At 38.7% G+C, this 72,089-nt stretch overlaps 1 protein-coding gene across 1 annotated transcript; it reads left to right on the top strand.

Moving 5' to 3' along the window:
• Positions 1-34,192: 34,192 nt before the first annotated feature.
• Positions 34,193-70,830, top strand: REL (REL proto-oncogene, NF-kB subunit). The gene is made up of 10 exons (XM_068966838.1): positions 34,193-34,319; positions 44,512-44,654; positions 46,753-46,901; positions 51,674-51,765; positions 63,128-63,268; positions 67,696-67,800; positions 67,911-68,123; positions 68,698-68,766; positions 68,909-68,980; positions 70,049-70,830. The coding sequence occupies exons 1-10, from the start codon at positions 34,193-34,195 to the stop codon at positions 70,828-70,830; spliced, it is 1,893 nt and encodes a 630-aa protein (XP_068822939.1).
• The last annotated feature ends 1,259 nt before the right edge of the window (positions 70,831-72,089 follow it).

The following is a 72,089-nucleotide window of genomic DNA, read 5'->3' as shown; positions in this document are numbered from 1 at the left end:
AACCCTTCTATTTGCTTGTTTTGGTTATTATTAGACCAGAAAGGGTGGCTGGGATCCAAAGAACTCTGAGGGAGCTGAGCTTTCAGAGAATAGACTGGAATAATCTGTACCTGCCAGCCCCAAGCAGGAGCACAGTTCCAGGAAGTTCTTGAGAAGTGCCCTCTTAAAAGGTCAGATAAGCAGTCAACAGTGAGTTTACCTGGGGAATCACCCTTCAAAGACTGCGACAGTTCCACCAGGTAGTCACACAGCTGTGGCCAGATATGAGCAGGGAGATCTGGGAAGACGAGCACAGAATGCTGCTGGGGTTACCAGAGTTTCAAGGTGGCTCAATTATTGTAGCAGAGAACATATGCATGGTGTGGGCCTTGAGAGCATGTACGCGGGAAACTTTTGAAGGGGGACTTTCAGGGAAGGCACAGGAAGGGGAGATGAGCTGCTGGCAAACCAGGCAGGACAGCGGCAGATACAGTCCAGGCCTTAGATACTGGCCCGGTAGGACAGCACTGCCAAGAAGGATCACCCACCCAGGAAGGCAGCTAAAGGAGGACCAGATCTGTGTCAACAGCCACATTTCTGGCAGACTTAAAACTCCTAACTGCAGAGGTCTCACTGGGAGGACCCCGCAAGATAAAATTCAAGGAATATATAAAAGAGCAAGTGTCTTGACTCAAAAGCATAGGGAAATAAAGAGGAAAATCCATACAGCAAACAGTATGGGCCGATGTGATGAAGGATATGATCAACTCAAGAAGTGAGTTAAAATGTTCAAAGTGTGGCTGAGTCTTCCTGAAAAGAGAAGTGGAACAACAGAGACAAACATGATCAGAGACATGAGCCGCTTCACAGAAAAAGAGGACATAGGGAAAATCTCTGCTGCCTGTGACCAAAGAGAAAAACAGTGTTTTGTGGAATAGCACACAGAAGAGGTGGTTGTACTCCCCTACCCTAGGGAATAGCCTCAGAACCGCCACCACCAACAAATGTGTACTGAGAACCTTCTGTGTGCCAGGGACTGTCCCAGGCCCTAGGAATACAGCAGTGAACAAACATCACTGCCCTCCTGGAACACACATTCAGTAGCAGCTTTAGTTGAGGAATCTACTATGTGTGAGTCTTCAGATTAAGCAAACAGAACAGCTTTTTTAGGAGGCTTGTGTTACAGGCCTGAGAAATTCCAGGCAAGAAATCCCTGTGACTTGTAAGGACTCATAGAAGCTGAGAGTAAAATATTCAGGGATTTTGCAAGCTCCAACTTTGGTAGTTTGAAACCTTCCACAGTGGGAGTATTTACACCAAGAAAATTGGCAAGTGCTATCTATCCATCAGGGCTTTTTGTTTCTTACAGAGAAGAGAACCAGTTTACCAGAACACCATTGCAATGACTGCTCACAAGAGGGAATGTGGCTGTGGCTGTGTCCTTGGTCCGAGGACATAGGGGAAATAGAAATTAAGGGGTTTTACACGGGGAAGAAAGAAGCTTCCAATAAATCCTGGAGCATCATTAAAAATTCCTAAATTTTGTAAGAGCCAGAAAGGTTTCCATTTCCAGATATGATACAGTAAATCTAGGCTATAATCAACCTCTTAATGAAAGACTTCTCCCAACATCATATAAAGTTCATAGGTCAAGAACCATAGAAAAGTGATGTATAGACTGAGAGGCATTCAGACAAGGCTGATGGACATGATTTTCTCTTTCATGATTTCTCATTCTTCCCTCTTCCCCCAAATACTGCTGAAGCCCTGCCAGGATCTTCAGCTGGTGCCAGTATTATGTGTGTGCTGAGATTCCAAGAACTTTATTTTGACTGAAGTGGACATTCATTTTGATTTTTATGTGCCCATCATTTAAAACTCTTCTTCCTCCTCAAGAGTCTTGGTGAGTGGTAGAGTCTATCTCCTTTCATAAAAGCAGAAAAGGCTACTTTTCCTTGAAGCCATATGACAAGGATGCAGCCACATGGCCAAGGTTTATTCTGTGAGATCGGCCCACCCTGGACTTTGAATCAGGAGTCAGTGATACACAGACCCAAACCCAGCAGAGAATTCCCCAAGTCTGGGTGTCTACAGTTCAGCTGCTGACAACAGTGTCTTCTCAGGACCAGTTCACAGGTCACACCAAGTTTTCCAGTCTTCCCTGCGATTCTCCCAGCTGCCCAAAGAACTGGTAATACATTCCTTTTCTGCTTAAATCAGGCAGAGTTGTGGTCTCAATGCCAGGCAGGCCAGCAGATTTGCTCCTGTTTTCTAAGTTTCTTGGGTGTGGGACTGGTGCTGGGAAATCCGTGTTCTATTAACTCTTTGGACTCTAAAAGCGGAGAATGAAAGAGACTTTGCCTGCAACCACTGAGGGAACCCCACTATTCCCAGGTATTGAGTGAGGCCCCTGGGCTGAGGTTGAACCAAATGAAAGTTTGTTTAGAAGACAACTGTGGACCTGAATGTCTGTGGTCTTTACCTTACAAGAGCAAGGAGATTTGATTTTGGAGCTTTTATTACATCTCCTTTGGAGATGTAATACTGTATTTCATAACATCTAACACACTACCACAGAGAAGGCAATGGCACCCCACTCCAGTACTCTTGCCTGGAAAATACCATGGACGGGGAGCCTGGTGGGCTGCCCGTGGGGTCGCTAAGATCAGACACGACTGAGCGACTTCACTTTCACGTTTCACTTTCATGTATTGGAGAAGGAAATGGCAACCCACTCCAGTGTTCTTGCCTGGAGAATCCCAGGGACGGGGGAGTCTGGTGGGCTGCCGTCTATGGGGTTGCACAGAGTTGGACACGACTGAAGTGACTTAGCAGCAGCAACACACTACCAAGAATGGGGGAGAAAATGCCAACTAAAGTTTGACACAACACTTGTCTCTTAAAATGTTTATCTTATAGTTTCTTAACAAGCTCTTTTGGACTTAGACATAGATCTTTATCATATATTGTTCTCGTGTATATATTAAAAAGGAAAATATGAGTAAAATAACTTAAAGTATTCTTAGAAGCTCTTTATATTCAGAATCCAAATATTCTGAATTATGTTTGTTTTCAGAGTTGGAAAAGAGCTTTTGTTGAATATCCTTTTACTTCTACTAAAAGATAGCTCATATAAGTCTATAAGCAGATTGCGAACACATATTTTTTCTTTTTCTATTATAGGTTATTATAAGATATTGAATACAGTTCCTTGTGCTATACAGTAGGTCCTTGTTGTTGATCTATTTTGTAATTAGTAGTGTGTATATGTCAATCCCAAACTCCTAATGTAACCCCACTTTCTCCAGCCCTACCCGCCACTATCCCCTTTGGTAACTGTAAGTGTCTCTTAATATATCTGTGAGTCTATTTCTGTTTTGTAAGTAAATTCATTTGTATCAGTTTTTGTTCTGCTATAAGTGATATCATATATTATTTGTCTTTGTCTGACATACTTCACTTAATATGAAAATCTGTAGGTCCGTCCATGTTGCTACAGATGGCCTTATTTCATTCTTTTTTATGCCTGAGTAGGGAAGAGAAGGGAATGGCAAACCACTTCAGTATTCTTGCCTTGAGAACACCATGAGCAATATGAAAAAGCAAAATGATAGGATACTGAAAGAGGAACTCCCTAGGTCAGTAGGTGCCCAACACGCTACAGGAGATCAGTGGAGAAATAACTCCAGAAAGAATGAAGGGATGGAACCAAAGCAAAAACAATAACCAGTTGTGGATGTGACTGGTGATAGAAGCAAGGTCCAATGCTGTAAAGAGCAATATTGCATAGGAAGATGGAAAGTCAGGCCCATGAATGCAAATTGGAAGTGGTCAAACAAGAGATGGCAGGAGTGAACGTCGACATTCTAGGAATCAGCGAACTAAAATGGACTGCTGCTGCTGCTAAGTCGCTTCAGTAGTGTCCGACTCTGTGCGACCCCATAGACGGAAGCCCACCAGGCTCCCCTGTCCCTGGGATTCTCCGGGCAAGAACACTGGAGTGGGTTGCCATTTCCTTCTCCAAGGCATGAAAGTGAAACGTGAAAGTGAAGTCGCTCAGTCGTGTCCGACTCTTAGTGACCCCATGGACTGCAGCCTACAAGGCTCCTCCATCCATGGGATTTTCCAGGCAAGAGTACTGGAGTGGGGTGCCATTGCCTTCTCCCAAAATGGACTAGAATGGGTGAATTTAACTCAGATGACCATTATATCTACTACTGCAGGCAGGAATCCCTCAGAAGAAATGGAGTGGCCATCATGGTGAACAAGAGTCTGATGCAGTACTTGGATGCAATCTCAAAAATGACAGAATGATCTCTGTTCATCTCCAAGGCAAACCATTCAATATCACAGTTATCCAAGTCTATGCCCCACCAAAATGCTAAAGAAGCTGAAGTTGAACGGTTCTATGAGGACCTACAAGATCTTTTAGAACTAACACCCCAAAAAGATGTCCTTTTCATTATAGGGGCCTGGAATACAAAAGTAGGAAGTCAAGAAACACCTGGAGTAACAGGCAAATTTGGCCTTGGAATGTGGAATGAAGCAGGGCAAAGACTAATAGAGTTTTGCCAAGAAAATGCACTGGTCATAGCAAACACCCTCTTTCAAAAACACAAGAGAAGACTCTACACATAGACATCACCAGATGGTCAACACTGAAATCAGATTGATTATATTCTTTGCAGCCAAAGATGGAGAAGCTCTATACAATCAGCAAAAACAAACCAGGAGCTGACTGTGGCTCAGATCATGAACTCCTTATTGCCAAATTCAGACTTAAATTGAAGAAAGTAGGGAAAACTGCTAGACCATTCAGTTCAGTTCAGTTCAGTCACTCAGTCGTGTCCGACTCTTTGCGACCCCATGAATCGCAGCACGCCAGGCCTCCCTGTCCATCACCAACTCCCGGAGTTCACTCACACTCATGTCCATCGAGTCAGTGGTGCCATCCAGCCATCTCATCCTCAGTCGTCCCCTTCTCCTCCTGCCCCCAATCTCTCCCAGCATCAGTCTTTTCCAATGAGCCAACTCTTCGTATGAGGTGGCCAAAGTACTGGAGTTTCAGCTTTAGCATCATTCCTTCCAAAGAAATCCCAGGGCTGATCTCCTTCAGAATGAACTGGTTGGATCTCCTTGCAGTCCAAGGGACTCTCAAGAGTCTTCTCCAACACCACAGTTCAAAGGTATCGATTCTTCAGAGCTCAGCTTTCTTCACAGTCCAACACACACATCCATACATGACCACTGGAAAAATCATAGCCTTGACTAGATGGACCTTTGTTGCAAAGTAACGTCTCTGCTTCTTAATATGCTATCTAGGTTGGTCAAGCATCTTTTAATTTCATGGCTGCAATCACCATCTGCAGTGATTTTGGAGCCCAGAAAATTAGGTCTGACACTGCTTCTACTGTTTTCCCATCTATTTCTCATGAAGTGATGGGACCAGATGCCATGATCTTCATTTTCTGAATGTTGAGCTTTAAGTTAACTTTTCACTCTCCTCTTTCACTTTCATCAAGAGGCTTTTTAGTTTCTCTTCACTTTCTTCCATAAGGGTGGTGTCATCTGCCTATCTGAGGTGACTGATATTTCTCCCGGCAATCTTGATTCCAGCTTATGCTTCTTCCAGCCCAGGGTTTCTCATGATATACTCTGCATAGAAGTTAAATAAGCAGGGTACAATATACAGCCTTGACGTACTCCTTTTCCTATTTGGAACCAGTCTGTTGTTCCATATCCAGTTCTCACTGTTGCTTCCTGACCTGCATATAGGTTTCTCAAGAGGCAGGTCAGGTGTTCTGGTATTCCCATCTCTCTCAGAATTTTCCACAGTTGATTGTGATCCACACAGTCAAAGGCTTTGGCATAGTCAATAAAGCAGAAATAGATGTTTTTCTGGAACTCTCTTGCTTTTTCCATGATCCAGTGGATGTTGGCAATTTGATCTCTGGTTTTTCTGCCTTTTCTAAAACCAGCTTGAACTGTTGTTCATAGTGGCACCAATTTAAGCTCCACCTATAGTGCAGGAGGATTCTGTTTTCTACACAGACTCTCCAGCATTATTATTTGTAGACTTTTTAATGATAGCCATTCTGATTGGTGTGAGGTGATACCTCATTGCAGTTTTGATTTGCATTTCTCTAATATATAATTAGTGATACTGAGCATCTTCTTGTGCTTGTTGACAATTTATATCTTCTTTGGAGAAATGTCTATGTAGATCTTCTGCTCATTCTTTGACTGGGTTGTTTGTTCTTTTGATAATGAGCTGTATGGGCCATTCATATATTTTGGAAAATAACTCCTTGTTGGTTGCACTGTTTGGAGAATCTTTTCCTCCAGTCTATAGGTTGTCTTTTCATTATGCTTATGGTTTCCTTTGTTGTGCAAAAGCTTTTAAATTTAATTGAACACCGACTTTTAAAAATATAAGACCTCCATTTTGGATGGTATTCCTAAAGGTCTTTTTTAAGCTCTTTATTTTTAAATAATTTTCAAGTCACAATAACTTGCAAAAATAGTACAAAATGCTCCAATATTTCCATTATCCAGCTTCCCTCAATGTTCTGGATCACTTTTTAAAAATGAGATATCTTTCACATAGAATAAATTTCACCCCTTAAAAGTATACAACTCAATGGTTTTTAGTATGTTCACAAAGTTGTGCAACCATTGCCACTACCTATTTCAGAACATTTCCCAGCATCCCTCAAAGAAACCCTGTATCCAATGGCAGTCAATCCCAAGTCCATTGCTCTCACTCTCCCAGCACCTGCAAACACCAATCTACCTTCTGTCTCTATGGTGGAAACGCTTTTTAACTCAGAGTGGCCTGAATGATCCCAGGTGGCGTCATCCTCTGCATCAACAGCACTGCTGAGGGAGCATTTTATAACAAGATGCCACTCTGTCTGCTGGGTTTTCTTCCAAGCTGCTGACACCCATTCTTATCCAGTTTTGATGCACATGGCAGGCCAGGACGTCTCTATCATAACAGCTGCCTGACTGAGGAGATTGTAATATGACTCCCAATTTTAGAGAGGTTAAAAGGCAGAAAAAATTCACTTCCTAGAATCAATGAGATACTGTAATGGAAGAAGGTTATTTGAGACATTTCAACTTTATTGGCGTTGCATCATTGTCAAATATCATATTATCATGTTTATATTGTCCTTTGATCCCATTGCCTGCTGCTGCTGCTGCTAAGTTGCTTCAGTCGTGTCCAACTCTGTGCGACCCCATAGACGGAAGCCCACCAGGCTCCCCTGTCCCTGGGATCCTCCAGGCAAGAACACTGGAGTGGGTCGCCATCTCCTTCTCCAATGCATGAAAGTGAAAAGTGAAAGTGAAGTCGCTCAGCCATGTCCAACTCTTCGCAACCCCATGGACTGCAGCCTACCAGGCTCCTCCATCCATGGGATCTTCCAGGCAAGAGTACTGGAGTGGGGTGCCATTGCCTTCTCTGATCCCATTGCCTATCTTCTGGTAAATCAATTGGACAATATAGCTGAGCAAAGATGAGGTAGTAAAGAGGATAGTGATGAGTTTCCACTCTGGGTTGCAGCGGGCATTGAAAGCATCATTAAATAACTGTTCGACTCCCATTTCAGAGCATTCTTGGAGCAAAGGCTAAACTACCAATCAGCGGTTGAAGGAGGGACTCCAAGGAGTAGTGGGTGGTTGAGGGTAAGGTGAAGAAGTTAATCTCATAAAGGCAAGAGCAGGAAAACAGGTCTCCAACCCTCACCTCAGGGAAGTTCCCTGCCAGGAAGGCAGAATGACACCTCTTGCCCTCGCTCCAGCCCTTACTATCCAGATACTGGTTATTTTCTGATTACCCACTCCTGCCCTTTTCTGCCCTACCTTGTACCTGGGCAGACAGCCTGCTGAACAGACTACATTCCTTGGTCATTATAGTTCTCTGGTTTCCTGTGGGTTTAGTCAATGGGAGGGAGTGTGAACGGTGGGAAGAGTGAGTAGGAGGAATATTTCTCCCCACCCCAGCCCCAGCCTATCCCTCCTGCTGGGCAGTCCAGGGCACACTTTGGGCACTGGCCCTCCCTCTGCCTCAGTGACAGCTCTCCTGAGTTCTGGTAGGAGCTCCCGCCTCTTGTCCCGAGAATCAGAACTTCCCTGTAGTAGTTCCTGAATGCTTTTACATCCCTTGTTGGTACCCTTAGCCTTGCCCACACCTCTGCAAAAAGTCCCTTTGCTTATAATCCCTTCAATTCCCTCTTTAAGCACACCATTTGCTTCCTGCTGCAACATTCAGTCCTTCCCTCAGGGGGAGTGACTCATCGGGGCTTTGGTGCTTCTTTTTCCTCTCTTCTCTCTGGATCCACGCCCCCTGCAGCAAGTACTCAAGTCCTCGCTCCTAAATGACACCATCTGACTAGGGCAGGTTCTGCTTCTGAAATAGGAAGATAAGCAGTGGAGGGCAACAGGTTAAAATCAGGGGGAAGATTTTTAAAAGTCCAGTTTTGTGTACAGATTCAGTTCAGTCCAGTCACTCAGTCGTGTCCGACTCTTTGCAACCCCATGAATCGCAGCACGCCAGGCCTCCCTGTCCATCACCAACTCCCCGAGTTCACTCAGACTGACATCCATCGAGTCCATGATGCCATCCGGCCATCTCATCCTCTGTCGTCCCCTTCTCCTCCTGCCCCCAATCCCTCCCAGCATCAGAGTCTTCCAGTGAGTCAACTCTTCACATGAGGTGGCCAAAGTACTGGAGTTTCAACTTTAGCATCATTCTTCCAAAGAAATCCCAGGGCTGATCTCCTTCAGAATGGACTGGTTGGATCTCCTTGCAGTCCAAGGGACTCTCAAGAGTCTTCTCCAACACCACAGTTCAAAAGCATCAATTCTTCGGTGCTCAGCCTTCTTCACAGTCCAACTCTCATATCCATACATGACCACTGGAAAAACCATAGCCTTGACTAGACGGACCTTAGTCAGCAAAGTAATGTCTCTGCTTTTGAATATGCTATCTAGGTTGGTCATAACTTTTCTTCCAAGGAGTAAGCGTCTTTTAATTTCATGGCTGCAGTCACCATCTGCAGTTATTTTGGAGCCCCAAAAAATAAAGTCTGACACTGTTTCCACTGTTTCTTCACCTATTTCCCATGAAGTGATGGGACCAGATGCCATGATCTTCGTTTTCTGAATGTTGACCTTTAAGTCAACTTTTTCACTCTCCTCTTTCACTTTCATCAAGAGGCTTTTTAGTTCCTCTTCACTTTCTGCCATAAGGGTGGTGTCATCTGCATATCTGAGGTGATTTATATTTCTTCCAACAGTCTTGATTCCAGTTTGTGTTTCTTCCAGTCAAGCATTTCTCATGATGTACTCTGCATATAAGTTAAATAAGCAGGGTGACAATATACAGGCTTGATGTACTCCTTTTCCTATTTGGAACCAGTCTGTTGTTCCATATCCAGTTCTCACTGTTGCTTCCTGACCTGCATACAGATTTCTCAAGAGGCAGGTCAGGTGTTCTGGTATTCCCATCTCTCTCAGAATTTTCCACAGTTTATTGTGATCCACACAGTCAAAAGCTTTGGCATAGTCAATAAAGCAGAAATAGATGTTTTTCTGGAACTCTCTTGCTTTTTCCATGATCCAGTGGATGTTGGCAATTTGATCTCTGGTTTCTCTGCCTTTTCTAAAACCAGCTTGAACATCAGAAAGTTCATGGTTCACGTATTGCTGAAGCCTGGCTTGGAGAATTTTGAGCATTACTTTACTAGCCTGTGAGATGAGTGCAATTGTGTGGTAGTTTGATCACTCTTTGGCATTGCCTTTCTTTGGAATTGGAATGAAAACTGACCTTTTCCAGTCCTTTGGCCACTGCTGAGTTTTCCAAATTTGCTGGCATATTGAGTGCAGCACTTTCACAGCATCATCTTTCAGGATTTGAAATAGCTCAACTGGAATTCCATCACCTCCACTAGCTTTTTTACAACTATACAATTTAGCTTATCCAAAAAAAAAAGTTACAATTTTGTTCCTCAAGGTCTATTTTTCAGTTGATTCTGAACTCAGGAGGTACAGGACATTATTCATTGTTTCCCTTAAATCCCAACAACCATTCTTAAGGGTATAGCTCCAGCTTCAGACCCATATATTCAGCTGTGCTATCATTTTGTAAGTTTCTCAGAATAACCATATCGACACCAAATTTATGCTCTTTTTCTTCCTACCCTAAACCTCTTTCAATATTCCCTATTTCATTCCACCATATCACTCTCCACCCAGCCGCCTGTGCTGGAAACCTGCAAGTCATTTTTGACACCTTATTCTCAACCTTAGATAAATGAATTTTCAAATACTGTGGATCAGTTCAGTTCAGTCACTCAGTCATGTTCCACTCTTTGCAACCCCATGAACCGCAGCATGCCAGGCCTCCCTGTCCATCACCAACTCCCAGAGTTTACCCAAACTCATGTCCATTGAGTTGGTGATGCCAACTAACCATCTCATCCTCTGTCATCCCCTACTCCTCCTGCCTTCAGTCTTTCCCAACATCAGGGTCTTTTCAAATGAGTCAGCTCTTCGCATCAGGTGGCCAAAATATTGGAGTTTCAGCTTCAACATCAGTCCTTCCAATGAACACCCAGGACTGATTTCCTTTCGGATGGACTGGTTGGATCTCCTTGCAGTCCAAGGGACTCTCAAGAGTCTTCTCCAACACCACAGTTCAAAAATTCGATTCTTCTGTGCTCAGCTTTCTTTATAGTCCAACTCTCACAACCATACATGACTACTGGAAAAACCATAGCCTTGACTAGATGGACCTTTATTGGCAAAGTAAATGTCTCTGCTTTTGAATATGCTGTCTAGGTTGGTCATAACTTTCCTTCCAAGGAGTAAGCATCTTTTATTTCATGGCTACAATCACCATCTGCAGTGATTTTGGAGCCCAGGAAAATAAAGTCTGACACTGTTTCTACTGTTTCCCCATCTATTTGCCATGAAGTGATGGGACCAGATGCTATGATCTTCGTTTTCTGAATGTAGAGCTTTAAGTCAACTTTTTCACTCTCCTCTTTCACTTTCATCAAGAGGCTTTTTAGCTCCTCTTCACTTCCTGCCATAAGGGTGGTGTCATCTGCATATCTGAGGTTATTGATATTTCTCCCGGCAATCTTGATTCCAGCCTGTGCTTCTTCCAGCCCAGCGTTTCTTATGATGTACTCTGCATGGAAGTTAAATAAGCAGGGTGACAATATATAGCCTTGACGTACTCCTTTTCCTATTTGGAACCAGTCTGTTGTTCCATGTCCAGTTCTACCTGTTGCTTCCTGACCTGCATACAAATTTCTTAAGAGGCAGGTCAGTTTGTCTGTATTCCCATAGCTTTCAGAATTTTCCACAGTTTATTGTGATCCACACAGTCAAAGGCTTTGGCATAGTCAATAAAGCAGAAATAGATGTTTTTTTTTTTTTTTTCTGGAACTCTGTTGCTTTTTCAATGATCCAGTGAATGTTGGCAATTTAATATCTGGTTCCTCTGCCTTTTCTAAAACCAGCTTGAACATCAGGAAGTTCACGGTTCACATATTGCTGAAGCCTGGGTTGGAGGATTTTGAGCATTACTTTACTAGCATGTTAGATGAGTGCAATTGTGCAGTAGTTTGAGCATTCTTTGGCATTGCCTTTCTTTGGGACTGGAATGAAAACTGACCTTTTCCAGTCCTGTAGCCACTGCTGAGTATTCCAAATATGCTGGCATTGTGAGTGCAGCTGTGCATGCATGTGTGCTAAGTTGCTTCAGTCGTGTCTGACTCTATGCAACCCCATGGACTGTAGCTCACCAGGCTCCTCTGTACATGGAATTCTCCAGGCAAGAATACTGGGGTGGGCTGCCATTTCCTTCTCCAGGGGATCTTTCTGACCTAGGGATTGAATCCACATCTCTTGGTCTCTTGCATTGGCAGGTGGATTCTTTACCACTGAGCCACCAGGGAATACTTGAACATATATTTTGGGGGTACACAATTCAACCTACAACAACAATGGACTTGGGCCGAAAGCTCCAGAGGATCTTTGGGTCAGACGTGTCCTCCTTATCATATACTGTAGCATCAAGGATGTTATTGATGAACACCAGATTTGTGCTCACAGGTTTGTCATGTTGCACACTGACAGTACCAATGAGTGTGGTCTTATTCAGAAATAAAGTCAATGCAAATATATCTATCTAAGATGAGACTGTACTGAATTAGGGTATGACTGCTGTCCTTATAAGAAGATAAGAAACAGATACAGAGGGAAGACAGTGACATGACGATAAAGGCAGATGTGGGGATAGCCGAGGGGAAGGGATAGTTAGGGAGTTTGGGGTTGACATGTACACACTGCTTTATTTAAAATGGATAACTCACAAGGACCCACTGTATAGCACAGGGAACTCTGCTCAATGTTATGTGGCAGCCTGGATGGGAGGGGAGTTTGGGGGAGAATAGATACATGTATATGCATGGCTGAGTCTGCTGTTCACCGGAAACTATCACAACATTGTAAGTCAGCTATACTCCAATATAAAATTAAAAGTTAAAGAAAGATAAAGGCAGAGTTTGGATTTTGCTGCCACAAGCCAAGGAACACGGGGGGCTACCAGAAGCCAGAGGAAGCAAAGTGTCTTCCCTCAGAGCCGCTGGAGAGAACATGGCTCTACAACAGATTGATTCCCAGTCCCTGGCCTCTAGAACTGTGAGATAATACATTCCACTGTCTTAAGCTACCCAGTTTCTGTTTTTTTTTTAAGCCCTAGCAAACCAATAAATCAGCCTTTATACTTAGTCCTCTAGAGCACGGGTTAGCATATAGCCCCCTGACTATCTTTATTTGGCCCACAAGCTGAGAACTTTTATTTTCAGGAGAATATTTGCAATTGATTTGAGGACAGGGAACATTAACTTTGAATCTCAATTAAGTGAAATCTTGTCTCCTAAAAAAGAATTCCATTTTTCTCATTAGTATATCTGTACTAAAAATATACTACAAAAAATATACTCAATTGAAGTGAAGTGAAATTCACTCAGTCGTGTCCACTCTTTGCGACCTGATGAACTATACAGTTCTTGGAATTCTCTAGGCCAGAATACTGGAGTGGGTACCCTTTCCTTTCTCTAGGGGATCTTCCCAACGCAGAGACCGAACCCAGGTCTCCTGCATTGCAGGCAGATTGTTTATTAGCTGAGCCACAAGGAAAGCCCACGAATACTGGAGTGTGTAGCCTATCCCTTCTCCAGCATAAATTATTACTGTATTTTTAATGTTATCATTTTGAAATGTGCAGAAGTTTGTTTTCTCACTTATTATGGTGAATATCTACCTAATATTTATGATTGTGCCTCTTGGCCTTCAAAGCCTAAAATATTTTCCATCTGGCCTTTTACAGAAAAAGTTTTGCTAAACTCTGTCCTCTAGAGGAATCTCAGGTGTTGTGTTCTCATTTAGCCAAGGAAATCTCTAAGCATCAGTGAAAAGATTTTAATTATGATAAGTAGGATTGATTTTTATCTGTTTTCATTTAACAATAAACTTTTTTCCCTTGTTACTTTCTTTATAACAGCTTTGAGATATAATTCACGTATCATATAAGTCACCCACCTGAAATGTACAGTTCAATGATTTTTAGTATATTCACAGGTTTGCAATCATCACCACAATCAATTTCAGAATGTTTTCAGTGCCTCATAAAGACATTTCATACTCACTGGACCCATTAGCAGTTAGTCCCCATGTCACACAAGCCCAGACTCTCCAGCCATAGACAAACATTCACCTACTTTCTGGGGGCTTCCCTGGTGGTCCACTGGCTAAGACACTGGGCTCCCAATGCAAAGGCCTAGGGTTTGATCCTGGCTGGGGAACTGGATCCCACATGCTGCAACTAAGAGTTTACCTGCCGCAATGAAAGATCCCACATGCTGCAACCAAGACCCAGAGCAGCCAAACAAATAAATAAAAATAAATACATAGTTAAAAAATCTACTTTTCTGTGTCTATGGATCTGTCTATTCTGGACATTTCATACAGATTGTCCATATTAATTTTCTAAATTTGCTTTGGTTATATGAATTTTTAAATTCATTTTCTTTCAATCCTTTAAGAACAATAAGAATCAAGACTAGATGTGTGAGCCATAAAAAGCTTTTATTTCTCTGACATCCACCTTTCCCATCCTGGTATTTGGTAGACTAAAAATATCCTGGACTTCCCTTACAGAAACGTTACATGACTGAATGTCCTGAGGTCAGGAAGTTGGAACTTGGTGCACAGAGATCCTAAACCTCCCAGCTTGTAGCTTTTGAGTTGCTAAATTGTGACATGTCAGGGATCACCCCATATATCTCTGATAGTATGAATCTCTGCAACAGGAAGGAACAGTGGTAAAAATTACTTACACAAATTGCCTTTGAGAAATACAACATAATCTTTAAACATTTCGTATTAACTAAGGTGAAGCTCTTTCAGAGTCAAGATTTTTTTTTAATATTATTTGGCCTCACCAATTAATTATTTGCCTTAATTATGGGTAACAGATCCTCTGACTGGAAACTGGCAGTTCTCTTTGCTTGTTACAGTAATTAGCTATAATGACTTCTAATGGTCCTAGGGTTCTTCCTTTACTTATTAAACAGCCATAGTATTTAAATCACCTCCTCTATTGTTCTGAATATCTATTGCTGCATGATGAACCACCCCTAAGCTCATTGGCTTAAAATGACAACAATCATTTTATTATCTCTTGTGGTTTCCGTGAATCAAGAATTCAGGAAGGGCTCCACTGGGTGGTTCTGCCTTTAGGATCTCTCAAGCAGTTGAAGTCATTCAGGGGCAGCAGCTGGAAGAACAAATATTCGCAGAGTTGGGATGGCCGGGCATCTCTCTCCATGTCAAAAGGCCTCTCCATGTGGTCTGTCTGCATGAGTTAGCTTGTGCTTCCTCACAGAATGGTGGTCTCAGGGTGGCAAAACTTTTTACAAGTTCATGGTTTTAATGCAGGGCCCAGCAAACCAGGTAGACTCTGTATCACCTTCTCTGACCTACCCTGGGAGGTGGCATATCACTTTTGCCACAGTTTTCTGGTCAACTGGTCACTAAGGTTTGGCGTGGATTCAAAGAGAGGGGCCACAGAATTCACTCTTTAGGAGTGAATTCACTCTTTAGGAGGTCAAAGAATTTGCAGAAATGTCTTTCAGGCTGCCATTATCTATGCAGAAGACATTTTTTTGGTTTATACAATAGATACTCCAGTAAGAGACACTATTTCTCTCTTCCTCTGGCTTCCTCATGACTTGCCTTTTTTTTCCTTTTTTCACAATCCCCTTAAAATGTTTACAAATGAAAGATTTCAGCTCCACATATTTTGCTTGGTACTTCTGCGTCCTGTAGACAGATTAATTCTTGCACCAGGCCCAAATATTTCTGGATGTTCTGTTCTACTCTGTCTACTTCCTGTTTGGTTGACTTTTATTTCCTGTACTCTTTGTCGAAGTTGTAAACTTCCATTTTGGCCTAGGCACTGTGTTCTATTTCTGAATCTGCCAGTGGTCTTGAGCAACAGTATGCATACAGTAACTGCAAGTATAATACAGGAAGTGAAAATTAAAATACTATGTCTTAATATTAACAGAATTAAATATCCACTTTAAGGAAATACATATTGTAGTGGAGACCATTTTTCAGGAGCTCAGACCTTAACGAGGTCTGAGTTCACTTCACTCTGAAGTGAACTGTTCTGAGCCACCGGTCACATGCCTAACTGAAATTCTTCCTTTTAGGGACAGTTCTATAGCTCTTAAATTGTTTGGGGCTGCGGGCAACAGGAACCTCAACTTAACTGGCTTAAAACCATAAGAGAATATTTTTATAACAAGGGATCTGATGGTTTCAACTCAGCAGCTAACTGTGTCATCAAAAACTCAGATTCCCACTAAATCTTTTGGCTGTGTAACATCTTCAGTATGTCAGCTTTATTTTTAACTTACACTCTCAAAATGGCTTCTCTGGTTCACTTGTCACTCTCAGACACAGCAAAGTCCAGTGAATTCCTAGGTGTCTCTTTTTATTATGAATGAACAAAAAATCATTCCAGAATCTCTCTAGCAAATTTCCCATCCTGCTACATTGCTCAGACATGTATCATTTGCCCATTCCTAAAGCAGTCTGTGGCTCAGGAATGGTATTACCATGATTGGCTTAAAGATGCACTTGGCATTTGTAGCATGGCAAATTACCCAAACAAAGTCAAGATTCTGCTAAAAAGAGGGAAGAGAAGAAAGAATAATAGATGGGGAACCTTCTACTATTTGGATTTAATGTAATACAAAGTAAGAAATTCCCCTCCTGTGGGGTTCCTAGATCATTGAATAGCACCACAATTAATACAGTGGCTCAAAGCAGAAACCTGGCAGTTCTTTTTACCTATGTTTCCTAGTTGTCTATTCCCCCCAAAGCTACTGCCTTAATTCAAGCACTCATTTTCTTTCCCTGCAATTGTTACAATTATTTTCCTTACTATTCACCTGCCTCTAGTCTTCCACTTCCTCCAATCCATCTTCCACTTTGTTGAGGGGGTGAGGTTTCTCTCGTGGATTATCAGGGTATTCTCATCGAAACTCAAATGCTAAAAATGGAGTGAGATGCCACTTTCACTGTCTACTTCCTCTACATGTGTTGGTGAAGTATGCTTTCGTGGCTGCAGGTGTATGAAAGAGTTCTTGTACAAGCATGTTCAAGAGACAAGAGGAGATGGGATGGCATTTGTTGCTATCATCAGCCTAACGATGGTTTGGAGTTAAGAAGGGGTTGTGTGCTCAGTCGCTTCAGTCGTGTCCGACTCTTCGCGACACCGTGGACTGTGTCCTCTGTCCATGGGATTCTCCAGGCAAGTATACTGGAGTGGGTTTCCACATTCTCCTCTAGGGGATCCTCTTAACCCAGGGAACAAACGCTCATCTCCTGCATTTCCTGCATTGCAGGTAGATTCTTTACCACTAAGCCACTTGGAAAGTCCCATAGGAGGGGTTATAGCCAAAGATAAAGATACTGTAGTCATGGCAGATTATGTGAGATTTCTGGCAAAGGCAGTCCTTTTTGAGGCCTAGGTGACAAAGTGTGACACAGTGTTGGACAGAAGGGACGGTCATCTGAGCTCAGCCAAGTAAGAGAGAATATCTCATAATCTATTGTACTCTGTCCCTCCTATTTCGGTGATATTATCAAAAGTCTAAGGCAACATGGATGGACCTAGAGATTATCAAACTAAGTGAAGCAGTCAGAAAGAGAAAGACAAATACCATACGATACCACTTATGTGTTGAATCTAAAATATGGCCTATCTGTGAAACAGAAACAAACTCACAGACATAAAGAACAGATTTGTGGTTACTAAGGGGGAGAAAGGATGGGGGAGGGAAAGACTGGGAGTTTGGGGTTAGTAGATGCAAACTAAAGCGTCTGCCGCAATGCGGGAGACCCGGGTTCGATCCCTGGGTCAGAAAGATCCCCTGGAGAAGGAAATGGCAACCCACTCCAGTACTCTTGCCTGGAGAATCCCATGGAGGGAGGAGCCTGGTAGGCTACTATTCCATGGGGTCACAAAGAGTGGGACACGACTGAGCAACTTCACTTTCTTCACTTTCTTTCACATATAGAATGGATGGACAAGGTCCTAACGTATAGTACAGGGCACTATATTCAATATCCTGGGATAAACCATAATGGAAAAGAATATAGGAAAGAATGTATATACACATATAACCGAGTTACTCTGTTATACAGCAGAAATTAACACAACACTGTAAATCAACTACACTTCAATTCTAAAAACGTCAAACACAAGATTTCCCCAGTATTCTAGTGTTTAAGACTCTGTGCTTCTACTGCAGGGGGACAGGTTTGACCCTGGTCAGGAGAGTTCCACATGCCATGTGGGGCAGCCAAAAAAGAAAAAAAAAAAAAACAGTCTAAGGCAAACATATTAAAAATATATCCAGTAATCTGAAAGCAAAATTTAATACTAATCTATAACATTAAGTACTAAATAAAAATGTATATATGTTTACCGTAAAAATGAAAAAGTTTCATCTAGAATATTCAAAATTAGGTTTAATATAGTTTGAGCTTCATTAGAGATTTTGATAGTTATCTATAAATATTAGATGAAATAGTAAAGTAATAGAATAGATTATTAATAGGTGAAAATTATTTTTTCTTCAATCTCATTTGTTAGATAACAAAATACAAATTTTTCATATGTAATAATTTAAAAAGCCCAACTTTCTGCTTATAATTTCCTACTTTTCCAATTTTCCCATTCCTTGGTCACACAAAATCTGTTTCTTATCCTTAGTAAGACCTACAAACCTTGCAACTATTCCCAGTTTGCTAGCAAATCCATTCTCAAGCCAGCTTCCTTCCTTAAAGAGCTTAGTATGAAAACTATGTAGCAACACAATTTAATGTGGATGGTATAATTACCAAGTGAAAAAAAGGCTACCAAATTTTATGTATGCATAATATTCACGGTTGAAGCTGTATACAATAGGTAATAAAACTTATCGAGGATACACTCGAAACCATTACTCTTTTTTCCCCAGGGTTGGAAGTGAAGTTACTTTTAACTGATTCTCATTTTCTCTGCTTCAATTCTTTATCATAATCAAATAATAGAAGAAAGAAATCAAAGCCTGCATATGAAAAAGTCCTGCAAGGAAACACATATACTCACACAAGCACTACAGGTGATACTTGTATTAATCAGGTAGATTTATAGGCCATCTTTTCTACAACTTTCATTGTATAAACACATATATATTTTTGGCTAAACTGCATGCCATCTGGGATCTTAGCTCCCAATCAGGGATCAAACACATTCCCCCCAGTGGAAGTGCAGTCTCAACCCCTGGACCACTAGAGAGTCCCTTATATGTATATTTTTGATGGACTATTAAAATAAATTAATTAAAAGTTTAATAAAAATTTAAGGGCTTTGCATATTATTGACGAATTTGTTAACTGGTTGACTCAACTTGTTTCTATGATATTAATCTGAGATTTTGGTATCTGTCTTAATTTCATTGTTACTGTGTCTATCTGCTCCCCTGGTGGCTCAGTGTAAGAATCCACCTGCCAATGAAGGAGATGCAGGTTCAATCCCTGGGTCAGGAAGATCTCCTGGAGAAGGAAATGGCAACCCACTCCAGTATTCTTGCCTGGAAAATGCCATGAACAGAAGAGCCTAGAGGGATACAGTCCATGGGGGTCATAAAAGAGTCAGACATGACTTAGCACCAAACAACAAGTGCCTCTCTGCAGGTGTGGTTACTTACAACTTCTGGGGGGCAGAGTTGTAGCCTTGTGTATGTGTGTGTTTGTCTCACTCTCTTTTTTAATAGTATCTCGTGGTAATAAATTGTTACTCATATCAATACTGCAGTGATGCAATGTATAACAATTTATATTTCATTAGATATTTACTGAACATCTCAATACTCAGGGCACTCAGTACTGACCACTGTAGGAATAGACAATGGCTATGACAGTCAATGCCTTTAACAAAAAAGTCAAAGTACTGATTTTAACTGTTCTCATGGTGTTCGGTTGAGAACTTTTGGAAAATAGCATGAGGGACTTTTTTTTTTAATTGAGGGACAGTTGATATACAATATCACATAATGAGGGTCTTAAAAGATACAGAGCCTGCGAATATGAAATACTCCATATGTTAGCATTTTTACTGATAAGATTACGGCTGTGAGGTAACTATCAAATATTTTTATATTGTTTCCTATCTTAGATCATATTTGGAAATGTAATGTGACATGGAAAAAAGATCCAAACTATAGGTTTGGAGGTCTAGTTTCAAGCCCCAGCTCAGCAAACTAGCTGTATCATATGGGCATAGCACTAAAATTTTCTGTGCCTGAGTTTTTTCATATGTAAAATGAGGATGTGAACTAAATGTTCTACACGATTCCTTCCAACCTTAAAATTTAACTATCCTCTGTTAAGACATATCAGAAACATCACATGACTTTAAGGTGCAAATGACTTTAGTACCAGTTCTGAAAAATGCTAACTTTAAATCTGTGTGAGTAATTATTGGATCACAAGCTTGTGACACAACAGCTATTAACACTACTTTTACAGAAACCTAGTGTACTGCGTCATGCTTTCAAGCAGTGCTATACACGTAAAACTAGCATACAGAACTATAAGGCCTACACAATATAAAGATAAAAAAAAGAGAGAGACTTGACGAATGAATGTTTTGTGACGCTTTTTAGAGTTTTCAGATACTAAGATTTCAATTCTCTCGGTGTTCACAAGCCTCACATTTCAGTTCCTCAAATGAAAATAGGTAAGTGTGGCAAGTTTCATCAGGGCTAGAGGTTCTTATTTTAGGGACTGGTGGTGGATACAAGGGAAAACAGGCAGCCGATCTGCGTTTGCTGCCACACTCCAAACGATCCACACAGTTTTGAAGTTAATCTATGTATTTCTGTTTTCCTGGTAAATTCAGGAAATTCTTGCTGCATCAGCAGTTTTCCAGATTAGAAATCTAGGCCTTTTCTCTGACTCCTGGTTCTTCTTAATACCGTATGTCTAGTTGGTCACCAAGGCTAATCACTTCTCTTTGTAATGTCTCTTGTTTTCCTTCCTCTTGTTTTTTACTTCATTTCCACACTCAATATTCTGGTCTGTTTCAGGCTCATATTTGTTTGACTGCAATAACTACTTAGTGGAGGCTTTAAATGCTACCAGTCTGATTTTCCTGAGATATGGCCCCCACCACAGCACTCTCTAGTTTAAGAATTTGGAATATTTCTCCAATGACAAGGAGACAAAACTAAACTATTCCTCCTGGCATTGTAACCTCTCCATTACCAGGTTTTAACCTTATTTCTATTTCCCAATATGTACTCATAATATTAGTTATTGTAATGCTAGCTGCTATAACAAAGAGATTCAAATGCAATAGGTGAGAAAAAGAGATTAATTTCCCAATTTAATGTCTGAGCTCCAGTTCTCAGAACCCATGTAATCATACAGATTCCTTCCATCTTATTTTTAACCTCTAGGACAGCATCCTTAATATTAGAACTAAATCTGGATAACAGGACATCTCATTAGCTTGAGGGAAGGCAAACAAGAAAGTAGGCTCACCATCTGAAAGGCTCTGCCTAGGAATGGCTGGGCATATATTTCTACTCAAGGGAAGCTGAGAGATAGAATGTAGTTGGGCAATCATATATACCAAGCTATAGTTAACACCAAAAAAGAAGAAAAGTCAGCCAGCACTGTCTACCACACACCCTCTGCTTCAGTTTTCCTGGTTGCTCCAACGTGTTGGTTTTCCTTCTTTCTCTTCTCTCCACTTAGCCAAATGACATCCACCCTTCTCTTTTCAGTATTGCAGCCATTTTAAAGGAATGCTTCAGTATGCTGAAGAAAGTGGAAATCGATTCCAGGACTCTTCAAAGCTTATTTGTAGTCCTCATTTTTATGTTTTTTTAAAAATTTATAAAAATTTACATTTTATGTTTTTTCCCTTACTTTTGTCTTTTATAATGTCCTAATTTGTGAACGTGGATTTAGGAGATCTCAAACAGTGCCCACATAGAAAGGAAGAAAACAGGGGAGGAGCTGTGACGAGATACAGTGAAATCCACTCCTAAGAACTGAGTCCGGCTATTACAGCTATATGTCCTGACTAGTAGTACTTGAATTGGGACTATCGTAGTCTTGATAAAGCTTAATTTCTTGTAAAATAACCCTGTAGCCTTAACTGATGTAAAATATCTGCATAAACTATGAATAAAAAGGGGTATTGAAGAGAAGTCATGTGGTCATGTTCATCTGGGGCTTGCCTGGAAGTCCAGTGGTTAAGACTTCATCATCCAATGCAGGGGGAGTGGGTTTGAGTCGTGGTTGGGGAGCTAACATCCCACATGCCTCTCAGCCAAAAAAAAAAACCAAAACATAAAACGGAAGCATATTGTTTCTTCAATAAGTTCAATAAAGACTTATGGTCCACATCAAAAAAAAAAAAAATCGTTAAAACTTGAAAAAATAAAAAAATTTTCTAAGAAAGAGATGCATTGAATCTGATGAACAGGATCATTCTGATTATTAGAGCAGTGTAAAAATAACTGTTTATGCATGTTAAAGTATTGAGAGAGATGTGTACTACTGTCTACAATTCAAATCCAAGGTCTGTGTTATTTGCAAAGCTAGGGCCCTTAGTTAAGTATGGAACAGTGATAATTCAACAGACTTTTTTTCACAGCCTCCATTAAATATTATTTATGATTTTCTCACTTGTAGGGTAATCAATTCAAAATATAGATTTCAGGGCCCTTCCCCTACCCACTGAACCAGAATTTCTGAGAGTGGAACCAAAGCATATGTATTCCCAAGAAGTGATTCTTCTGACCACCAAAATTCAAGAATCAGTGTTCCAAACCATTGGGGATATTCTGGAACTCTATGACCAAATAGTCCACAATAACATAGGAATACCTCTGACATTTACTGCAGGGGTAGTCAGGAATGCTAGACGCTAGATTCTCTGCAAAGGACAGTCTAGCATGGCCGAGAATTGTCTCCCATCTTCATGACCTTCCTAGGTTTCGCCAAAAATTTACATTCATATACATGAAAAGTCTATTTATAATACAAGCCTAGATCACAATTCCATTTTACATATGAAGTTGCCAGTAATGCAAGTATAGTTGTTCCTCAGTATCCAAAAGTGATTGGTTCTAGGACCCTTCTCCCCATATCAAATATTCTCAGATGCCCAAGTCTCTTACATAAAATGGCATAGTATTTGCATAAAACCTAAAGCAATCCTCCCTATATACTGTAAATCACCTCTAAATTACTAATAATACTCAATACAATGGAAATGCCATGCAAACAGTTGCTAGTGCACAGCATATTCAAGTTTTGCTTTTTTGAGCTTTCTGAAATATTTTCCCCAAATTATTTTCAAATTGTTATAGGCTGAAACTGTAGATACGGAACCCATGGATACAGAGGGCTGATTGTACTGTATAAATCAAGAAATATTTATGAGAAAAATTTTCTAAAAGTTGAAAAATTGCAACTGTGACAGCCTACTAATACAACACATCAGTATCAGGCTGCATTTGTAGCCTGTGATTCTATGTTTAAGTACAAACATTTAAAATCTTCATTATGGTCTTGTAATGTAGTCATGCCCAAATATTTACATATTAAAGTCAATATTATTTTTCATAAATGGATTTCTATTTTGCCTTGATATTGCTATTATGGCATTATTTTTGTTTGAAAACATACATGTAAGGTAGATTATACATAAGACTTTCATTTTGGGGTAGTAAAGGGAATGTTATAAATATTTACTATAAAACAGTGAACACTGATCTGGTTGGGCAGAAAGGCATTACTCTTGATACTAAAGAACATGGCTTAAACATTTTAAATCTTGTTGTGGAAATAAAAAAAAGACATTTGTCATTAAACTGAATAGATATAACAAAGTTTTATAATAAGATTCATTGTAGGCTCAGAAGAGCTATCCAAATGTAAGGTATACACTATCAATTCAGTTCAGTTGCTCAGTCGTGCCCAACTCTTTGCGACCCCATGAATCGCAGCACCCCAGGCCTCCCTGTCCATCACCAACACCACACACTAAAGCCCAGACATGGTAGCATGTTCAAAAACCACACCTGGGCGGAGAAACAAAGGTGCTGATTTCTAGACAAGATAATTCATTCAACAAATATTGAACATCTGCTATGTGATAGCCATCTGGAATAAGGGGCCTTGCTTTCAAGGATTTTATCAGAGAAGGCAAAGGCAACCCACTCCAGTACTCTTGCCTGGAAAATCCCATGGACGGAGGAGCATTGTAGGCTGCAGTCCATGCGGTCACTAAGAGTCAGACAAGACCGAGTGACTTCACTTTGACTTTTCACTTTCATGCCTTGGAGAAGGAAATGGCAACCCACTCCAGTGTTCTTGCCTGGAGAATCCCAGGGATGGAGGAGCCTGGTGGGCTGCCGTCTATGGGGTCGCACAGAGTCGGTCACGACTGAAGTGACGCAGCAGCAGCAGCAGCAGCAGCAGCAGCAGCAGCAGCAGCAGCTTTCAAGGATTTTATAGTTTAGTAAGGGAGCCAGGCCAGGTGGCACTAGTGGTGAAGAACCACCCGGCCAATGCAAGAGACATAAGAGATGCGGGTTCGATCCCAGGGTAGGGGAAGATCCCCTGAAAAAGGGGCATGGCAACCCACTCCAGTATTCTTGCCTATTGAATCCCATGGACAGGAGCCTGGCAGGCTACAGTCCACATGGCCACAAAGAGTCAGACACGACTGAAGTGACTTAGCCCACACGCATGGGAGCCAGGCACAGGACCTATACTTCGGTGCAGTAAAATGAACGGTAGATGATTTGCTGGCTACTATGTTGCCCAGAGTAGAAACAGCCCATCTGACCAGAGGAACCTGTAATGGCTTCCTGTAATGGCTTCCTGTAAGCTAAGTCTTAAAGGATGAGGAGAAATGCACCAAGTGAAGAAGCGAGGGGTTGGTGGGAGTGGGGGGTGGGGGATGGGGCAGGAATGAACCAAGTGAAGAAGTTGGGGGAGGAATGAACCAAGTGAAGAAGCTAGGTCTAAAGGATGAGGAAGGATGAACCAAGTGAAGAAAGGCGGAGGGCGGGGCTGGGGGGGGTGTGGAGAGAGAGAGAAACTGGGAGATAGTGTCCCTTACTTTAAGTGTTTGCTGGAACAAACAGTAATTTCTTTTGGCAACCTTCAGTTTTCTCAAGTTGAAAACCTATGGGAGCTGAAGTTGTCATCTTTGGGTTGCTGCCTTGAGCTATCAGAAACTTTGCTAGAGTTTACTCAAGTCTCTTAGCAAGAAAGGGTTGACAACATTACTTGTGCTGAGAACCTTCAGTTGTTAAAGGTCAAGGATGAGGCCGAGTTGACAAGAGGGCTCAGAGGAGCCTGACAAGAGTTTGGTCAAGGAGAGAGTCTTTGTCACTCATCCCCCAGATGAAGATGTGGGATGTTTCCAGAAACTCAAAAGGCTCCTTCAGGGCCACTTCTCATCAATTTCTACCCTCAAAGACACCTAGTATTTTGCCCTCTATTACAACAATTATTTTTATCTGTTTTTGAACTTGATATAGATGGATTCATATAGTATATACTCTATTGTATGTGACTTTTCACTTATAAGATTCACCCATATTATGTGGCAATAGTATATTCTTTTTCATAATTGGGGATAAACCTATGTTATGAATATATTACATTCATGGATACATTCTGCTGCTGATAAATATTTGAGTTGTTTTCCTATTGTTGGATAATACAAATAAAGATGACTTAAATATTCTTATCTGTCTTTTGGTAGATACAGACACTTATTTCTGTTTGGAATATATCCAAGATTAATACTGCTGGATCATTAAGTATTTGAAAAAGTTGACTTAAAACTCAACATTCAGAAAACTAAGATCATGGCATCTGGTCCCATCACTTCATGGCAAATAGATGGGCAAACAGTGAAACAGTGGCAGACTTTATTTTTGGGGGTTCCAAAATCACTGCAGATGGTGACTGCCGCCAAAAGTAAAAGACACTTGCTCCTTGAAAGAAAAGCTATGACCAAGCTAGATAGGATATTAAAAAGCAGAAATATTACTTTGCTAGAAAGGTCCATTTAGCCAAAGCCATGATTTTTCCAGCAGTCATGTATAGATGTAAGAGTTGGACTATAAAGAAAGCTGAGCACCGAAGAGTTGATGCTTTTGAACTGTGGCATTGAAGAAGACTCTTGAGAGTCCCTGGACTGCAAGGAGATCCTACCAGTCCATCCTAAAGGAAATCAGTCCTAAATGTTCATTGGAAGGACTGATGCTGAAGCTCAAACTCCAATAATTGGCCACTTGATGTGAGGAACTGACTCATTAGAAAAGACCCTGATGCTGGGAAAGATTGAAGGCAGGAGAACAGGACAACAGAGCATTAGATAGTTGGATGGCATCATTGACTCGATGGACGATGAGTCTGAGCAAGCTCCGGGAGTTGGTGATGGACAGGGAAGCCTGGCATGCTGCAGTCCATAGGGTCACAAACAGTTGGACACGACTGAGTGACTGAACTGAACTACTGCCAATTTTCCCAGGCTGTTGTACAAATTAATATTTGAACAAAAAATTTTATGAGAATCCCATTTGTTCTGTCTCCCCACCAACACTTGGTACTGTCCTTTTAATTTGAATCATTCTGATAATGATAGCTCTAAGATTAATGAATGGCCTTAAAGCACAAGAGTGGTGTGCTCTGATGGGCATTTGTCCAGAGGATTCAACCAGCAATGGGTTTGAATATGACTGAAAGTCTTTCAAATGGGACCAAGATATAGACAGGCAAATAGAGATTACAGTGGTTCAGGTGAGATATGATGAAGATTTGAACAGAACAATGTCAGTTAAGATAGAAAAACAATGGGTTCATATTGGACTGGTAAAATCAGCAGGACTTGATGATCCTACATTGTGGGTTAGGTGGAGGTCAGTTAGAGAGTCAAAGATGGCTCCTAACTTTCTAACTTGTGTCTGGGTAGATGGTGGTACAAAAAATATGGGAGTAAGGGTAAACTTCAAGAGAAGATGTTGTGTTGATTGAATCCCAGATATCTATGAGTCTCCTAATAAAACGATCAGATATACAGGCCTGAAACCCATGAAAAAATCTAGGCTGTATATATGGTCCTGGTACAACAGGTAGCATCATGGGAGTGGGTGACACTCCCAGGGAGTATGTATGTATGTGTGAGCTCAGAGGTACTCGGCATCCCTCCTTCATATTTCCATTCAGATTTAAAGTTTCCTAGTTCTTTGTCTTCTTTTTTAGAAAGAAACCCATTGATATACCCTGGGTTAACAACCACATGGTGATGTCTGGTGATGACATCACCAGATGGTCAACACTGAAATCAGATTGATTATGTTCTTTGCAGCCAAAGATGGAGAAGCTCTATACAGTCAACAAAAACAAGACCGGGAGCTGACTGTGGCTAAGTCATGAACTCCAAAGAATAGCAAGGAGAGATAAGAAAGCCTTTGTCAGCGATCAATGCAAAGAAATAGAGGAAAACAACAGAATGGGAAAGACTAGAGATCTCTTCAAGAAAATTAGAGATACCAAGGGAACATTTCATGCAAAGATGGGCTTGATAAAGGACAGAAATGGTCTGGACCTAACAGAACCAGAAGATATTAAGAAGAGGTGGCAAGAATACACAGAAGAACTGTACAAAAAAGATCTTCACGACCCAGATAATCATGATGATCTGATCACTAATCTAGAGCCAGACATCTTGGAATGTGAAGTCAAGTGGGCCTTAGAAAGCATCACTATGAACAAAGCTAGTGGAGGTGATGGGATTCCTGTTGAGCTGTTTCAAATCCTGAAAGATGATGCTGTGAAAGTGCTGCACTCAATATGCCAGCAAATTTGGAAAACTCAGCAGTGGGCACAGGACTGGAAAAGGTCAGTTTTCATTCCAATTCCAAAGAAAGGCAATGCAAAAGAATGCTCAAACTACCGCACAATTGCACTCATCTCACATGCTAGTAAAGTAATGCTCAAAATTCTCCAAGCCAGGCTTCAGCAATACGTGAACCGCGAACTCCCTGATGTTCAAGCTGGTTTTAGAAAAGGCAGAGGAACCAGAGATCAAATTGCCAACATCTGCTGGATTGTGGAAAAAGCAAGAGAGTTCCAGAAAAACATCTATTTCTGCTTTATTGATTATGCCAAAGCCTTTGACTGTGTGGACCACAATAAACTGTGGAAAATTCTGAGAGAGATGGGAATACCAGAACACCTGACCTGCCTCTTGAGAAATCTGTATGCAGGTCAGGAAGCAACAGTGAGAACTGGATATGGAACAACAGACTGGTTCCAAATAGGAAAAGGAGTATGTCAAGGCTGTATATTGTCACCCTGTTTATTTAACTTATATGCAGAGTACATCATGAGAAACGCTGGACTGGAAGAAACACAAGCTGGAATCAAGATTGCCGGGAGAAATATCAATAACATCAGATATGCAGATGATACCACCCTTATGGCAGAAAATGAAGAGAAGCTAAAAAGCCTCTTGATGAAAGTGAAAGAGGAGAGTGAAAAAGTTGGCTTAAAGCTCAACATTCAGAAAACGAAGATCATGGCATCTGGTCCCATCACTTCATGGGAAATAGATGGGGAAACAGTGGAAACAGTGTCAGACTATTTTTTTGGGCTCCAAAATCACTGCAGATGGTGACTGTAGCCATGAAATTAAAAGACGCTTACTCCTTGGAAGAAAAGTTATGACCAACCTAGACAGCATATTCAAAAGCAGAGACATTACTTTGCCGACTAAGGTCCGTCTAGTTCAGGGTATGGTTTTTCCTGTGGTCATGTATGGATGTGAGAGTTGGACTGTGAAGAAGGCTAAGCGCTGAAGAATTGATGCTTTTGAACTGTGGTGTTGGAGAAGACTGTTGAGAGTCCCTTGGACTGCAAGGAGATCCAACCAGTCCATTCTGAAGGAGATCAACCCTGGGATTTCTTTGGAAGGAATGATGCTAAAGCTGAAGCTCCAGTACTTTGGCCACCTCATGCGAAGAGTTGACTCATTGGAAAAGACTCTGATGCTGGGAGGGATTGGGGGCAGGAGGAGAAGGGGACGACAGAGGATGAGATGGCTGGATGGCATCATGGACTCAATGGACGTGAGTCTGAGTGAACTCGGGGAGTTGGTGATGGACAGGGAGGCCTAGCGTGCTGCGATTCATGGGGTTGCAAAGAGTCAGACACGACTGCGTGACTGGACTGAACTGAACTGAACTGAACTGAACTGAACAACCAAATATGAAATACTGTGTACTACTCTGACATTGTATTTATGACCACAAATTTCAACTGGTCATTCAGTACAGCCAGAGATATATAATGTTCCACTTTCACATTGCATTTTAAACTTCTCCTCTTCCTTGTCTCCCTCCACCCTCAGCTGAACATAACCTTATCACAAAAAAAAAAAAAAAAAAGGAATGGGACTGACTACTTCATCTCCATACCATCAGGTCTACCAGGTTCTGCCTTCCTTCCTGTTACCACAGAGGAAATGTCTGCATTCCCATCTGTGGCCAATCCTATAACCTGTGCTCTAGATTTCACCCTTTTTCCCATCCTCATGACTCCCTTCCTCTCAATCACTGCCAATTTCTCCTTCACTAGTAAGTCAGTCTCATCTTTTACAAACATGATTTAATTGCACCCTCTCTAAACAAAACAAGAGTTCAGTACCAGAGACTGCTAGTTATTACTCATGTTCAATATCTTCCCTACTTCCAGGGCACATAGCTAAATTCCATTTCTCAAATTATATTTCTCAGCCCCCTTGTGGAGGCCATATGGAAAGTAGACCAGAAGTAATGTATTCCCCTTCCAGGTCTGGCCCATAAAAGTCTCCCATTCATGATTCTCTACCCTTTTTCCTTTTCCAAGGTGATTTTGAAGGCCACATGTTGGTGCTACAAGATAAAAGGAATTTAGCCTCCCGGATTACTTCCAGAAGAAAGCCACTCAATTTATAATGGACTGTGACTCAGCGATAAATAGCCTTTGGTTAACTTGTTGACAGGGAGGTGGGACTTATAGCCTTTAGCCTAATACAACCCCACATCCCCTTCCAGCTAGTGCTCCATTTCTGTTTTCATTAACAGCCTTCAAAGCATTCTATATACTCATTGTTTCCATCATTTCTCTTCTCAACCTCCTCCATTTCAGCTTTCATTCCCACCATTCCACAGACATGGCTCTCATCAAGGTCATTAATGACCTTCATGTTGCCAAAGGCAATCATTTACTTATTTTCATCTTTTGCAGTCTCAGCATTATTTAATACAGCTGACCACTTCCATTCTTTTTGAGGCAGTCTCTTGGTCTTCCTCCTAATTCACGGGCAGTGGCTTCTTTTCTACTCACCTTTTTGGGCTCTTTTTCATTTTTTCTCTATGCTCTTTCTTTCTTTTTAGTGAAGTGTTGCTGACTCACACACCTTTATTTCTAACTCTGACCTCTCCCCTTAGACTAGTTCTACATATATCCAACTACCTACTCCAGATGTCTAATAGGTATCTGTAACTTAACATGTCTAAAACACAACTCCTGGTTTTCCCTTTTAGAGCTTTTTCTCACCAGCCTCCTTTTTACCTGGTTTCTCAGACCAAAAGTGTGAGTTATCTTTGATTCCTTTTTCTCCTCTTCCACTTGCATCCAATCCATCAGCAAGGCCATCAGGCTCTTACTGAATATTCACTCAAATCTTACTGAATATGACCCCTTTTCACCCATCCTCTGCTGGAACACTAATCCAAACCACTTTTACTTCTCCCATAGGCCACTGCAACAGCCTCTCTGCTGCTTTACCTTCACTCTTGCCCCTAGTTATCCTACAGTGCCCCTAACAGTTTAACACATCCTCCAGAGTAAACCTCTCAAAACGTAATCATAAATCAACCATGTGTTTAAAACTCTCCATGGGTTCCTCTGTGCAGCTGGAATAAAATTCATCCTCCCTACCATAACCCTGCTTATCTCTGCAACCTCCTTCAGTTGGTCTGGTCCCACTGGCCTCTAAGTCCCTCAAATTAATGCTTTCCTGTCCCATGGACTTCATACTTGGTTCCACCAACTGGAAGGCCCTTTCCCTGAATCTTTCTGTGGATGTCTCTTGTTCCTCAGGACCCGGCTCAAATGGCACCTCTTCAGAGTATGCCTCTCCCTCTCAGTCACTTTCTATGCCATTACCTTATTTACTTTACAGCAATAAAGAAATAAAATAGTTTAATTATAGTATTTGAGATGATCTTATGTGTTAAAATGCTTGATGTCTTTCATGTGAAATATAGCTACATAAAGGCAGAGATTTTGTCGTTATATATATATTTTTAAACTGAGGAATAGTTGATTATCTTATTAGTGTTTGTGCCACAATCTAAAGAGCACCTGGTACAGAGTAGATATTTGCTGGACTGAATAAATAGTATCAACAACTGCAAGCACTTGAAGAAAAATGCCACATGCTGGTCATTATAATGGGCTTCCCTGGTGGCTCAGTGATAAAGAATCTGCCTGCCACTGCAGGAGATGTAACCTCAATCCCTAGGTCAGGAAGCTCCCCTGAAGAAGGAAATGATGGCCCATTCCAATATTCTTGTTTGGGAAATCCCATGGACAGACGAGCCTGGCAGGCTACATATAGTCCATGAGGTGTAAAAGAGTCGGACACCACTTAGGAACTAAACAACAACAATTCATTATAATCCCCACCAACCAGCTACCAATTACCTTTACAGTAATACACTGTTTTTTCCCAGGATAAGTCCTAACAAAAATAACTATTCACATTTATTGTTGTTTTTAGTCTATCCATTACCTTGTCTTGTAATCTTCCTTCTTTTCTAATTAAATTTATCCCACACAAGTGAAATAGTTTCACTTTTCAGATGTGGGCTGGATCTTTGATAAAAGGGTTCAGCAAGTTTAAAAAAAATATTTATTTATTTATTTGGTTGCACTGGGTCTTAGCTGCAACACGTGAATTGTGACATGTGGGATCTAATTACCTGACCAGGGATGGAACTTGGGCCCCCTGCAAAGGGAGCGCAGAGTCATAGTCACAGGACCACCAGAGAAGTCCTAGCAAGTTTTTAAAATAGTGAAAGAGTTTTCAAAAAAGCCTTTTAAGGGTGAGATAATATAAACCTATGGCTTACTCATGTGACAAATACAAATAGCTCTGGAAATAAATACAAACATGCGTTCCTGTTAGTGAGGAGGTTTAAATAAGTTAAGTCTTTGGAAAATAAAAATAAAACTAATTCAAAATTGTGTAGTGTTACTAAATCTCCTAAGATCTAGCTTGTGATTTCACAGATGGGAGTGGTTTTGGAACTCTGGGGTCCTGCACCTGGGAGAGATTTTCTGTCTGGCTCCAAACTCTTCTGTAAGCAAACATTATTGTGTTCTATTAAGAAGCACCTAAAGTCAGTTTCTGGAGGTGAAATATAAGAAAATACATGCAAAATATTTTCCATTCCTATTTGTCTCTCGTCCTCCTAATGGATTCTTAAACATTATGTTTAGTTCATTCACATAGCCCTGACATTTGGGGTGGTAAGGGTAAATACAAGTCTAAAATGATTACACTGAAAAATCTGCCTAGCGCCAAAAAGAACAGAAAACATTTTCCCCTCTCTTTTCATAGCAATGCTTTTAGAAAAAAAGGAAACTGTTAACGAATTCTGTACACCTTTTAAAAAGCCAAATAAGCTTCTTGCAGGTTTTGCACCCCCTTAAGATCTTTCTTGGGGGTCTTGGAGCTATCCCTTTGAAATCCGAACATCAAGGAAGATGGGGCCCTGGCTACCTATCTCTGGGAGTTTCAACCTCGAGTTTTAGCTCCAAGATGTAATTCCGATTATTTTCCCTTGGGAGAAAGACAACAAGGCATTGTAGTTGATTGCATCTATCTGATGATATAAACGAGTGAGATTTCCTTTTTCTCTTTGCGGTCTCTTAAGTGCATCACAATATGGTTTAAGGCTTATGCTAATCATAAAACCGTTTCATTGTTTTCTATATTTTGTGGAAAGGATACTTTGGTTGGGGGTGGTGACAGGAGAGTTTATTTTTAATTATTTCCCAAATGGGGCCTCCAGTTTGGGCACTTGTATGGCTGATAGCTCCCATTGCCCCTCCATACTTATTTCAAACGGTAAAGGAAAGTGGAAAGAGCACGGAGTTCTGGAGTCCGAAACCTTGAGTTTAAACTGTTCTTTTTTACTAGCATTCTGATGTACAGGCAAGTTACTTCTCTGAACCCTGATTGCCTCATCTATAAAATGAGGATAATAATACATTATAAATGGGGTAACTAAACTGACACATACAAAATTCTTTTTTTTTTTTTTTTTACAAAATTCTTTATACAGGAAGGAAACAAAAGTTATCCTAGATTCTGATGCTACACGTTCGTCCTCCTTTCCTTGTGAGTCTGTCAAATCCCAATGGGGTGTCCACTTCATTAACTTGGAGCACTGAGTAACGAGGAAACGAACTCACACTGCGGACCTTACTAGCTTGGAAAGTTTTTCAGTTTGTCAAGTACGTTAACAGAACCCTCACAAAGGAGATGCTGCAAAGGGATATCAGACTGCGGGGGTCCCCGAATGCAAATACCTGAATTACAGGCTCACCGAGGCCGCGGCAGCTTCCGCACTTCCCCTCGAGGGCGCTCCGGGACGCCCGCGCTGCGCCGCCCGCCGGTCCGGGGGCGGAGATTTGCATGTGCGACAGAGGGAAGAGGGGGAACCACCCAACGAAAACCCCGGCCGTCGTTCCCCCTAGCCTGGGAGGGCCGGCCCCACTTCGCCGCCCGGCCTGCCCCCAAGTGCTCGCGGGCGGGCAGCCGGCCCTTCTCGACGTCACCGCACCCTCCCACCCCTTCTGAACTTTAAGCCACGCGCCCAAGAACATTCTGGAGGAGGGGGATTTCTCGGGGACTGGCGGCTTTCGCACGCTCGGGGCCGTCACTCCCCGGCTCCCAGCGTTCCCTACGTTCCCGGAGAGGCAGCTTCCCCGACCGGTTCCCGGGCCCACCCGGGATTCAGCAGACGGGTGGGTGGGCGGGGCATGGGCGGGACGGGGCCCGGCAGCGGTGGGCGGACGCACGCGCGCAGGTCGCAGGACGCTCCGCCCCCGCCCCCGCCCCGGGGTAGCGGAGGTGAGGGATCCTACGTCAGTCCCTGGAAGTCCCCCTCCCGCCGGGCTGTCCGCCTCTCAGGCAGACCTGCTCTCCGCTGTCGCTGCGCTCCGCCTCCTGGCTTCTGCCACCTGGACGAGCGACGCCGGGTGACCGGAGCGCGAGGATTAAGCGGGTGGGAAGGTGTGAGCGGCAAACCCAGAGGAGGGCGGGAAGGAGGAGGAGGAGGCCCCGGGAGTGGTCAGGGGGACTGGGGATCCCGCCAGCAGAGGTCCCTGGGCGGCCCGACTGACTGACGGGCTGAGTGACTGTAGCGGCCTCCGGTCCGGACGCTCGGAGCGGGGCGGCGCTGTGAGCGGAGCCATGGCCTCAGGTGAGTGTTCCCGGCGCGGGCTACCGACGGCCGGGCGTGGGCAGGGTCCCGGACGGCGGGGAGCGAAGGAGTGCGTCCGAGGGTCTAACTACTCAGGGTTTCGGGGGCCCAGTTTTGGTTATGTCTCATTCTGTTTTTAAAATCGCCTCTGGTAAGTTTGTCAGCCTTTTAAAAGTGACCTGGTTCAGGGTTTGCGTGCGAAATCGAAGTCACGCTCTGTAACTTGATGCCATTGTAATAGCCGGAACCTTAGACATTCCAGAAGACTTTGTTTTTGGATTAAGGAAGTAATAAGAATCTAAACAAAGGAGGACGAAAGAGTTTCCGTATTTTTAAATTGATTTAAGTTGAAATGGTGGTTTTTCGTTTTAGAATAGGAATGAGGAACCTTCCGGTCTCAGGAGAGCTTATCTTTTTTTAAGTTCAGTTTCATCAGTTGCCAAGAGGTGATCGCAGTTGTGCTGACAGTTGGACAAATGTGACGCGCCTTTAAAAATCACCAGTGGTATTTTAACAGGTCTTAAGTGGAAATGTTGCTACAACAAGTGGATAATTTTTACTGTAAAGTGCGTACTTTTTAATTTATGGAGCAGAAATCGAGTTTTGTTCTCTTTTGTTGGAAGGAAGGGGAAAAGAGGATTTTTAGGATCCCCGTGCTTTAAAGTAACGGGTGAGAATGAAAACTTTCTGTCACTTACGTGAATACTTATTTGTAGACAGTAAAGGCGGGGATCTCTTGCTTTACCTAGAAACTGCTTAAAGGATGCGGGAGGGAGCCTCCCATCCAGCTGTGGTTTAGGTTAGCCTGCAACCTAAGGGTTACTAAATCAAGTAGGCTGCTTTGGAGTGGGACCTTCACAGGAGTCTGTCACGGTTCTTGGAGGCACCTTCCCTGCAAGCGTGAGCAGAGGCAAGGAGGCCTAAAGTGTGGATTAACGCTGTGCCAGAGGCTGAAGACAACAGGAGGCTGAAGAAGGAGGCTTGTTTATGTTTGACCTGCATCCTCCCAACACCCTGGTTCAGTGACCCACAGTAGAAAACTGATGACTACCGGAGAAGAGGAAGTAGAAAGCATAAAGGACTTTTTTTAAAAAAAAGGGTTGAGCAGAACAAAGAGGTAGCTACTGCTTTAGGCCAAAAAGGAAATTGGGGTGGTTCACATGACATTTGATTTCAGTTTGTCTGTGGTTTTCTGTGAGAATACAAATGTAGTTTAAAATATTTCAACTTTCTCTTTAGCCACTTCAGTGACCCTAAACTTTCAGATAATCTTGTAAATTCATAAATTCAGACCATGTTGAGATTAAAAGTGCAAAGATGATTGAAACACTTGGTTAATTTATTGACTCTCAGAAGGATTTTGTATGAAAGTTAAAGAATGGTTAGCGTAATAAAGTAAACAGAAAAATCAGCCTTCTGGTAATTTAACCAAACTTTGTTGATATATGGTGTGAATGTAACACTTGTAATCCATTCAAAAGAGAGAAAGAAGAATTAGCCATTTATATGGACTATTGTAAGACCCACATCATTTAAAAATGTGGTACAATTTAAACTTGTTTAATGACATTTGTTTTTGTCTTAGTGGGAGGACTGATTTCCTAAATTGAGGGGGGAAAATTTTAAAGGGTAATTATCACCCTCCCCTTTTCTGGAATTATATTAAAATGACAGTATTTAAAATGTAACAAGTTATTTAAATTGTAATTCTGTTGTTCGAAAACTACTAAGGAAAAATCTGGGTGTACTTTCCTTAATCATTTGTAAAAATCTTAGAGAAAAAGATTCACAAAATTATAAGCTCCCATCCTGTTTTGAAACAGTAATTTAAGCAAAAGAGTAACTGAAAAAAACTTCTGCTTAGTTTACCATTGTCTAGTTTATAGTTTGTAGTATAGAGTATAAAAACCTCAGAAAGTATTTTTATTGATTACCAAGCAGTTAACACTGTTTCTTCATTTCTCACCGGATGTTATATGTAAATAGGTGTCTGTAGTTGAATATATGGTCTGTATAATATGACAGTAACATCATAATCTCATAAATAAAATTATATAAGTACTATGAATAACTGGGACTATATGTATGATTCTAAATTTTGTTCAGTTAAATTGTCATATTTAGGATTTCACAGCTCGAGTTCTATTAAGCTGTCTTGATTACTTTTTTTTTTAAATTACACCTTGATTCCATTCTTTTGACACAATTAATTAGGATAGGCATTAAAAAAAAGTTCTCAATCCCATCCAAGGTATACATAAGCAGTCCTTACTCTTGTATATTTATGATTCTAATCTGTTTTAAGGTAAATAAAATTAGCTATTTTTTGGTCTGAATTTAAAGCTTCTCCTTATTCCAGTAGAAGGTGCAAATGTTTTTGTGTGCTTTGTTTACTAATAAATAGTACTGTCTTTGGTAAAATATGTATTAAAATTTAGGTAATTTATTTTTATTTACAGTTTTAAAAATTATTATTTTTTAAATTGGAATATAGTTGATTTATAGTATTGTTTTAGTTTCATGTGTACAGCATAGTGACTGGGTTTTTTTTGCAGATTATATTCCATTATATGTTGTTACAAGATACTGGATATAATTCCCTGTGCTGTACAGTATATCCTTGTTGCTTATCTATTTTGTATATAGTATATTCAGTTTTCTTTAGTATCATTCTGCTACATCATGTAATAGGAAGTACACGAAGAAATTATATCTGCAGACCCACTGCTTATCACCTTTGTAGTGTAAATTTCAAGAGAACTCTTTTGAGTAAGGAGGAAAAATCAGTGTATGACACAATCTTTGATGATAAAACTGGATGCTGAAATTGGTAGGTAAAGAAAATGCTTTTTTTTGTATAAAAAACTAAACACATAAACATGAAGGCTGCTTCAGAAGTGCAGTATGTGAAAATATCAAGATAACAGTATTATAAAGGAATTAGGGTGATATATGATAGACATAGAGTGAAGGGAATGAGCTAGTGAAATGACTGGGGAGGAATCAGAGGAGAGTCATAATTAGGAACACCTGGGGTATGTGTAGTATCTTTCTCAAATGTAATTTGAGGGACTTATAATTTCCTTTTATTCCATCTTTCCCTCAGCTGTGTTTTCTGCAAATGATTGTGTTTGTAGACCCAAATAATTGCACGGAGTATATGTATGGTAAAAAATTATTTGTTTGGTTCATATTTAAATGGGCATCCTATAATTTTCATAGTTAAATATGGCAGTCTTAATTGCCCAGATGATTTGGTCCTGCCATATATTTTTAATTTAGTTTCTCTAGTTTATTTCATCCTGGAAGTTATATTTTTTTCAAGACTTATTTCTCCACTCCATACCCCAACAGCAGTGGATTCTCTAGCAGTAGGATCTCTTTGCCAGATTTTTTTACATCTCTTATTTAGTTTATGGTACATATATAATCAAGTATTCTTCTGCACATCCCTTATTTGGATTCTTAAAGCCCAGATGAGAGAGTTAATCTGATATATTGAAGTAAACCTGGACTTCAGGTTGGTTTTTATTCTAGTTCTGCCCCTCTGTGATTTGAAAATGGGTCTAACTATGCAGTCTTAATAGGAGCAAATGAGGTAATATATGCCCATAAATGTTAGTTTTCTTCTGTAGTGGAGCTGTTTTGGGACTCAGAACTCTAAGAAATAGGTGCTACTAAACACATTTGGCATTTAATATTGTTTAAGTAACCTAACAATTATAGAATTTTATGAAACATTAAGTTTTCATAAAAATAGACTAACCAGACGCTAGATAGAAAATGTACCTTTGAAGAATATGTAAGAATTCCTATTTACTTGTTAATATGTTGAAGTGGTTCTGTATGTATTTAAACTAGGGGAGTAGAAGTTGACAGTGATCTTTGGAGGCCATCTCCTTGGTCCACTTAAATGATAGCATTCTGAAGAAAAAAGTAAATAAAAAAGTGTTTAGGAAATAAACCACATGTCCTTTTGGTAATTTGATTGATATAACTTACCCACCTATCCTTCGTCTGATTTCTTCTGCATCTTCTGTGTTAGTCCCCTTCTGACCTTATGGGAAGAGTCTTGAGTTTTCTTTGCCCTTTTGTTAATTGGATGTAATGTCATCTATGTAGGAAATGGTATCTCTAAATTTTTATCATAATTGGGAAGAAATGGAAAAAACTCACCTGTGTCTTGAGGTGAAGAAAGAGCAGCATAATTCAGTTGGGTTCCTAGGTTTGAGGAAAGAATAAAAGGTCTTTTCTTTTTCTCCAAAGTGAGTAGAGGTGATATTTGGAAAACTATATATTGTTAGCTCCATTTGCTCCTTTGAGTCTACAGCAGTCTGTTATCCAGTCCTTCAGTGAACGAGATGCAGTCTCTAGTCAGTTACTCAAAATTGTGGTGTGTCACATTGGCATGCTGTCCTGGAAGAAATGTTACTGATGGTAGTTACAATAACTAATTTTGTAAAAGGTATATTTTAAATAAATCAGTGTAATTGAAGGCTGTCTCTATAATAGTACTTTTTCTCTTGCTTGCTTTTGGGTAAAACGTTTGAGAGAGGGAGAGAGTTAACAGGTAGTCAGAATTCCTGTGCCTAGTTTATCCATCACCTGGCTCATCCTTGTACATGAATTTGGGGATTGCTTCTCTAGATATGTGCCTTGTGGTTTCCACCTCTTTATGTTTTAGGGCAGTGGTTCTTAATCAGGAGTGTGTTCAAATTGCTTGGAAGGTTTTTTCCACAAATAGGTCCAGGCTTTAGATTGATTTCTATTTCAGTTCAGCAGATCTCAGGTGCGGTCAGGGTATGTATTTTTTGAAAAAGCTACCTATATGATTCTGATATATAGTCCCAATATGAACTCTGTTCTAGGAATTTTTTTGGATCCAAATAGGATCAAACAAGATGCATTATTTTCTTAAACTAAGTTGCATTTATTTTAGCTCATTTGCTGTATCAGTTACTGTGACTTTATCTCCAGCTATTTTTATGCTTGTTGTTCTGTTAAATTTGATGTCCTCCCCCCTCAGGATCCCAGCTGTCATATTTACTAATATCATTCATAATTTCTTTTTCTTATAACTTCATATAGTTTTGAACTTTAGTTTTATCAACTGTGAAATGGGATTTGCTGTCCTGTTTTTATGAGATTAAGTTAAGAGGATCAAATGAGAAGTGTCTTAAAATTGAGTGTTTTAATTACTGCAATAAACATTTTTTTCACTGTTCAACTAATGCTGGTTCCCAGTGCTACCTGTAAAGTTTTAGTTAATAATCTGCCTGTCTGACAATTGATCATCCATTTTTAACTTTTATTTCAGTATACTTTGCTTTTTTCTTTTTTTTAATGTACTTTCTTTTTTTAATCTTAAAAAATCAAGTAGTACTCTTTCTTGCCTAAGTGCAAATAAAAACATAAATATATCTTGCAAACATTTTGGCTATATTTCAGATATTGTTCTAGTCTGCATTAGCATTTTACAGTACGATTAAATATTTAGGAGTCAATCCCAGCTTTGCATAATATTGGTTAAAGAAAAGTACAGTGATCTACTTGCTTAGAACCAGTTTTGAAGACATTTCTATTGAGATAATCATAGTTAAGGGTACTCATTTTCTCTACAATTCCCTAATTTATGTTTTAGTGTCTTCCACTCCATAAATGATTGCATTTCACCACTTTTTATCTTCAGGAAGGATAGCGCTTTAAAACAGGGTACTGAGGAAGGAAGTCACTGATACACTGTACAGAGGCATGATATAAATGATTTATAAGTGGGAAGCTTTTTTAAGTTATAAACATAAAGAAATTAGAATATGAGTAGATATGAGGAGTATGAAGGTATAGTGATTTTAGCACTTACAAACAACATTTTTCCTAGTCAGTTCAGTTCAGTCACTCAGTCGTGTCTGACTCTTTGTGACCCCATGGACTGAAGCACGCCAGGCCTCCCTTTCCATCACCAACTCCCAGAGTTTACCCAAACTCATTTCATTGAGTCAGTGATGCCATCAACCATCTCATCCTCTGTCGTCCCCTTCTCCTCCCGCCTTCAATCTTTCCCAGCATCAGGGTCTTTTCAAATGAGTCAGTTCTTCGCATCAGGTGGCCAAAGTATTGGAGTTTCACCTTCACAATCAGTCCTTCTAGTGAACATCTAGAACTGATCTCTTTTAGGATGGACTGGCTGGATCTCCTTGCAGTCCAAGGGACTCTCAAGAGTCTTCTCCAACACCACAGTTCAAAAACATCAATTCTTCGGCACTCAGCTTTTTTTATAGTCCAACTCTCACATCCATACATGACCACTGGAAAAGCCATAGCCTTGACTAGACAGACCTTTGCTGGCAAAGTAACGTCTCTGCTTTTGAATATGCTGTCTAGGTTGGTCATAACTTTCCTTCCAAGGAGCAAGCGTCTTTTAATTTCATGGCCGCAATCACCATCTGCAGTGATTTTGGAGCCCAAAAAATAAAGTCTGACACTGTTTCCCCATCTATTTCCCATGAAGTGATGGGACCAGATGCCATGATCTTTGTTTTCTGAATGTTGAGCTTTAAGCCAACTTTTTCACTCTCCTCTTTCACTTTCATCAAGAGGCTCTTTAGTTCTTCACTTTCTTCCATAAGGGTGGTGTCATCTGCTTATCTGAGGTTATTTATGTTTCTCCTGGCAATCTTGATTCCAGCTTGTGTTTCTTCCAGCCCAGTATTTCTCATGATGTACTCTGCATTTATTTTTCCTAGTAGTAGAACCTAATAAGGAAAACCCAAATAATTATTAATATAGTCCTTCAGTGTTTGTGTGATTTACACAAATAAAACAAGATCTCCAGATTTTCAGTCATGCATTCCACAGATATTTCCTGAATATCTGTGCAAGACACTGAGGAGTAAGGCACAATTCCTGCCTTCAGGTAGCTTGAAGAAATAAAACAAATAGCTTTTTTTCTTTAAAGAAGAAATAAAACAGTAAGTCTTCCCTCACAGTTATTTGCAATAATTGCCATAAACAAAATGCTGCAGTAGTTTAGAGCAGGAGATTATTTCCAGCTAGGGGAATGGAGAATATTACAATAGACTCTGATTGTCAGACTTTTACCATTAAAGAGCTTCTGCAACAGAAAGAGAGTTCAGGGGTTTTAAAAGTACTTGATATTATATGATAACTAATATATGTCATTCCTAGTATTCAAACATCTTTTAAAAATATTTTATTTAATGTTTCAACAACTGTTTTTCTGTTCTCTTGTCCACAAACTATTTTCTTAAACACACTTTCTAGTTTAAGGAAGTTTTGTGTAACCAATGAATATATTTGAATGCTCACTTTAAGCCTAGCACTTCTATTCACACTCCTCCCTTAAAAGTTAGCCACTTACCATTAATGATGTCATTCTGTGTCAGCTTCCCACTAAGACACCTTTAAGTAAGCAGTGGGCAGGGATTTATTTGACCTTTAGTTCAACCACATAGATGATTTAAGATATTACTTAAAAAATACTGTTGAGTATTTTGAACTTCATTTTGAGAGGAAAATGTACTTTCTTTTAAATACTCCTACAAGGATATGCAAGTATGTGAAATATTTGAAACTGAAATGTGAATTTGATTATTTGAAATATATGAGGATATATATAAGGATGTGAAATTGTTTTTTTAAATTAATTTTTATTGGAGCATAGTTGATTTATAATGTTGTGTTAGTTTCTCCTGTACAGCAAAGTGAGTCATACGTATATATATACATGTATAAATATATATATATATATGTACACACACACATATATCCACTCTTATTAGATTCTTTTCTCATTCAGGTCATTACAGAGTATTAAGTATGTTCCGTGTGCTGTGCAGTAGGTTCTTATTAGTTATCTGTTTTATATATAGTACTGTATAGATGTCAATTGCAGTCTCCCGATTTATCCCTCCCAAGGGTGTGAAATTGAAATACTCATCTGTATGCCTTACATTTTTCAGTAAAATTGAAACAAGTATTATAAATTTGATTAGCTTAAAGTCACTGTTCTCTGGCTCCTTGTGTTTAGAGTAAACAGATAGACAGTAAATTCAAGCACAAAGAATCTAAACCAAACAATAGAATTAAAGATACCAGTAATACTTAGAAAATATGGAGCCATCAGCGATACTTTCTGTTAACCCTAATGTTCATTGTCACCAAGTACTGTCAGTTTTGTCTTGTAAATAATCCTTGATTCCTGTTATCACTACCAAATTTCGCATATACCCTTATCATCTCCCACATTGCTGTAACAGCCTCTAAACTGATCACCTTGCTTTCTCTTTTTTCAGTCTGTCTACTGCCACCAGAATTCTTACTTTACAATGTCAATCTGATCATGTGATTCCCCTGCATAAAACCATTAATTGATTTTCTGTCACTTAGAGTGAAATCCCAATCCCCAGATGTACTCTGGTTCTGGTTTTCTTTCTAAGGGTAGAAGTGTATCTCAGCTCCATTGGGGCTGTCGTGTGATTCTTTAGCTCTTTTTTTCTGTGCCACTACCTTTGAACACCCTCTTCCCTTTCCCTCGAAATGCCTGCCTTTCTTCCTTCCTCCTCCTAACTCCCCACCCAGTATTTCAGTAACTTTTGTTTTCCTTGACATAGGATAGGCTTTCCTGACTCTTTTGCTCTTATTATCATTTTATGCAGAATTTTGTTAGCATAAGCAAAATTTTGTTTTATTCCCTCCTCTATAGTCTAATAATTCGTGTTGTTTGCCACATTGTTCTGTAAGATCCTTGAAAGTAGCAGTTGTTTTACTGTCATGGTACCACTATAAATTACTGCTTTCAATAAAGCATCTAGAATAAGAATAAACCATTTATTGAATATTTGTTATATGCCTGACACTTGGTAAGAAACAAGTTATCCCTGATCTTCACAACACCCTATGTGATAGGTGTTATTGTTATTATGTCCATTTTATAGAGGAGGAAACTTAAGAGATATTTCCAGTGTCTTCAATGTTAGGAAGTGGCTGAGTTGGACTCAAAAGGCCTCTTCCCCATACTGCACTGATAAGACCCACTGTGTTACCCTTTCTGAAGATTTGCTTGCATCCTAACAGAGGATAAGCCTTTAGTTAAATAAATGGATATCTAACTGTGGGAATTTAGAAATCACTAAACTGATTGAGGCAGGGGTTTTTTGGGGGGTTGTGGTTTTTGATTTGGGGTTTTTTCATGGAAGACATCTTTATACCCCCGAAATAAAGATACATTGCTAATATCCTACTTGTAAGCACACTGGTGTGCTTTATTTAACTGTCATTTCAATGATTTGGATAATAAGAGGGGATAAAGGTGCATATGTTTTAGACACCTTTATTGGCATATAACTAATGTACACTTTATAGAGTATGCGATTTGATAACTTTTGACATATTTATACAATTTTGAGATCAACACAGTCAAGTAATTAACATGTCTGTTGTCCTCCAAAGTTCCTCATCCACTCCACATCCCTATGCCTAGGCAACCAGTGATCGGCTTTCAAAGAATAGTTTACATATTCTAGAGTTTTATATAAATGGAATCATAACATAAAATTATGTGCACTTTTGATTTGACTTCTTTCACTGAGCATATTTACATATTTATCCACATTGTTGTGTATGTCAGTAGTTCATTCTAAAGGTATATTTCGAATTACATTCGTTACAGAAAGTAAATAATTATTTTCCTCTATAGTGTCTTATACTTTAGAGGGATTGACTGAAAATTCTTTTGAACCTAAGTCCCTTCTGGAAGTTGTTTTGATGTACTATGTGTAAGTCCTTAAGAGTCCAATGGAGATATTAGAAAAACTTAACATTTCCTTCTGCATTTTTATTTTCAATGAACAGTCTTAGTACACTGTTAAGATAAGCCTAATGTAAAATCAAGCAAAGTCACTTTTGGAATATAATATTGTACTTCTGAAGACTGTCTTCTTGACCCTTCTTGGAGAATTTTGGGGGAAAACCCTTCTGTTTGGTCTCATGTAAGTGGGTATCTCTGAAGTGGTTATCACAGAACTTCATGGTAGCATTAGTTATAGATATTAAACGATAAAGTGCTAACCAGTAAATATGATTTGAATGACTTGTGTTTACACAGTAAGGGATTGCAGTTTGAACGAGAGAGGAGTGTCTTCAACACCCAGTCTTGGATAATTGCATTTCAACCTTGTTATTTAGTAGAGAGGGAACATTTTTTAGACTACTATTTTCTAAAAAGCAAAATGGTTAAAATCCATTATTATTTTGATTGTAATTTCACTCTTCCCCCTTTTAAAATTTCCAGGTGGGGTTAACACACGTATAGAGATAATTGAGCAACCCAGGCAAAGGGGAATGCGTTTTAGATACAAATGTGAAGGGCGATCAGCAGGCAGCATTCCAGGGGAGCACAGCACAGACAACAACAGAACATACCCATCCATCCAGGTAATAGAATGCTCCTGTGTGTGTGTATGTCTCTTAGTTGCTTCATGCTTTAGCTACGGCAATTATTTAAAGGTCCAGCTTCTTCACAGTGATCTCCACCAGCTTTTCTTTTCTTTTTTTTCCCCTTTTTTCTTTTTAATTAATCCCTAGTGGAGAGCGTGCTTGGGACATCTCCATGGACTCTTCATTCCTGCAGATAGTTATACTTGTGTGTTACTCTAAGTGATATCCATTGGTTAGTGTACATTGGCAGCTTTTGGATGATTATCCCTTTCGTGGGACAAAAAGCTAATGAGGAAAAAGCTTTCTCTCCTTCCAGAGGTGGGCAGGATTGTTCTGGAGTTTAAAAACATGTATTTGGGAACTGACTTAGAATTCTTCCTGCAGTCAGTTGGCTAATCTAGGGGCTATGGATAAAGGAAACATTTTTGTCTTTTTTTTCCTTATCTTTATTGCTTGTCCCTGATACTCTGGGTTGCCTTGACTGATTTGAAATATTGTCACTTTTTAAATACAGTGTTTTCATGTTAGCATAAAATTTGAAAGTAATTTTGTAATCCAAATTGACTTTGGTAATATACTATATTTATAAACTATGCTATATTTATATTTGTATATAAATTTTCTTCCATTTTTAATGATTTTTTTATTCTTTAAATGCCAGTTTAAAACCTTAATGGCAGAGTGCATTTTGAAAAGCATTATTCAATGTTTTATCAGTAGATTTTAAGCTACTGTTTTATAACTACATTATTTACAAAATTTACTCTATTGGACTTTAAGAAAATGCTAAATTATATAACAAACCAGTAGCAAAATTACATATTGAATTCCAAATTCCAATCTTTTATCACATTTTTTGTTAGCAATGTAGATTTGAGTTATCTAAGTCTTTTTTTTAATATTAAAATGGGAGAGATGTTACTAAAAAGTAAATAAGAAAACAGTAATCCTTTCCTATAAGAGCAATTTTTAACTCTTCTCCATAATTCAGCTTATTCTATATAGTTTCTTAAATATTTTTATGATCTGTATCCTTGCCATTACAACATGTTCTGAACAACTTTGCAGCTTGAGTTCTACATTAGCCTACCTTTCACTTTTCTTTTTTTTTTTTTTTTGGCTGCAGTACACTGCTTCCAGGATCTTAGTTCCCCAACCATGGATCAAATCTGTGCCCCTTGCAGTGGAAGCTCAGAATCCTAACCACCAGACTGCCAGGGAATTTCCAACCTTATACTCTTAAATTTTTACTTTCTCTTTTATTCAGAAAGGCAATAAATACTTTCTGATTACTGTTCAAATTAAGTTTAAATTCAGAGTTCAATATTTTAATGCCCTTTTACCTGTGAAGCCACCCATTTTTACTTAACTGCCTTGCTCCCTTGTATGCTGTTTTTTTATGTTTCCTGCTTTGTGCTTACAAATTTGCTAGCTTCCAAAGTAAATATTAACTCCTTCCCACAAGCTCCTCCTTCCTTTCCCATGTTTAACTCTTCTCTTCATTCTCAGTGTTCTGTGTGAAAACTTAATTTTGCAAAACTCAGCTTGATTTATTGCCTATTATACAGTGAACACTTGGGATATGCTTACTGATTAACAAATATTTTTGTGAAATGAAATGTCATGTATTAAGTTACTTAAGTGATCATATTTATGTACACTCATTTCCATTGTGGCTTAAATATATACTTTGAAGGGAAGTTATGGTATGGCATGGCGATGGTATGGCAATGAATATAGCAGCATGGCATTCAGTGACTCAGCACCTTAGAATTTCCTCATCCACTGTGATCCTATTTTAGTATACTTTGACTTGTTTTCAAAGGAAAATAAGCAAAATCAGATGATATAAACAGTTGAAATTAGGGCACAAAATGATATACCAAGGAACTGAGAGGTAAATTCTTCCCTACTGGTATCCTCTGGAAAGTGTCATGCATACTGCAGTTACCAGTCAGTTGTAGTTTATCCAGTGCTAACTATATGATGTAAATTGAACTATTTAGTATAAATTCTGGTACTGATGTAAATTTTATAATTCAGTTGTTGGTGAGACATATTTATGGATCACATATTTAATTTCCCCCCTTTTCAGATTTTGAACTATTATGGAAAAGGAAAAGTGAGAATTACATTAGTAACAAAGAATGACCCTTATAAACCTCATCCTCATGATTTAGTAGGAAAAGACTGCAGAGATGGCTACTATGAAGCAGAATTTGGGCAAGAACGCAGACCTTTGTTGTAAGTACATAGTCACAGACATTTTTAGGAATAGTATAAGAATAGGATTCTCCTGTTTCCTATCTATGTACCTCTGTTACTTTTTGGCACAATAAATCAATTCCTCACTGTACTTCTATTTACTGTAGTATATATTTGCATTCTCTTATCATTTACATTAGAACTACCCTTTCATTTTTTATTAGTAGACATAGCCCATGATGGTAGTAGGAGTACTTCTTTATTGTAACTAAAAGTAAACATAAACTTATTTTATGCTGCAGTTTTCTTTCTTAGTTTGAACAATTTATGAAAGGATTTCTCTAACTTAAAAATTGTCAGATGTGAAAAAATCACCTGGAAAACTGGGATTTTTATTTGAAAAAGGCAGTATAACATTAACATACAACAATAGCTTTAAAATTTAAAATAGATACATAGTACTTTGTGTGTGAGGCTGCTGGGTTCATTTTCATCCTATTGGTGAAAGTGTAAATAAATACAATATTTCTGGTAGGCACTATAATTTCAGCAAAGCCTGAAATTATATGAATGTCTCTTGAACTAGCAATTCTACTTCTAGGAATTTATCTTGAGGAAATAAACTAATTAAGCATGTTCAGAAACTTAGCTGTAATGATGTTCATTGAAGCTTTGTAATGGCAAAAAGTTAGAAGCAATCCGGATTATAAAACAGAGGGAGATTAGTTAAACTGGTACCTCCATGCAGTGAACTCCTATGTAGCCTTAAAAATAACACTGCAAAAATGTCTTTGTATAAAAAGATGTTCCCAATATTTAGATAAATAAAAGAAGGCTTTACAATGAAGTGTGATAAATAATTTAAAATTTTTAAGTTTTATATTGGAGTATCATTGATCAACAATGTTGTGTTAGTTTTTCAAAGTAAGTGTGTACATGTACGTGATAGTTTAAACACTAAGATGTTGATAGCAGCTGCCTCTGGGTAGGAAGAATTGTGGGGTTTTATGTGCTTCTTTTAACTGATGGTCATTTTATAATTCTTTTTGTAATGAACATGTATTGCTTGTGAGAAAAAAATGAAACCTATTGCAACAGGAAAAGATTAGTAGCCTCCTTAAATACAAGTAGTAACCATTTAGAAAATATACTTTAGTAGCAGCACAAAGCATAAACTATCTGGTTGTACAAACTTGGCAAGGAATACTTCCTGTTTGTATTATTTCACCTCCCAATGTTTTACATTGTAGATTATTGACTTATTGAAACATAATTACTCCTTGTTTTCTGAGAACAGACTGTTCTGTTTTACTTCTTATTTCTCTGGCTCTTCTTTGTCAGCCTTCAGTTCAGTTCAGTTCAGTTGCTCAGTCGTATCCGACTCTTTGCGACCCCATGAATCGCAGCACGCCAGGCCTCCCTGTCCATCACCAACTCCCGGAGTTTACCCAAACTCACGTCCAGCGAGTTGGTGATGCCATCCAGCCATCTCATCCTCTGTCGTCCCCTTCTCCTCCTGCCCCCAATCCCTCCCAGCATCAGGGTCTTTTCCATTGAGTCAGCTCTTTGCATCAGGTGGCCAAAGTATTGGAGTTTCAGCTTCAGCATCAGTCCTTCCAGTGAACACCCAGGACTGATCTTTAGGTATAGGCAGTTAGATTTTTGGACTACCTTATTTATGTCCAGTGATGCCCAATAATGCCTTTACGGCAGCCATGAAATTAAAAGACGCTTACTCCTTGGAAGGAAAGTTATGACCAACCTAGACAGCATGTTAAAAAGCAGAGACATTACTTTGTCAACAAAGGTCCGTCTAGTCAAGGCTGTGGTTTTTCCAATGGTCATGTATGGATGTGCGAGTTGGACTATAAAGAGGGCTGAGCGCAGAAGAATTGATGCTTTTGAACCGTGGTGTTGGAGAAGACTCTTGAGAGTTCCTTGGACTGCAAGGAGATCCAACCAGTCCATCCTAAGGGAAATCGGTCCTGGGTGTTCATTGGAAGGACTGATGTTAAAGCTGAAACTCCGTTATATTGGCCACTTGATGCGAAGAGCTGACTCATTTGAAAAGACCCTGATGTTGGGAAAGATTGAAGGCAGGAGGAGAAGGGGTCAACAGAGGATGAGATGGTTAGATGGCATCACTGATTCAGTGGTGATGAAAACTGTTGGTGATGGACAGGGAGGCCTGGCGTGCTGTGGTTCATGGGGTCACAAAGAGTTGGACACCACTGAGCAACTGAACTGAAGTGAACTGAACCTTGCCACTCAATCCAAAATCCTGTTAAGGATCATACATTGTATTTAGGTGTCATGCTTATTTAGCCTCCTTTAACTTAGAATATTTTCTCAACTTGTGTTGGTTTTTCATGACATTAACATTTTTGAAGAATATTATTTGTTTTGAAGAATGTTATTCAACGTGGGTTAGTCTGAGTGGTTGCTCATGATTGTGTTCATGTTAACATGAAATATTTTGGATGAGAAATCTACAGAGGTGATGCTGTATTGTTCTCCAAGTAACACTTCAGGAGATGGCGATACTAGTTTTTTCCCATTGGTGATATTAATTGGCATTCTATTGTAAAGAAAAACTTACCCATATTCCCCTGCCTCAGTTGAAAAAATACCAGTATAGACTCATGGATTCTTTTTTTGACAGATAATTTTGTTGATTTATTTTTGTTTGTGCTGGGTCTTCATTGCGCACAGGCTTTCTCTATTTGCAGAGAGCAGGGGCTACTCTCTAGTTGCGATGTGTGGGCTTTGCTTATTGTGGGGCACAGGTTATAGGGTTCACTCGCTTCAGTAGTTGCAGCTCCCTGGGCTCTGGGGCACAGGCTCAGTAGTTGTGGCACACAGGCTTAGTTGCTCCATGGCATGTGAGATCCTCCCAGATCAGAGATCTAACCTGTGTCTCCTGCATTGACAGGCAGATTTTGAGCCACCAGGGAAGTCCAGACTCATGGATTCTTATAGTCAATGCATTATAATTGAATGCTAATCTATTACTAGCATTATTATTCTGATTTTCACATTGACACAAATTTGACCAACGCAAGTCCTTTCAGTGGAGAAGGAAATGGCATCCCACTCAAGTATTCTTGCCTAGAGAATTCCATGGACAGAGGAACCTGGCAGGCTTCAGTCCATGGGGTTGCAGAGAGTCAAACAGGACTGAGCGACTAACCAGCACACACAAGCCCCTTCAAACTGTTTACACCTGCTCTAGACTCCGAGCTCCATGAGAGGAGGGACTGTATATTCCCATTACTCATCACAGTCCTTGGTACATAGTAGGAACTCCAGAACTTGTTGAATGAATATGAATGAATGAATAATTGACTCAGATAATCTCTGTCATCTTGGTTTCCTTATGTCAAAATTTATGTGTGAGTAGCACTCAAATAGGATTATTCAGATGAAACTATCAAGTAATGTGTAAATATCTTAAAACAAAGAGTCCTTTAAAATCTTTTGTCAAAGAAAAAGTGAGACCCAACCTAAGAATCTTTCAAAGAAGTGGAATACTTTTGAAGAGAAATATGGTTTTAGGGTTCAAGAAAGGATTACAAGTTCAAGATTTATTTTTTAATTATTGGAGGCAGAAGAAGGAAGTGCTAAAGATATTTTAGGTGTTAAAAATCACAAGGGTGGTAAATATGAAAAGCATGAACAGTAAGACAACAGAGCATAGAGGGGGCAAACACGGCAAGTGACCTCCTGTTGCCAAGGGCCATGTGAAGTTTGAGCAAATAGTAATGTTATTATAACCAAGTTTTGCTTCTTTATTCACACCCACCCAATTTTAATGATGTCATGGTTTTTCCATGTGGGAACAAGTATGACTAGTGGTGGTAGGGGAGTTCCCCCCACCATCATCTGTACTACACATATGCAAATTGGTAGTATTTGTAGCTGTTGAGAAATTTTCCATAAATGACATTTTGAAACTCTGGTTAAATATTATTGTTAGTTTTAAATATCTGTCTAATGAAAAAAAATATGTAGTTTGATGCTTTCTTATGATAAATGATTATTATAACTTCATGTGATAAGGCATAAAACATATTCCACTGCTGTTAGTAGTGAAGTCATTTGTAGTCAGAAACCAGATGTCTGTGGAGTGGAGAGGCTGAAGTATAAGAGGACTAGCAGGCACTGCAGCCAACTGGAAAACCCTGTGTGAATGGGTCTGCAGGTACTTAGCTCCAGGCAGGTGTTTCTGTGCCAGTCTGTTGTTGCCTTTAAAATATTCAAGAGAAAGCAGGAATGTTTATATGCAGTTACCTGAGTTTTAAATGTTGGTAGTCTGCACGCATTTTAAAAACATGTAGTCAGCATTTTTATGAGCTCAGCAAAACTATACATGTAGGTGTCAGCCTGTGGGTAACTTTTTATAAGTTTTGTTTTATATTATCAAATGTACAGATTCTATTGATTTGATTATGAATTTTTCGGGGAGGTGAATTTTAGCTTTTTGGTGTTGCTTTCCTATTAATCTTTGTGTACTTTGATATATTTGATGCAGGAATGTTAGTAACATATAACTGTAAAACACTGTATATAAAAGTACTATAGTATATATTACTTTTCTCTTTAACAGTTCTCTTAGAAATATAACCCCATTTTTTATCCTCACATCTTTATCATAGGAATTGGAAATGTATTTCATGCTTTTAATATCTCCATCTGACATTATGATGACTCCTCAGTGTTGGATATATGCTTGATTTTTTCAGTATTCTTTAATAAAATCTCATTTGTGTGTCCCTGTGTTAGCTCTTGAAAGTTTTGTGTTTCCCTTCTAGTTTTCAAAATTTGGGTATTCGATGTGTGAAAAAAAAAGAAGTAAAAGAAGCTATTATTTCAAGAATAAGGGCAGGAATCAATCCTTTCAATGGTGAGTATGTTTGATTTAATTATTTCTATTATTTGGATATTTAGTTATTTGTGTTAAGTGATTTCTATTTGTATCTTTAACCTGTGTTTTAAAAGCTGTCTTAAGTTCTGTGTTCACTTACATACTTGTCTTACACAGTATCCTAGGAATGAAATATGTTTAAAATGCTTCAGTGTTGAAAAAAATTTCTTATGCAGACAAGGCTTTGTGAATTGTTTTCTGTAATTTTCTGTAATAAAACCTTCTCAAAAATATTCTGATTCTCTTTGATTATGGCTTTCCTTTTGCCATACCAGCAGACAATTTATAGTCCCCTTCCTGAATATTGAATAGGCACTGTGGTTATAAGGTATTGGAATGCATTTAACTCAAGGCATATTCAATGGTGAAGTAGTTTAGGAATAGTAGTATAGAAATAGTAGAGGCCATGTAAAATATCTTCATAGTGTATTTATTTAGTGGATTTACTAGAAATTCACTGTGAATGGGTTTTATTGGGAATGGCACTGTCTGGTGTAGCACCTGGTAACTGTGCCACAATTGCTACAGTAAAGGTGAGGGCTGCTGACACCCTGCACCACGGTAGTCTCCTTTGTAAAGTCATCTGCAGTCACTTAAATATGCATAATTCAGGTATTGAACAGCTATACAATTTTCAAAGAATAGATTTCTTTGTCATATTTAAAATATGCTTATAGTGTTGGTTTGTGTTTTTCTCAGATGTTTAAAAATAATTTAAGTGATATCATGATAATTTAAGTAATATGCTCATAGATAAGTAGTGTTTTGTGAATTATAAGGTCTATATCTCTTTTCTCTAGATCTTTATTTTTCATACTATTTAGTATAATGCAAAAAGCAAAAGTCCCTTTCTTCCTCTTCAGTATTACTCACTGTAAGAGACTACTGTTAAATTCGATGAAAATTTTTCTAGAATTTCCTTTTTACATGTGTCATGTATTTATACATTCTTAAATATAAATGGAATCATGTTACACTTCCTAATCTACTGTTTCTTTTCACTCAGGAATATATCTTAAATAACTTTCCATATCAGTACTTATAAATCTATTTTGCTTTTTAACAGTATTCTGTGGCTTAGTTAGGCTTTAATTTGTTGATCTTGTTATCTATTAATAAACATTTAAGTTATTTTCAATTTACTAAAAAGGCTCAATTGAACATATACTTTGAACTCTTGTGTGATGCTTTTTCCTTAAATTGATTATGTTCCACTTCCTTATTTATAAAATGGAGATAATTATAGTACCTACTTCATAGGTTGTTATAAGAATTAAATGAAGTAAAATAGGTGAAGCACTTATTATGTACTAGGAACTATTCTAAGTGACATATAAGTACATGTTATTAACACCAAACCTTGTTCTGGATTGGTAAAAAGAAAAAAAATATTTCAGCAGTGGCCCATCTGCCATTCTGCATTTTCCTTTTTAATACCCTTTCCACTGGAGTTCAGAAGATTTGGGTTTGAATTCCAGCTCTGCCCCTGCTATATACTGTGTGACATAGGAAAGTTAAGTAACCAAAGCTTTGTTTTTCTTTGCTGTAAAGCAGTGCTGTAATGATAAAATAAAATAGTGTACATGAGCTACTTAATACTTAGTAACTGGTAGCTATTATTTATAATCTCCTTGTTTTATACTGCATTATGCCTATTTCATACTACGTCTAGACTAGATGGCCTCTTTAATTTAAAAGTTGGCCTTTTACTTTAGCAATGAAGCAGAATTTTAAATAAGCATACTTTGACCCAGACATTTTCTACTTTTGAAATTTATCCTAACGAAACAATACCTGGTGGAGCTAAGATTTGAAAACAGTTACCTTGGCTTTCAGGTGCATGGTTTTATCTCAACTATACTTTATAACTCCCTGCCCTCATTAAAATAATCTTAGAACAATGCTTTAGCATATTACTACGATTAAAAAGTTCCAGTGGTTCCTTAAGTAGTCTAAAAATTAAATGGCCTTAAATTGGAAATTTTCTACATGTAGCTCCAACATATGTTTCCTACCTTCTCTTCCACTGTTAACTCTATTCCAAAAAAACTGTTTTGTTCACTTACCCTGACCAGTTCTCAGTCAACCTTCTCTGTTCTCACCACCATTGGTCTTGATCACCCTCCAGGCAGTTTGTACATTCTACGTCCAGAAATATTCTTGTGAAACCAGTATCAATCATTTCAGAATTGTGCTTACTATCCTTCAGTGGCTCCACATCATCTTCATCAGTGACTCTCAATTTGAATGTACGTAGCACCCTCTTAGTACTTGCTAAAAATGTAGAATCCAGGCCACATTTTCCCCTAATTTGATAGTCTGGTGTGGGGCCTTGAGTGCTGCATTTTAAGAAAACATCTAGATCCATGTTTCTTAACTACAACTCACATTAAGAAATAGATTTTATTTCTCTACTCAATAGATACATACATAGATTTTTAAAAAAAGCAATATTGTTACTTCATGTAATATACTGTCTAATCTATTCCTTTCCATTTTATTGTATTTTTTTAAATAGAAAAAGCATGTCCAACCCAGTAAATTAATTTTATGACCAGTGGCCCTGAACTCTTAGTACACGCAATACGCCCTCCATCTGTTCTGTTCTGTTCCATTTCTTTTCTTTTTTTTTTTTTTAAGAAGAAGCTTAGTTAACCCACTAAATTAATTTTAGAACTCAGTTCAGTTCAGTTCAGTCGTTCAGTCGTGTCTGACTCTTTGCGACCCCATGAATTGCAGCACGCCAGGCCTCCCTGTCTGTCCATCACCAACTCCCGGAGTTCACTCAAACTCATGTGCATCGAGTTGGTGATGCCATCCAGCCATCTCATCCTCTGTCATCCCCTTCTCCTCCTGCCCCCAATCCCTCCCAGCATCAGAGTCTTTTCCAGTGAGTCAACTCTTCGCATGAGGTGGCCAGAGGACTGGAGTTTCAGCTTTAGCATCATTCCTTCCAAAGAACACCCAGGACTGATCTCCTTTAGAATGGACTGGTTGGATCTCCTTGCAGTCCAGGGACTCTCAAGAGTCTTCTCCAACACCACAGTTCAAAAGCATCAATTCTTCTGCACTCAGCTTTCTTCACAGTTCAACTCTCACATCCATACATGACCACAGGAAAAACCATGGCCTTGACTAGACGGACCTTTGTTGGCAAAGTAATGTCTCTGCTTTTGAATATGCTATCTAAATTGGTCATAACTTTTCTTCCAAGGAGTAAGCGTCTTTTAATTTCATGCCTGTAATCACCATCTTCAGTGATTTTGGAGCCCCCCAAAATAGTCTGACACTGTTTCCACTGTTTCCCCATCTATTTCCCATCAAGTGATGGGACCAGATGCCATGATCTTCGTTTTCTGAATGTTGAGCTTTAAGCCAACTTTTTCACTTTCCTCTTTCACTTTCATCAAGAGGCTTTTTAGTTCCTTTTCACTTTCTTCCATAAGGGTGGTGTCATCTGCATCTCTGTGGTTATTGATATTTCTCCCGGCAATCTTGATTCCAGCTTGTGCTTCTTCCGGCCCAGTGTTTCTCATGATGTACTCTACTGGGTCTCAAAGTACAATTCAGAAATTTCTGCCCTAGATGATTCTAATGCTGGTAATCCATGGACCATACTTTGAGGAACTCTGATATACTGGCTAGATTGAGTTTCTCAAGCATAGCATTTAAAGCCCTTTATATTCTGATCCTTGTTTTCCATTCCAGCATCATCTCTAGGTATCATCTTTTGCCTCTGTGTTCTTCTGTTTGCAGTTGCTTGCATGAAATGCTTTAATCTGTCTGGTAAATTCTTTCTGCTCATCCCTCAAATTTAAGGGACACTTCTTTCATGCTTTCTGTGACCTTCTTGGAGCGAAGTCATCTGTTTCCCCAAAGTGCTGTTTATATTTCTAACACTGTTTGCTATAAATTTATTTATATGTTTCTTCCTCACAAAATTGTGAGACTCTGAAAGGTAGGAACCATTCTTCTGTGCATCTCTGGTACCTGGACCAGTGTCAGATACACAGAAGAAACATAATTAAAATATGTTGACAGAATAAATAAATAACTGAATGAACATGCTTTGTTTGTACTTGTCTACTAAAAATACTCAAATTGCTTTCCTTTGCTTTCCTTATCTGAAATGCCTTTTCAGTTCTCTTGAGCCCAAAGTCCTATCCCCTTAATTATACCATTCACTTAGCAATTGATCACAAAAAGTTTTATGATATCTATTAGGTCATTCAGTTGTCTTCTGAGATGATTTCATGCTTATTGTAGACAGTGTCTCTAATGGAACTTATTTATATTTGACTTTGGCACATAAACAATGTATTTGTGTTACTGTTATATTAGATATTTATCTTTACAGCCAAGTACCTTCAGGCAGTGTGTTTTCTCCCTGTATACAGTAGGTTACTCATCTTAACTACTTCTGCATTCATTCCTTTGACAGATTTTTACCTTATTTTATCCTTATAGTCCCAGGTTGTTCTTGGTGCTCAGGATAAGTCAGTGAATAGAACAGATAGAAATTCCTGCCTTTGAATAACTTATATTCTAGGGAGAGAGACTAGGAGTTAACAATTAAACTTAATAAATAAGTATATAATTTATTGGGAAGCCCAGGTGGTACAGTGGTAAAGAATCTGCCTACCAGTGCAGGAGGTGCAAGAGATAATGGGTTCAGTCCCTGTGTAGGGAAGATCCCCTGGAGTAGGAAATGACAACCCACTCCAGTATTCTTGCCCGCAAAGTTTTATGGACAAAGTAGCCTGCTGGGCTACAGGCCTTAGGGTTGTAGAGTCAGACATGATTGAATGGCTGAGCAGCCATACACACATATAATTTATTAGACAGCTAGAAGTACTAAAGGATAAAAACAGCCGTGTAAGGAGCCCGGAATCTGTAGTTAGGGGGATGAGTTATAAATTTAAATAGAATGGTTAGAGTCACCTCATTCTCTATTCTGATGTGGTTTTTGTAATAGAAATAAATATTCTGTGTTTTATTGTTTTTCCTAGACTGTTGAAATAAAACCTAGAATGTGCATTTCTAATATTAAGCAAAACGTATAATACCTAATCCCCTTGAAAGAACTCAAAACACTAAAAACTAATGGAAGTAATGTGAACTCAAATGTAGAGTTACCCTTTCTTGGTTGTTTATTCTGTGTTATTTTCAGAATATACCAGTAAATTCTACCACTTGTGTAGGAATTTGCCAAGCTGAACTGACACTTTTTAAAATAGATGTATCACTTAACACAGGAAGATTCTACTGATAAAGAATTACAAGATTAGTATCTGACTTTGTGTTATATATTTATGATATTTAGAAACAGTGGAATTGAAAATGTTTAGCTGAATGGGATCTACCAATTCTGGTCTATAGACAATCTGATTATGACAGTCCATTTCCTAAAGATCAAGTATGTGAAAATACAAAGACTATTAAAAATGGTTTTTGCTTTTGTGTGTATCTAGGATGTTTAAGGTGAATTCTTTCTTGCTATTAGTTCTTTAAAATAGTAGCTCTCTCTTGCAGAACGGGACATACAGTAGTTAAGTAGTATTAAACTTGAGGCTTCATGTAAAATACCAGTTCAAATTATCTAATATGTGCTAAAGTCTAAATTAGATGGAAGAATTTAATTAAGGGCACTGATAGCAAATTTTAACTATGTTCATTTAGCTGGCACCAAAAAAAACAAAAAAAAAGACTTCATGGGGGACTCTTACTGCAAAAGCAGGGAAAAAAATTTTAGCTATCACTTTCTGGCTATGTAATGACATATAAGGAATTCTAATATTCAGTGATTAAAAGCTATAAGATTTTTACAATAAAGAATTCACAATTCTGTTACTTTTATTAGTTACTTTATACTGTTTTTCATGTACAGAGGACACTGAGTTGTTGCTGCTGCTGGTGCTGCTGCTGCTAAGTCGCTTCAGTCGTATCTGACTCTGTGCGACCGCATAGACAGCGTCCCACCATGCTCCCCTGTCCTTGGGATTCTCCAGGCAAGAACACTAGAGTGGGTTGCCATTTCCCTCTCCACTGCATGAAAGTGAAAAGTAAAAGTGAAGTCGCTCAGTCGTGTCCGACTCTGTGCTACCCCATGGACTGTAGCCCACCAGGCTCCTCCATCCATGGGATTTTCTAGGCAAGAGTACTGGAGTGGGGTGCCATTGAGTTGTTAGGGGAGCACAAAGACTATTTTACAGTTAAGTTTGGGAGGATAATTTTATATTGGTAGTCTGAAAGGGAATGCAGTTTAAAAAGACAGATAGTCTCTAATAGATTCTCCTCTCTAAAGTGTGGTTAAATACAAGAAAATAAGAGCCTTTCCTCACAACTTAAAGCTTAAAAAGCAAGAAGGAAGAAAAAGCGTTTGTGTACTTTGTTATCCTTTCTTCATTGCAATCATTTTAGAAAGCCTTCTTTATTACCCTGTGCAGAACTTGGGACACTTCTTATATGCCTTCAGTATAAAGGCATATGCCTTGAACATACTCCCATTATAACACTTTTCATGTTATTATATTATATAGTTTTAGCTTATATACCTGTTTCTCATCCAGACACTAATCTCATTAAGGGCAGGCACTGTCTTTTCATATCTCTATTTGGCATTTGTTTTAGTGTGTAGCACATAATAAAAACCCAGTAAATATGTTGAAAGAATAAGTAATGAATGGTAGATTGCTGTGACCATTTACCTTTTGCCTGGCACACAAGCACTTAAATGTTAGCTTTTACTGTATTATATCTATATATTTTAAGTAACAGAAATTAAATGAATTATCACTAAGCTTTGTTTTTCTTCCTTAAATGAGACATAGCTCTTAAAATTGTTAATCTATGTACTGTATATTTTTGCCCCATTAGTCACTATTTAAATTTTAGTAATATTTAGCAATAATTAGAATATTGGAAAAGTCACATCTCTTTTGCCAGTAGGTCTTATAATTGATTTAAAAATTTTAATCCCTGCTTTCAGAAGAAATCATGATCATATCTCTTTGATAAAAATAAAATTCTTACTGCATATACACTGCTCCTAAGACTGAGTGACATTTATTTATAAGGTGGCTTAAGGAGAATAATTGTTACCTTGTATTTATCCTTTTGATAAGGTATAAAGAGAAATTTTAAACTAGTTTAAGAGAAATTTAAGAGAATTTGATTAGTCTCATGCTTACTTTTGTTAGATTTGCAACTATCATTTTTCACATTGCAGAATTTTTTAAATAAGGCCTTTTGTATTATGCTATGTTTGTATTAAAAAGCCTACAGTAAACATTATCTAAGTGGAGGAAATGGAAGCATTCACTCTGAAGTTAGGAATGAGAAAAGGATGTGCACTCTTGCTGCTTCTATTCGCACTGTAGTGGAGATTCTAACCAGTGCACAGAGATCTAGTCAAAACTGAGGAAATAAAACCAGCTATTGGAAGCTATTATTTACAGTGAGAATGCAAAAGGATATAGAAATTATTAATAAAAGGGTGAATGCATATAAAATTAACATACAAAAGTCGGTTGCATTTCCATAGGACAGCAGCAAATAATTAAAGGAAATATTGTCAGAAAATATAAAATACCTAGCAACAGATCTAAGAAATCATGATCAAGATTTCTTTAGAGAAAATTTCAAAATTTTATTATGAGATAATTGTTGTTTTGTTGTTTAGCGTCTAAGTATGTCCTATTCTTTTTGTGACCCGGTGGACAATAGCCTGCCAGGCTCTTCTGTCCATGGGATTTCCCAGGCAAAAATACTGAAGTGGGTTGCCATTTCCTTCTCCGGAGGATCTTCCCAACCTAGGGATCAAACCCACATCTCCTGCAATGGCAGGTGGATTCCTTACCACTGAGTCACTAGGGAAGCCCATTATGAGAACACCTAGATAGATGGAGAGGTATATCATGTTCTCTATTATCAATAATATCAGATAGCATTTTGTACCAAATTGATATATAGGGTCAGTGAAATTCCAAACTCCCAACAAGGATTTTCAATAAATATGATAATATGATTCTGAACAGGAAAAGGAAGATAATTTATAGAAGAGGACCAGCAATGAGAAACTGACCTTATCAGCTATTAGGACTTATTATGAAGAAATAGTTATGAGATATTGGGGTTTATTATGAAGAAGTACTAATTAAGTAGTATTGTGGTAACAATAGACTAAATGACCAGTAGAGTAAAACTGAGAGCCCAGAAACAGACTTATGAAAATATGAAACTTTAGCAAACAACAGTGGTAGCATGTCAGATTAAGAGAAAGGGAGAAAATATTGATAGCTGATAAATGAAGCTGAGGAAAGTTGGATTCCTTGCCTCTCACCATGTATAAAAATCAGCTTTCAAATGCCTTAGATTTCAGTGTAGATGAATACTTTAAAAATTCTTGGTTTAAAAGAAAAAAAATTATATATATTTATATATATAAACCTCAGTATAAAATGTTGTAGATTTTAGTCCTTGGTTTCTATAAAAAGATAAGACATGAAGTGTTTTCTATAAAACAGTTGATAAATTTGATGACATTTTAAATTTCAGTTTATTGTGTTTTTCAGTTCTATTAAATTTTGCTTGGTTCCTTTTCTAATAGTTTCAAGTACTCTGCTGAACTCTCAGTATTATCTTTAACTCCTTAAATATATTGAATATAGTTATTTTAAGTCATGTGTCTGAAAACTTAATTATGTGGAATGTTTGTGGTCTGTTTCTATATGTTTCTTTCCTTGTCTTAAAAAAAAATTTACTTTGTTGCTTACGCCAGGGCTTCCCTGGTGGCTCAGAGGTAAAGAATCCACCTGCAGGAGATGCAGGAGACCCAGGTTCAGTCCCTGAGTTGGGAAGATCCCCTGGAGAAGGGAATGGCTACCCACGCCAGCATTATTGCTTGGAGAATCCCATGGACAGAGGAGCCTGGCGGGCTACAGTCCATGGGATCAAAGAGAGTCAGACAGGACTGAGCAACTAACACTTTCACTTTCACTTCTTCTTATGCCTGCTTATTTAAAATAGAGTACAGTATTCTGGCCTGGAGAATTCCATGGGCTGTATAGTCCATGGGGTCACAAAAAATCAGACACAACTAAGCAACTTTCACTTTCACCAGTCACCTTATACACAAAGTTTTGATGTCTCGGATATAATCTCCCTTCAGAAGGCTTTCTTGTGGTAAGTGGCTAGTCACACTAGAAGTCTGAGATCATCTAAAATTAGTGAATGATTTAGGTTATTTGAAGCTGGGCTTTTATCCCTGTGAGGTCTGGTATCTTTCTATCCAGTCCACCCTTACTCTGGGTTTAACTTCTCAAGAGCCCCAGCTAAAGCACTGGGCATTTATCATATTTTCTATCTTTGGCAGACCCTGCATTCCTTTATTTTTCATCTATAGTCTTTTGAAAGCTCATCTCAATTTCTCATCCTCTTAGCTACTTCTAAATTGGCAAGATATATCTGGAAAACAGGAAGCCTCTTATCCTGAACTTACGTCTCTGGGTTTCTTTGATCCTGGCTTATAATAAATATATCTTTATTCCCATTCCTGGTTTATTAACCAATTTATTTTTCCTCCATGTACTATTTTAAAAGATTTTTAAAGTTTTCTTGAGGTCTTATTTATATACAGTGGGATCCACTCAGATGTATGTAACACCACCGTAGTCAAGATGAGAAATATGTCTACTACCTCCACTGTTACTACAAAATTTGTCTACCTCCCAGTCAATTCCCTCTCCCCTCTCTGGCTCCAGTCAGCTATTTGCTTTCTTTTGTCATCAATTAATCTTTCCTAGAATTTTCATGCAAATGAAAGCATGTGATAGATATTTTATATCTGGTTCCTTTTGCTCACGTAACATTTTTGAGATACATACATGTTTGTGTTTATATTCATAGTTCTTTTTTATTACATAGCTGTCACAGTTAGTTTATCCATTCACATAGGTTTGTTTTTACACTTGTCAGAGCACTTTTCTAATTTATTTTTGTGTGTATTGATTACTCCTCTTAGGAATTGAGAAATATTGCCTTAAACTATAAATTTATAATGTTTAAAAAAATTATTTTGATGATGTGGATCTCTCATTGCCTACCTAATTGTGCCAGCAGAGATTGCTGTGATACAGGTGTTTGTATTATAACATTTGACCTTTTAGTTGTACAGATATGTTTTTGTAGGCTCTTTGGAATTGTAGGCTTAAGAATGCTGACAGTGGAAAAATTTTTAATATCATGAAAGCTACTGAGTATAGTTTACATAAAAACAGTCAAAAATGTATTATCATTTTTATTATTGCTAACTGTGAGAATAAAGAATTTGGGTTTTAACCATTTTCAAATTTCATATTTCAAGTTTCAATGCTTTTTGAAAAATAAAATTGTCATATAATTTAATATATGTATTTCATGCTTTTTATAAACATGGCTGTTAGTTATAGTTGATTGCTACACCATATAGTATTCTTTGAAAAGGCAGTTATATTTTCCTTTGGAACTAGATTTATTTTAAATAGCAGTTTAACAGACTGTCATTATATTATGTTATAAAGCATGTTTAAAAAGTTTTTTTCAGAACTGTAAAATTTTCCTGCTGTGGGTTTTTCGTTTTTTTTTTTTGTTTGTTTTTCTTTTGAGGAAAGTTAAGTTTGCACATAAAATTTCTTAAGGAAATTAGCTGACTTAACTCATCTAGTATCCTCTTGTATTTGACCCCTAAAATATTGATCTATGTTTCCTGTGTATGTCATTTTTATGCAACACATATGTAAAATTTTGTAATAGGGTTCAGTGTTTTTAAGAGCATAGGCTCTGGATTCAGTGGCCTGAGTTTTGAATTCTTCTCTGCCACTTCTTAGCTGTGAAACATTAGATATGTAATTTCATTTCTTTAAAATCAGTTCCTCATCTGTAAAATGGAGTAATTCTTATGCAGATTTTGGAGATAATTTGCAGAGTCCTTAATGCATGACTGAACTAAATACGTATTTGTTAAATTAGTGAATGAATGCCTAGTCTCTGTTGTATAAAACCTACAACCATTTTTTTAAAAAATTTGATTTATGCAACTTTGGGGTTCTGCTTTAAATACCAGATGACTGGGATAGTTACTCCCTGACCATGGCCATTACTTATGAATTATGATGGATAGTGAAATATATGATGAAAAGCATAAAAGGCTGGCTTGAGATTGTGTACCATTGTATTTTTGTTAGTACAGATTTAGATGCTACTAAAGGTTATTGGCTGTATTGGGCAGGGAGGAGGACTTAACAGGGCTTTAGTTCTATGTGACTATTCTATATTGTTATTTTTTTTTAAATGTACTATTTAGTCCCTGAACAACAGCTGCTTGATATTGAAGATTGTGACCTCAACGTGGTGAGATTATGTTTTCAAGTTTTCCTCCCTGATGAACATGGTAATTTGACAACTGCTCTACCTCCTGTTGTCTCCAACCCAATTTATGACAACCGTAAGTAATTTGTTTTTCTTGTATTTGTAGCCTTGCCTTTTTATTTTATTATTTATTTGGCCATGCTGGGTGTTTGTTGCTCTACGGGCTTTTCTCTAGTTGGAGAGGGTGGGGGCTACTTCTTTGAGGTGCGCAGGCTTCTCATTGTGGTGTCTTCTCTTGTTGTGGAGCACAGGCTGTAGGGCACTGGCTCAGTAGTTGTGGTGCACAGGCTTAGTTGCCCTGCATCATGTGGAATCTTCCCAGCCTAGGATCGGACCCATGTCCCCTGAATTGGCAGGAGGATTCCTAAGCATTGGACCACCAGGGAAGTCCCAATGTTAGCTTTTTAAAAAATTTTAAAGTATCTTGGCAATTTAAAAAAATGAGTATGCTCATTATGGGAAAATTCAAACATTATGGAGTAGATGTTATCTATCTGGAGTAGACAACAAGCAGTGTAAACCTCCTATAATCTCATTCTCCAAAGATATTTCATCAGTTTCTTCTTACTATATATACAACAAATACCTCATCTCATCATCATCATTCACACCATCTATTTTTTGGCAACTTTTTGAAAATCATCACTGTTTTTTTTTTTTAACTTTTTTTTTTTCCTCTTAGAAACATATCTTGAACCTCTTTCCCTTTCAGGTACCTTATTCTTTTCAGTAGCTGCATATGATATAACTGTATCATACTTTTATAAATCACTAGCTTGTTACAAGGTATTTGGCTTGTTTCCCTCTCAATTTTTTTCTTTTTTCTTTAACAAATTGTATTGCATTAAATATATCCTATATGTGCCTATCTTGTGCAGATGTCCCTAGCATAAATTTGTTGAAGCAGAAATGTTGGCAAATGGTAGGTTAAAGGATCTGGATATTTATAGTTTTAAAGATTATGAAATTGCCCTCAAATATTTCTGTGTATGTGTACTCTTACATATGTGCCCACCAGTGGTGTATGACTATACCAGTTCTACATGCGAAAAGATAGTGGAATGTAGAGTTATAAAGGTAAGGTAAATTGGACTTTCCTCATCATGGAGAGCTTTGAATGGCAGGGAATTATTGGAATAATGTTGACGAGATAATAGGAAGTATGAAAACTGCATTGCCATAGGGTTATGGTCATGATTTTAAAAGTTCAATCTGATGAGAGTGTATGGGATGGATAGGAAAAATCCCAGTTTACAAGCAGGGAGATTTAATTAGAAGACGTGTTAATGTCTACAATTGAAATCATAAGGCTCTAAATAAACCAAGGCAATGCCATTAAGAAAGGAAAAGGATAGATGTGGAAGATTAAGGTATTGAGTGTCCTTTACTTGTTTATACACTAAAGCTTTTATTGCTATCTATCCTGTAAATTATTTTCCTAAAATTTTCCATCAAAAAGGAATAAAACATTCAGTCGCTCAGTTGTGTCTGACTCTTTGCGACCCCATGGACTGCAGCACGCCAGGCCATCCTGTCCATCAGCAGCTCTCAGAGTTTACTCAAAGTCATGTCCATTGAGTCGATGATGCCACCAACCATCTCATCCTCTGTTGTCCCCTTCTCCGCCCACTTTGAATCTTTCTGAGCGTCAGGGTCTTTTCCAAGGAGTCAGTTTTTCACATCAGGTGGCCAAAGTATTGGAGTTTCAGCTTCAACATCAGTCCTTCCAATGAATATTCAGGACTGATTTCCTTTAGAATGGACTGGTTAGCTCTCCTTGCAGTCCAAGGGACTCTCAAGAGTCTTCTCCAACACCACAGTTCAAAAGCATCAATTCTTTGGTGCTTAGCTTTCTTTATAGTCCAACTCTCACATCTATATATGACTACTGGAAAAACCATAGTGGTTTTGAGCATTACTTTGCTAGCGTGTGAGATGAGTGCAATTGTGCGGTAGTTTGAGCATTCTTTGCATTGCCTTTCTTTGGGATTGGAATGAAAACTGGCCTCTTCCAGTCCTGTGGCCACTGCTGAGTTTTTCAAATTTGCTGGCATATTGAGTGAAGTACTTTCACAGCATCATCTTTTAGGATTTGAAATAGCTCCACTGGAATTCCATCACCTCCACTAGCTTTGTTCATAGTGACGCTTCCTAAGGCCTACTTGACTTCACATTCCAGGATGTCTGGCTCTAGGTGAGTGATCACACCATTGTGGTTATCTGGGTCGTGAAGATCTTTTTTGTATAGTTCTGTGTATTCCTGCCTAGGTGAGTGATCACACCATTGTGATTATCTGGGTCGTGAAGATCTTTTTTGTATAGTTCTGTGTATTCCTGCCACCTCTTCTTAATATCTTCTGCTTCTGTTAGGTCTATACCATCCCTGTCCTTTATTGAGCCCATCTTTTCATGAAATGTTCCCTTGGTATCTCTGATTTTCTTGAAGAGATCTCTAGTCTTTCCCATTCTGTTGTTTTCCTCTATTTCTTTGCATTGATCGCCGAGGAAGGCTTTCTTATCTCTCCTTGCTATTCTTTGGAACTCTGCATTCAAATGGGTATATCTTTCCTTTTCTCCTTTGCCTTTCGCTTCTCTTCTTTTCACAGTTATTTGTAAGGCCTCCTCAGACAACTATTTTTGCCTTTTTGCATTTCTGTTTCTTAGGGATGGTCTTGATCCCTGCCTCCTGTACAATGTCACACACCTCCGTCTATAGTTCTTCAGACACTCTAACAGATCAATCCTTTGAATCTATTTATCACTTCCACTGTATAATCATGAGGGTTTGATTTAGGTCATATCTGAATGGTCTAGTAGTCTTCCTTATTTTCTTCATTTTAAGTCTGAATTTGGCAGTAAGGAGTTCATGATCTGAGCCACAGTCAGCTCCCGGTCTCATTTTTGCTAACTGTATAGAGCTTCTCCATCTTTGGCTGCAAAGAGTATAATCAGTCTGATTTTGGTGTTGATCATCTGGTGATGTCCATGTGTAGAGTCTTTTCTTGTGCTGTTGGAAGAGGGTGTTTGCTATGACCAGTGCGTTCTGTTGGCAAAACTCTATTAGCCTTTGCCCTGCTTCATTCTGTTCCAAGGCCAAATTTGCCTGTTACTCCAGGTGTTTCTTGACTTCCTACTTTTGCATTCCAGTCCCCTATAATGAGAAGGACATCTTTTTTGTGTTTTAGTTCTAGAAGGTCTTGTAGGTCTTCATAGAACCATGCAACTTCAGCTTCTCCAGCATTACTGGTTGAGACATAGACTTGGATTACTGTGATACTGATATTGCCTTGGAAACAAACAGATCATTCTGTCATTTTTGAGACTGCATCCAAGTACTGCATTTCAGACTCTTTTGTTGACTGTGATGGCTCCTCTATTTTTTCTTGCCCACAGTAGTAGATATAATGGTCATCTGAGTTAAATTCACCTATTCTAGTCCATTTAAGTTTGCTGATCCCTAAAATGTTGATGTTCACTTTTGCCATCTCCTGTTTGACAACTTCCAATTTGCCTTGATTCACGGACCTAACATTCCAGGTTGCTATGCATTATTGCTGTTTACAGCATCGGACTTTACTTCCATCACTGGTCACATCCACAGCTGGGTGTTGTTTTTGCTGTGACTCTGTCTCTTCATTCTTTCTGGAGTTATTTCTCTACTGATCTCCAGTAGCATTTTGGGCTCCTGCCCACCTGGAGAGTTCATCTTTCAGTGTCCAATCTTTTTGCCTTTTCATATTGTTCATGGGGTTCTCAAGGCAAGAATACTGAAGTGGTTTGCTATTCCCTTCTCCAGTGGACCATGTTTTGTCAGAACTCTCCACCATGACCCATCCATCTTGGGTGGCCCTATACGGTGTGTCTTTTGTTTTATTGAGTTAGACAAGGCTGTGGGTGCAGCATACCTGGGTATGGCATAGACCCTCTTGGAGGAGCTCACCATTAACCCCACCATGGAGCCGCCAGAACTTACACAGGACTGGGGAAACAATCTTGAGGGCACAAACAGAAACTTGCGCACACCAGGACCCAGGAGAAAGGAACAGTGACCCCACAAGAGACTGACCCAGACTTGCCCCTGAGTGTCCAGAAGTCTCTGGCGAAGCTGTGGGTCGGCGGTGGCATGCTGCAGGGTTGGGGGCACTGGGTGTAGCAATGCGTTCATCAGACCTTTTGAAGGAGGTCGCCATTATCTTCATTGCCTCCACCATAGTTTGGCCCCAAGTGAATAACAGAGAGGGAACACAGCCCCACCCATCAACAGAAAATTGGATTGGAGATTTACTGAGCATGGCCCCACCCATCAGAACAGACCCAGTTTCTCCCTCAGTCAGTCTCTCCCATCAGGAAGCTTCCATAAGCCTCTTATCCTTCTCCATCAGAGGGCAGACAGACTGAAAACCACAATCACAGAAAACTAACCAGTCTGATCAAATGGACCACAACCTTGTCTAACTCAATTACTAAGGTAGCAACCCATTAAAAAAAATCCTTTGTATTTAGGTGCTCCTAATACTGCAGAATTAAGGATTTGTCGTGTAAATAAGAACTGTGGAAGTGTCAAAGGAGGAGATGAAATATTTCTACTCTGTGACAAAGTTCAGAAAGGTATTTTTTGGGTTTTGTTTGTTTGTTTGTTTCATTGAATTCAGAATATATTTTAAATTGATTGGTACATTTTACTTTGTGTTAGAATTATTTGTTTTTGTAATCACTAGACGACATAGAAGTTCGGTTTGTGTTGAATGAGTGGGAAGCAAAAGGTGTCTTTTCACAAGCTGACGTACACCGTCAAGTAGCCATTGTTTTCAAGACTCCGCCATACTGCAAAGCTATAACAGAACCCGTAACAGTGAAGATGCAGCTGCGGCGACCTTCCGATCAGGAAGTTAGTGAATCTATGGACTTTAGATACCTGCCAGATGAAAAGGGTATGACCTTTTGTGTTAATGGTTTATGTGTTTCTTAGTCCTGCTAAGAACATTGTTTTGTAAGATATATTAGAATATAGTCATGTTATGTATTCACAGTTTTCTTTTCCTTAAAGTTTTTTGTTGATTTTTGATTCATCTTTGTGCTCTTTGAATCTCTTTCTTAGGAAAGGTATCTGGGATAATTTCAACATATCTAAACTGTTTATCAGAAGTTGTTTTATATTTGAGATTCTGTTTTGGTCCTTATTGTACCTTCTTGATAGATGGCAAACTTGCCACTCAGAAAGTGGTCTCCATCTTGGTCCTAATCTGCCCTTAGCCCATTAATTGACCATTGGTTAACCTGTAGGTGTTATAATAAAACAAGATGAATATTATAAACTATTTTTTACTAAGAGAAAAATGCCCTTTATTACTGATTTGGGACATACTTTGTGACACATAGAAATCCATGTTATGTACATTTATTTAAAGCATTTTCTATGTAGGAATAAAACATCTGTATATGTGTTAAAGGAGAGGAAGCATACTCATTGATATTCACACATTTTCCCGATTTCTTTCTAACCAGACACGTATGGAAATAAAGCAAAGAAACAAAAAACAACTCTGCTTTTCCAGAAACTGTGGCAGGATTGTGGTAAGAATATTTTGGTTTGATTGGTATTTAAGTAAATTTGGTTTGGGGTTCTTCTTTTTTTTCTTTATTCAGTTTTTCAAATTTTAACTGGTATACTGTTGTTTTTCAAATTATATTTAATAATGGAAAAAATTTATCACAGGAGTTAATTTTCCTGAAAGACCTAGACCTAGTCCCCTAGGACCAACTGGAGAAGGAAGATTCATCAAAAAAGGTATTTTATGCCCGATACCGTATTCCTTGTGATCAGAGAGACCAGTGTTTTGCACAATATACTAGAATTCTATTCTTAGTAATGAAAACTGAGTCTTTGATTTATTCCATTCCTACATATTTTTTTCATGCTACGAATATTTAATGAATTGATCTCAGCTTCTGAAAGTCCTGTTAGCAACTGTGATTATGTTTGGGGATTTATTGTTTGAGAAATTACATTTCATTCCTATGATGGTAATTGTACTAATTACAGCATGTCATGAAAGAAGTGGTGTAGACCTGGTCAATTACCTATATTTATTTATAAAGTTTTACTAGAACACAGCTCATTTGATTGCATATTGTTTATGGTTCTTTTCTTGTACTATTATAGCTGCAGAGTTAAGAAGTTCCAATAGAGGCTGCCTGATGCACGAAACCTAAAATATTTACTATCTGGCTTTTTATGGAAAAAAAGTTGCCAATTTCTGGTTTAGATCATTATCCAGGGTTAATTAGAAGTCTTTTTTTTTCTTTTTATGTTCTTAAATCAGTGCTTTTTCTTGGTTTAATATGTACAGCAGTCATATAATATGTAATTAAATATACTACTGCATTTTTTTCTGAAAATTTTATAGAACATGAGTGTGAGTTATATCATAATATGGCTTAGAAATTTATGTAGATTTCTCAATCATCCTTAATGTTTCCTCCATCCCTCCATTTTCTCCTGGAAGAAGAGAATATGAAATGATTTTGAATATTTAGAGGCCCATTAAGTGAAATTCTGACATTTATCTTTCACATTTCAAAAATACCTTTATAAGGCCTCAGAAGCTAGATTTCCACATTTAACTGAAATGAAATTTTCTATGCCAAAATAACTTACCAAATTATTTCATAGGCATTTGTAAAACAGTATTATGGAATTCAGTTTTGGACTTATCTAATAATTATCTCCTATTTAACATTTTTATTTGAAGTGTTACATTGATTTCCTTGAAAATTTTTTTATGAGTGTTTACATAATTTTAATTTAGAATTTTGTTCATTTCAGTTTTGTAAAACTACATTTCCTTCCCCACAGAACCAAACTTGTTTTCTCATGGTGCAGTTTTGCCAGAAACTTCCAGGCCTGTTTCAAGTCAAGCAGAATCCTACTATTCCTCCTCTGCGTCCATCTCAAGTACATTGTCACATCCTGCTTCAGCCATACTACCAATGGGTACTCAGTCTTCTTCAGGCTGGTCATCAATCGCCCACCCCACCTCACGCTCAGTCAATACAAATTCACTGAGTGGTTTTTCAACAGGGACACTTTCCTCTAATTCACAAGTTATCCCACCATTCCTGGAAATGAGTGATCTGAATGCTTCTAATGCTTGCATTTACAACAATGCTAATGACATAGGTAGAATGGAAGCATCATCTGTATCACCAGCTGACTTATATGGTATTTCTGATGCCAGCATGCTGCCTAACTGCCCTGTGAACATGATAACACCCAGTAATGACAGCATGAGGGAGACCGATAATCCCAGACTTGTGAGCATGAATCTTGAAAATCCTTCCTGTAATTCAGTGTTAGACCCAAGAGACTTGAGACAGCTCCATCAGATGTCTTCTTCCAGTATGTCAACAGTCACCAGCTCTAGTACTACTGCTTTTATTGCACAGTCAGAGGCATTTGAGGGATCTGACTTTAATTGTGCAGATAATAGTATGATAAATGAGGCAGGACCATCAAATGGTACTAATGCAAACAGTCATAGTTTTGGTCAAAATAGTCAGTATTCAGGTATTGGAGCTATGCAAAATGAACAATTGAGTGATTCATTTCCATTTGAATTTTTTCAAGTTAACTTGTAAGATATAAATGGTGATTTAAGAATTAAATCCTTTAAAGGTAACTATTTTGATGCTACCTTTATAAATGTAACATTTTATGTTTCCTTGACTGAGACTATACCATATTCATATACCCTTGGACCCTTGAACAACATAGGTTTGAACCTATGGTCCCCTTATATGCAGATTTTCTTTACTATGTCACAGTTGGGGCGTAGAGACCATCCCCATGGAAAAGAAATGCAAAAAAGCAAAATGGCTGTTTGGGGAGGCCTTAAAAATAGCTGTGAAAAGAAGATAAGCAAGCACAGGAGAAAAGGAAAGATAGAAGCATCTGAATGCAGAGTTCCAAAGAATAGCAAGAGATAAGAAAGCCTTCCTCAGCAATCAATGCAAAGAAATAGAGGAAAACAACAGAATGGGAAAGACTAGAGATCTCTTCAAGAAAATTAGAGATACCAAGGAAAGAGTTCATGCAAAGATGGGCTCGATAAAGGACAGAAATGGTATGGACCTAACAGAAGCAGAAGATATTAAGAAGAGGTGGCAAGAATACACAGAAGAACTGTATAGAAAGATCTTCATGACCCAGATAATCATGATGGTGTAATCACTCATCTAGAGCCAGACATCCTGGAATGTGAGGTCAAGTGGGCCTTAGAAAGCATCACTACGAACAAAGCTAGTGGAGGTGATGGCATTCCAGTTGAGCTGTTTCAAATCCTGAAAGATAATGTTGTGAAAGTGCTGCAATCAATATGCCAGCAAATTTGGACAACTCAGCAGTGGCCACAGGACTGGAAGAGGCCAGTTTTCATTCCAATCCCAAAGAAAGACAATGCCAAAGAATGATCAAACTACCGCACAATTGCACTCATCTTACATGCTAGTAAAGTAATGCTCAAAATTCTCCAAGCCAGCCTTCAGCAATATGTGAACTGTGAACTTCCAGATCTTCAAGCTGGTTTTAGAAAAGGCAGAGGAACCAGAGATCAAATTGCCAACATCTGCTGGATCATGGAAAAAGCAAGAGAGTTCCAGAAAAACATCTATTTCTGCTTTATTGACTATGCCAAAGCCTTTGACTGTGTGGATCACAATAAACTGTGGAAGATTCTGAAAGAAATGGGAATACCAGACCACCTGACTGGCCTCTTGAGAAACCTATATGCAGGTCAGGAAGCAGCAGTTAGAACTGGACATGGAACAACAGACTGGTTCCAAATAGGAAAAGGAGTACATCAAGGCTGTATATTGTCACCCTGCTTATTTAACTTATA

This window comes from Capricornis sumatraensis, chromosome 1, assembly GCF_032405125.1.
Source record: "Capricornis sumatraensis isolate serow.1 chromosome 1, serow.2, whole genome shotgun sequence".
Lineage (NCBI taxonomy): Eukaryota > Metazoa > Chordata > Mammalia > Artiodactyla > Bovidae > Capricornis > Capricornis sumatraensis.
The sequence above is the reverse complement of the archived record's forward strand: the minus strand, read 5'-3'. Positions and strand labels throughout refer to the sequence as shown.

Excerpts from the sequence above, each read along its gene's own strand:
- REL (XM_068966838.1), top strand. The coding sequence starts at position 34,193 with ATGGCCTCAGGTGAGTGTTCCCGGCGCGGGCTACCGACGGCCGGGCGT. Across the intron at positions 34,320-44,511 it reads GTTTCGGGGGCCCAGTTTTG|GTGGGGTTAACACACGTATA; the intron begins GTTATGTCTCAT and ends TAAAATTTCCAG. Across the intron at positions 67,801-67,910 it reads CTGTGACAAAGTTCAGAAAG|ACGACATAGAAGTTCGGTTT; the intron begins GTATTTTTTGGG and ends TGTAATCACTAG.